Raw genomic sequence first — 62,661 nt, forward strand, 5'->3', positions numbered from 1 at the left:
GAATAGAAGTCCCCAATATCGTCTTCAGAACGATATTGGCGGTCTCTTAACACATATCTTTTTTCAGGATATGTTAGTTCTCTACCGCTGATTGATGATGCTTATTCTTCAGCCAACTTTTGCATGTAAAATCTACAACGTCTTGCCAGCATTCTGCTGTTTTCTTTTCTAATCCTTTGTAGGGCAAGCTCGCAAGTTTCTGGACCTACTTGGGACATGATTATTACTCAACATTTCAATGCGCAATATAACATGATTTGACAACACATCATGCATGCCAATTTCAGCTTTTTTATGATACCCATGCTTGATTTGGTAACACATCATGCATGCCAATTTCAGTTTTTTTATGACACTCATGCTTGATTTGACAACACATCATGCATGCCAATTTCAGCTTTTTTATAACACATAAAAGACCGATTTGACAATACAATGCTGCATTTTTTTACCGTTTATTTGAATTTAATTCATATTACGCAACATTTCAATGCGCAATATAACATGATTTGACAACACATCATGCATGCCAATTCAAATTTTTTTATGATACCTTATGCTTGATTTGGTAACACGTATGCCAATTTAAACTTTTTTTATGACATACGATGCTTGATTTAACAACACATCATGCATGCCAATTTCAGCTTTTTTATGACACTCATGCTTGATTTGACAACACATCATGCATGCCAATTTCAGCTTTTTTATAACACATAAAAGACCGATTTGACAATACAATCTTTTGCATTTTTTTACCGTTTATTAGAATTTAATTCATATTACGCAACATTTCAATGCGCAATATAACATGATTTGACAACACATCATGCATGCCAATTTCAGCTTTTTTATGACACCCATGCTTGATTTGACTACACATCATGCATGCCAATTTCAGCTTTTTTATGACACATAAAGGACCGATTTGACAATACAATGCTGTATTTTTTGCGAAAATAGTGACTATTGCGCAACATTTCAATGCTCAATAGGGGTCAATATGAATCTATTTAAGAAGAATATTGGACGAGGTAAAAACTCATCCATCCATTTTATAAGTTTAAGGCTCTTAAGTCATTCAAAAAAACCTCTCTTAAGTCATTCAAAAAAAATAATCAAATTTCCTACAAAAAATGGCTCAAGATATTCCACCAGTTAAGGTTTCAATACATTGGGATGGTATTATCCTTGATGACAATAGTACAGTTATTTACAGTAAAAGACCAAACGTTCATGTTAAATGTCCACTTGAAATGTCTTATGAATCACTAGTCACTTACATATATGAAAAAATGAAGGTTAGTCCAGATGATCTTTGGAACTTGGAAATCCTCTTTTCGGGCATTGCTGGTGTATATGGCGGCTCTACAACATGCTAATCCTGGCACTATTGTATAGTGGCGGCTTTTAGAGGGCAGAATTTTTTACTTCGTCTTTTGGGCATTCAAACCAAGTATTGATAGTTTTGCTCACTGCCGGAATGTGATATCGATAGATGGGACGCATGTATATGGCCGATATGACATTAAGCTCTTAATTGTAATAGGTATGGATGCCAATGGGTCAATATTCCCTCTTGCTTTCGCAATTGCCGCCAACGAGAGCAACGAGACATAGGGGATGTTTTGACTCGTACGAAAAACTCATGTTATTAAGGGTCGTCAGGGCATATATGTCTTATCGGATCGTCATAAAGGCATATTGCACAATATGCGTACTCTAGAAGGGTGGCAGCCTCCACATGCTTACTATCTATATTGTTTAAGGCACTTATAGGCTAATTTGCAAACAAAGTTTGGAAATGACATGGTAAACAAATTGATGCGGGGGGCTGTGGTGCAGCATCAACAAAGAAAATGGGCTGCAAAAATGGGGCTGCTAAGGGAAGCAAGTGAAGAGGCATATCTTTGGTTGATGAAATTAGAAGTTGAAAAATGGACGCTTTATGTTGATGGAGGAAGGAGATGGGGCATGCCCATAACGAATAGCTCGGAGTCTTTCAATGGACTCCTCAAATCTGCTCGAGGACTACCTGTCACCGCAATGGTAAGACTAACTTTCAATCAGGTCGTGGAGCGATTTACGGATAGGAAAAGGCAGGCCAGAGCCATATTAGCCGAGGACGGAACATGTATATGGATGCCAAAGCCCTACAAAAAGATGAAGCACCATAGGAGAAAGGCAGAGGGTCACTAAATGATCGAGTATGACGTCGTTGAACGAGTGTATGAAGTTAGAACGGGTTATTACGACGGTAAAGGAGGAAACAAACATATCGTTACTGAGCGTACAAAATCATGCACTTGTGGTAAGTGACAAACATATCACATGCCATGTTCTTATGTAGTTAAGTGCTTTGAGAGAATGGCCAGAAATGTAACTAATTATGTGGCGGAGGAATATAAGGTCGAAAAATACCTTAGAGCATATTCCAGCTACTTCCATCCCCTTGGTAATCAAGCTTATTGGCCAGCCGCGCCGTTTTCTATAGTTGTGAACAAAAATCATATCCGTAAGTTGGGAAAAAAACAAGCTAACCCGTTATCACAATCAAATGGATGTTAGCGAAAAGACTTACTCTAGCAAGTGCTAGACATGTAAGCGATTTGGGCATGATAAGCGTTCATGTGGGCAACATTCCCGTGGTGGCAAATGCATCTGGGAGTAGAAGAGTATCTAAAACTTGATTATTATTTTTTTAAGTCTATTGTAATTTAATGATGTATTTCGTTGCTAATGGAATGAAATATTTTTCAATTATTATGAACCTCTAGTATTGGATGAATTATTTTTTAATAGTATATTTATTTTTGCACATTCAAAAGGTGTGGATTACACAATACAATAACAAAATAAAAAAGACATAAAAGAAAAAAACAACCTAATATAAACCTAAATATAACAAATTTTCAAACTTACTGAGCACTTTACAACCCCTAAAACGACGATCCAAATGTATATGTATACTTGATGTAATGAGCCGATATTATTGTACACTAAAAAAATATTAAGTTCTATATAAAATATTTATATTCCGGTGTTTTAAAACGTAGCTAATCTTAGGTCAAAGTATGAAAAAAAGCTTAATTTTGAGTTTAATTTTCAAAGAATAAAAGTTGGGGTTGGGGGGAAACAAGTTTCACGCACAGAATCTGTGCGTGAAAGGACCAAAGTGTACATTATTCTGTGCATGAAGCCTACTTTGATTTTTATTTTTTTTAATGAGTTAGTTTGGTTCCAAACAAATTTTTTTGGGTTAGAAAAGTTCCGGTCTCAACCATTCATGGGATCTATCTTGAAGAATGGGTCAGTTTGAAAATGGGTAACAAACACTTTCATATGACTGCTGGAAAACAGATCTTTTGGTCTAGCGTCAAGTCAACGGGGCTATCTTAATTTGACATTTTCACCCTTAATCCTTCTGTCTGAAATTCAAAATAATATAAAGAAGTAATTAGAGAAATAATAATTGAAGAAAAAACAAGAAAGATGACGTTTAAACAGGAACATGGACTAAGTTTTTTACTAATAAATGACGAAAATATTTTTTCTACTAACAATATACCGTGTTTACATTAATCACTGTGACGTGCTGTGGTGAAATTTTTACATAAGAGTATAAACAAATTTTCATTGTTATATTGTTTAAATTTTAAATACTCAAAATTGACCAGATTTACCTTGCTTAATTCCAATTAGTAGTTATTTGTGGGTCAAAATATTTGGTCAAGCAATTCATATCTTCAATACGAGACGAGAACAGGAGAATAACGGGATTCTTGGGGCATCATAATTGCACCAAGTGGAGAACAATAAATGCTTATCCAGCAGCGTCTTAGACGGATCCAAGTAGGTTTCTCTTACCCAAAAACAAAAAATATCAGATGCACCATTTTTTTCTCTAAGACAACGCGCTAGAAATTGAATAATATGTATGTACATAATTGATGTACAAGTTAATATCATTAAAAATTTGTACAAGAAAGCTACTGATGGACAATACTTCCACAATTCATTGGCCAACCATCTACATCCTACTTCATATTTCGTGCGAATTGGGCACAGATATGAAGTGGACGCTAGGAAATACCATACATTTTAGAAAACGTTAATTTGGATTCAACCATTTTCGGAGATGAGCAATATTTGGTTCATGACCAAACACTAATTGTGACGGAGAGTATTTATTATAATAAGTCGGTAACTCGAGACGAATAAGAGATCTTGCGTAAGATAGCATGACCCCAGACGGTAGTGGGCAACCGTGTTTTCATAAGTAGTGGTCTTGCTATCAATTGTAGTCGTTTAATAAATGACTCAGCAAAGGCCATTTTGGGTATGAACATGAGCTACAAGATGTTCAACTTTTATACCAACTAACAAACAATAATCATCAAAAGATTGAGACGTAAATTCTCCGGCATTATCAAGGCGTATAGCCTTAATGGGATAATCCAAAAACTGTGTCCTTAAGCGTATTATTTGTGCCAATAATTTCGCAAATGCCAGGTTACGAGATGATAGGAGGCACACATGAGACTATCTTGAAGATGCGTCTATTAGGACCATAAAATATCTGAATGACCCACAAGGTGGATGAATAGGTCCACATATATCCCCATGTATACGCTCTACAAAGGCAAGGGATTCAATGTCAACTTTCATTGGTGATGGCTTAGCTATGAATTTACCCTGATAACAAGCAACACATGAAAACTCACCACTTTCAAGAATCTTCAAGTTCTTAAGTGGATGCCTATTTGAATTTTCAATAATTCGTCTCGTCATTATTGATCCAGGGTGACCTATTATTACTACCAAAACACAAAAGTACTTGAATCATTAAAACACGGTTTACGATCGAGTGTGCTTCAATTGTACTAATTTGCATAATACGGACCAGAAGACAAAGTTGGTAATTTCTCAAAACATATTTAAGTCGGAGACATTCTTTGTAATGGCAAGATATTCATCATTTATTTCGATTAATGTCCCAACGTGATACCTATTACGGCGGATATCTTTGAAACTTAACAAGTTTCTTGGGGATTTAGAATAGAATAATGCATCTTCTATAACAAGTTTCGTCCCCTTAAGCAAAAATATAGTAGCTCTTCCGGAGCCTTCAATCAATTTTGAATTGCCAGAAATTGTATTAACATTTTCCCTTTTCTTATGCAAGTGAGAAAATTATTTCTCATCTTTGAATATGACATGCGTTGTTCCACTATCAATCACACAAATATCTTCATAATTGGTCATTGATCCAAATAAAATTTAAGGAATTTCCATATATTTTTCAAAATGAAAGAATAGACAAAGTGAACATGAAAGTAGATATTATTATTAAACAAAGCATTACACAAACTTTAATTACATAACTATGGAAACATAACAATTATAGCTAATAGTAACAACACGGATGAAAATATCTAAACTATTACAAATCCATCACCGATCAGATGATCTATTTTTCCTTCAGGGAGTTCAAAGAAATCTGCCACATCTAGATGCATGGGCTCAACACTATCTTCAGAAATAAAATTTATTTTGGCATTCTTTTCTGCCTTTTTGAGGAAGGCTTGATAAAGCTCAACTAGATGCTTTGGCGTACGACAGGTACGTGACTAGTGCCTTCTTTTTACACTGCTGGTAGTGAAGGGTATTATTTGATGCAAGACGAGAATCATGATTAAAATTTCTTCCTCGACCACGACTGGGACCACGACCTCTTCCACGCCTAGAATGGCGAAAATTTGCCTCATTCACTTCAGGGAATGGGGCAGTACCAGTAGGTTGGCTTTCATGATTTTCATTAATAATTCATTATGTTGTTCAGCCACTAGAAGATGTGAGATTAGATCAAAATATTTCTTGAACTTCATCTCTCGGTATTGCTGCTGCAGGAGCATACTCAAGGCAGGAATAGTGGAGAATGTTTTCTCCAGCATATCATGATCAGTGATATTTTCACCCCATAATTTCAACTGAAAAATAATTTTAAACATGGCAGAAGTATATGTCTTTGTCACGCCCCGAACCATGGCCTGGGCGTAACACGGCACTCGGGCCTTGCTTGCATGTGTGAGCGAACCTCATGGCTTGCTTGTCAACATGGGCATCAAACAATATATCTATATGATGCAATTTAAATAAATCATGAAAATATAATTTGCGGAATAAAGTCTTGAAATTATCTCATAGCATGAAAATTCATGAAAACGTAATAGTCTGCAAACATGAAAGCATAACTGACTCTGTGAACTAATATCTGTCTATGAAACCTCTAAAACATGTCTGAATACTAACTACCAGGACATGGCCCTGGACTACCATAAACTGCATACTAATATAGACTCCATGTTGAACCCCGAGAGGAGTGGGGCTCACCAATAAGCTGATAACTGAAGTGATCCTACTGCGCAGGTGTATGCTCCTGAAAATCGGTATCTGCACCGTGAAGTGCAGGCCCCGGGCAAAAGGGACGTTAGTACATGGTGAATAGTACTAGTATGTAAAACCTGCTGAAATGAAGAACATGGCACAACATAGGTATAGAACATGAACTGAAACTGAATGTAACTTGAACATGAGCATGAAACGTAACATGAGCATGAAACGTGAGTAAAGCCTGAAAACAGTAATTCAATGAAAATACATGTATATAAAACTTCTTGTAACGTGGGGAATGCTATAGTGTAACCGACAACATGATCTGGTACTTGCGCCTACCAGGAGAACACTCACACCTTCCCGGGGATATGAGATTTAAGTAATAATAGCATGTAAGGATCCAAACTGCATAATGAAGGTGTTGCCTACTTTCGACAACCCTTATCCTACGGTGGCAACGTAGTTTCGGGATATCTCGAGCCTTCTCGGTTAACTAAGCAATCCCAATACATGAACATGATATAGTTGGCTAAGAAGCCCATGATTTTCGTGAAATAACTTGTAATCATGATTTCATGAAATAACTTGTAACATGGTTTCATAAGATAACTTGTCGTAGTCTTGCAAACATGTTCTTGATTCATGAGTAATAACAATAGTTCATAATTATATAAGTAATTGTCTTGAAAACATGCATATGACTTGCTACATAAAATCATAAATTTTCATATGAACATAATGAGAATGCATGAGGAAGAATTCATGATTCATGGATTAAGCTAGGGTTCTAATAACCATAATGGAAGATTAGGAATACAATGACGAATATAGATACAAAATTCATGTGCATCAATACATAACTATGGGCTACCAATATGTTGGGTTTAATGCCACTAGGGTTTGTACTTCATGAATATCATGAAACGGAGCATGGGGAAGAACGTAGAGATTCCCACATGTGGATGGAAATTCTACATACCTTAATCGCTCAAAACTTGAATTAAAGACTTGAGCTTTGAAGAGGATTTCTAAAAATCTTGAATTCTTGAACCTTGAGATGAGTTTACTCGAGTTAGAAAAGATTAGGGACTTGAATTCAACCTAAAATCATGATAAAACTTACCTTGTAGGGTTCTTGAGGCTTGGGACTTGTTCTTCTTGACTTTAGGGTAATCTTTCGTGAATGGGGTCTTTGGGGAAATAAACCCCAAACCTTAAATATAACTTAAAACGCGTAAACCCGACCTTTTGACCGAACCGGCACTGTTTCGCGATGGTTCCGCGATGCGGGTGCATCGCGCAACATTCTGAAGCTAAAAACTCAGAGTTGCGCGATCTCTCTCCGCGAAGCGGGGCCATGCGCGCGCTTCTCTCGCGCCCGAGAAGCGACGGGTGTCGATTTTGCACAGTGTTCGGTAAAATGGGCATAACTTCTTGTACGTAACTTCGTTTGGGCTGGGCGACCTACCGTTGGAAATCTATTTCAAAGATCTACAACTTTCATTGAGGAAGGTTCCTCAAATTCCCAACGGATTTGCACGAAATTTGACTGGAAGTCAGACATCGAAAACTTAGCCGATTCTATAGGATTTCAAGTGCTTTACTATTAGCCATATTGAGATGATCATATCTCCTTGATCCGATCTACGATTGGCTTGGTCCTTATATCGTTAGAAAGGTATTTCTACATACTATAACTTTCATTAAGGGTACTTTCCCAAATTTCAAGGCTGATCAAGGAGTTATCGGCTTGCCGAAGTAGGCGTATCAACCATTTTTGCAAAAACGTTCAAACCTTCAGTTTTTCCGCTAAAACTCTAATGCTATGAGTCTAAACTTAGTTCCAAGATGCAGGGTGTTACACGTACAAATGGATTTAAAATCTTGTAGCCTCAGATGGATCCAATCAAAACGTGTTTTTGGAAGCACAACCATCGTCAGGTAGTCATATCTATCTTTTAAATTATTTCATAACATAAGAGGATCTTTAACAGTGAGATATTCCATTTTTAAGCTCTCATCAAGGTGATTGCGAAGGAATATCATTGCCTTGGCACGGTCTTCATTCGATGAACTTCGGCATCAAGTACCCAAGACAGGTAGCTTTTGCCAAATATATCTAAGGCAACAAATTCATGTTTAGAAAGGTTTGTCATTAATTAAGAAAAAGAAAGTTAATACCTTCGAGGCTTTCAAAGTATTTGCTCGAGATGGCAGAGTCTCGTCTTTGATAACGTGCTATAAAATAAAAACTATAAAGTAAATACACAAGAGAGAAGTATATAGAGAGGAATAGATTGTATATATAACTTCTACAAATGAACTCCTATTTATAGGAGGAAATAAGTGAACAATTTGGTGGCCCTAAGTGAACAACTTGGTGGCCACACATACTTGGTGCCCAAGAATTTTGGTGGGCATCCAACTTACAACAATAGTAATATTTTTCTTTATTAATCCGTCAAACCAACAAACGTTGACTATAAGATCGTCTGTATTTTCCACAAGTACGCTGCAAAATATAAGCAAAGCAATGGGACAAGCCAAGGGCGGATCCACCCTAAAGGGTGGGGGTGGCATGACACCCCCTAGATTAATAATTTTTTTACACCCCCTAGATTAATAATTTTTTTACACCCCCTAGATTAATAATTTTTTTATATACTTATGTTGTAATTTACTTAAATTAGATTAAACATTTGATCCTGCCACCCGATCTTAAATTAGACAAAAGTGTCACGGCTGGTAGACACAAGTTTGAATCTATCTTGAACATTTTTTTACTCCCGTTTTTCTTTGTGCTTTTTTACTTCCTTTGTTCCAGTAATTCCCTTTTCGGCTCTTCCAATTTTCTATTTATCTTTTTATTATTTATATTGTCTTTCCTCTTTTCTATTATTTTATCTATGATGTCTAGCGAGAACACACAAATAGAAACTTCAAAATCCCTTAAATTAAGCATTTCTCTTAATCTCAAATCTGTGAGTATTTAAATCGAAAAACTTGAATCTCAATGGGAATTTTGGATTGAGATCAAAATTCAATTTTTTTTTTATAATTTCTTTTATTTATTACTCCCTACGTCCATGTTTACTTGTCTATATTTGACATGAGACACTCTTAATAAGCAACAAAAAAAATGAGAAATGAATTAGAGTACTTAATAATAAAGGTAAAATTGGTATAAAATGGTAAATTATGTATTGATTTTTCAAACTATATAACTTACAAGTAAAAGTGGATATATATTTTTAGTATAATGGACAAATAAAAATGGACGGACATAGTGTGTTATAAAAATTTATGCTATTCTATAATTATTAAATTTAATTTAAATTACTTTACTAGTTAAACTGTAATAGAAATTTCATAACCACTGCTTAGAAAAACATGAAATTTATAATTTATTTTTGAAAACTTGTAGTTTATCTAATTCTACATTTACTTATGGGATGTATTTACCTATTGAAGAGTTTTTCTATTATTTTTCTTATTTTGATTGGTGTAATTCCCTTATTAAAGATGTTATTTTACTTGTGCAAATTCCTTTTTTAATATATATAAAAGATGCAAGTCCGTTGGTGAAAATGTTGATTTTACTTTTGTTGTTAATGGGTGTGACTCCTTGTTTAAGATGCTAATTATGTTCGTTTCTTGATTTTGAGATGTAATTTCATATTTGCAAATAAAAAAAAAAGACTATTAAGTTGACCCGAATAAACTAAAAAGAGATGGACCCGACTCAAATACACATTCCTAACAAGATGTACATTAAAAAAAATTGTGACACCCACTACCTTCAAATCCTAGATCTGCCGCTGGGGACAACACCAGTCAGGTCAATTCAGTAAGAATGAAAACACTCCTTGGAACCTTAAAATACTCTGATTATGAAGGACTAGAAGCCACAAGCCAAGACTCGGTCAGACATCAAATAGCTGCATCATTTTTTTTCCCATTCTTTCTCATCCAAATTTGACACTGAGTCACAAAGTACTATTTCTAAATTAAGTTTACATTATCTTTAAAATATTCAGAGGCAGGTGGTATACACTTAAAAAGAACATTAATGTGTCCACAGTTATGTAACATTTTTATCAACAAATATCATAAAGAAACATTTGTGGCCACCCATGTATTAAAGTAATTTATGCATGTTATTATATTGTCAAACAACAGTTTAGCTTACAGATCTAGACCTTGAACCAACTAGTTAAGTGCATAAAAAGTATGCATATTTGTCAGGCCCAAAAGTGTACACTTCAACCCAACTTAAGTATTTAACTCAACTAAAGAAAGAACTGCAACTGAACTCCCTTCAAACCAACAGGACTAAATGCCGGCTAGAAAAGTTCATAAAGACAAAACTGGTATAAAATGCTTTGCTATCTAAGAATTCTTATACCTGACTTTCTAGTGGAGAGTCTGGATACAGGGTGGCCATTGGATACATCACTAACTGGAATGATCGGCTAGCGTTTCCTGGAGGTCTGGAACTTCACTGCAAGAGAGTCAGAAACATACAGCAAGAGAGAGAGAGAGAGAGAGAGGGATGCCGCATTTTATCATCCAACAAATATATAGTTTCTTTAGCGGTCTAACCTACATTTCATATATGAGACTATGGACCCATGGGATCATATTGATCTCTCTAGAGAAGAGGACCATCGCCAATGTTACCAGTCAAGAACCAAAGGAGCTATTTCCTAAGTGGATAAACAGTGCCAAACGTTTAATCTATGTTCCTTCGCTGCAAAAGGATTTGCTGATTATACGCATAAATCAAAAAGAAATAGAAAGTCACGTTCAGATGCGTGAATTACCCTTGAAGCAAACTATCACAAAAAATTATCTGAAGCAAGTAAATTACAGGATTTTTTAAGTAACAATACCTTTGAGTGAATGTAGACATTCTTCCACAGGGACTCTAGACAACAGTAGCAAATTATGCAATCTTATCTTATATACCAAACCAAATGTTTGTAACAGAACTGGTCAGAGTATAATTTGATCTTAAATCTTCTAAGGGCGTTGCATTTGTACAAAAGAATCTACTTCCTGTTAAGAGTGTAATTTAAAATATTAAGATATTCACGTGTCCACAATCTTTGAGAAAAACTCTACACAAAGTAATATGAGCCATGTGGAGACCAAGGAACTGAACTCGTCACCTCTTCAATTTTAATAGATGATCTAGAGACATACAAGTTACGATCTAAACTAAGCTCCCTTTTCTGCTCCTACTGACTCAGTGGAAGCAAGTTCAACTTCATTACACACAATGGAATGACTTCAGAACCTGTGCATTTGAAAATAGCTAGTTAAAGCCATCTAGTAGGTTAATCAGGATCTGTGTCAACAATCTTTACTCCTTTTCTCTCTCTTCTCAACAACCTCACCCTACTAACATGAATACCTGCACCAGAAATTTTTCTCCTTTTCCTCCCTAATTGCATTGTACTGGTGCATCCAAAGGGAGACTTCGTGTCAGTGACTCCAATTTTTTCGTATCTTTTACTTTTGAGCCTCTGGCATAAGAGCTCTGATGCTTGTTGGATTCGACAAAGGCTTCCAAAGTGGTAAAGGGGGTCAACATAAGAAGCAGTTGAAGATACAATGCCTTTGATATTAATTGGCTTCAGAAACTCAACAAATTTTTGTAACTCCGGAAAGCATGAGTGATCAGAATATGGAACTGTATATATGTACTGATCACATCTCCCTGCAGTTAACGGATCTCCATTTGGTGTGGTAATATTTGTGTGCCACCTGTTATGAAGGAGCAAAGGAGGAGATTCCAAGGAAAGTTTTCCCTTTCCTCTGAAAGCTTTTGGCGCCCAAGGGAGACCAGATGGCATGATCCCTATGGTCGGACGCATTGTATTCAGTCCCTCCAGAGTCTCAATGTTAAAACTATAACGAGGAACAGCACGAATCCTTGTCACTGAAGTTTTTGTCGTAAAGATGTCATGGAACCCAAGAAGATGCATAATTTGTAAGCGTTCTGGCCACACCCAAATCTGCAGGACAGTTGAAGAGCAGTTGAAGCACAAATACTTGCCAATAGGTTGGCAGTGTCCAAGAGTACATAATGAAAGGAATAGTATTTTTAGTTTTAAACACAAGTATACTAATAATATCCAGAGGGAAACAATCTGAAGATTTACTAACTAGGCTGTAACTTGAAATTGCGAACTTTGGAGCAAGAAACTAATACTTAACAACAGAGAGAGAGAGAGAGAGAGAGAGAGAGAGAGAGAGAGAGATCCCATCTACTGGTATCCTAAGTATTTCTACCTCCAAACAATAGAATATAGAAACTATTTGCCAGGATAATTGCATTGCTACTGATCATCGAGATAAAGTGTAAGTTCTGGTAAACTTTGAATCGGAATGGCGTCAATAGAAATTCAGCATTTTGCAACGAAACCAATGTAAAAAACTGGAGTCAATTTTTGGATGAAAGGAAACCTCTTTATAAAGAGAAAAATGAATTAATTAAATTTAACTTCTTGGATACCTCATAATATTGACTCACCAAAGAAAATGTAGCGCTGATTATTTCGTAAAGGTGGGAAAGTACCTTTGTTTTCAGGACACGTGATATGTACAGCAGAAGATTTTCTTTCCCCAGTGTATCAACAGCAATGATAATATCATGATTAGGATGAGAGGATATGATGCTTAAAACCTGGAATCATTCATCAGAAATTAAACCAATTTGTCAATGTTCTATACCGTAACTTCATCAATCGTGTAACATAAGGCAAATTAAATCAGAATTATTAAACAGCTTCTACAAGTTGGAATTTCACAGCTTAAGATTGAAAAGGGTATTATAACGTGGCATAAGAGCAGGATCCTTTATGATTTTACAAAATACCAGCAATAACAGCATATGTTGCACACTAAATTAAGTAAACTTTTGGATAAATCCATAGAGAAAAGCTACGCATCTAAGCAACTGACTTTTAAGAAATTATACCGCTTAGACTTATCTTTTGATTCAAGAGGTTCATGCTTAAGGAAAGTTCAATAGAGCTTCAGAGATGCAAAGAAATGTACTAGTAAAGAAAGGTTTATTCATCGAACTAAACACTCAACTAGTCACAGTACACCAACTACATGTCTTACACACAAATTGCTCCCCAAAGTAGAAAGAAATACAAAAAAGAGCATGCACCTGTTTTGCAGCAACTTCACGTGAAGGAAAACAGTATGTAGGGTTACAGAAAGTATTATCCAAGTAAAGCATGTCAAGCTTTACATCCTCCATAGCTTTAAGCAGCATGGTCTTTCCAGTTTGTGCTCTCTCACTTGTGCTCTCCCAACGAAAATCCCCAGTATACAGTGTGCAGCCAAATTCACCACGAAACAGATACATTACTGCTCCTGTATTAGTGCTTATACTTTAGCAGAAGAACTCGGACAACCGCCAGCAATTTAAGCATGATAATTAGTTGTTACAAGTTTAAGCACAATTACATGTGAAGATGTGTGTGAAGGGAATGAGATTCAAATCAAGTATAAAGGCCAAGTTTCTGAAGCATTCTATAGCTAAACAACAACAACATACCCAGTGTAAACCCAATATCCCACAAGTGGGGTTTGGGGAGGGTAGGATGTCCGCAGACATTTCTATAGCTAAACACTACAACGAAAAACGGTTTCTAAGTTCTACAGAGAGATCCATGTCACCTGTTCTCTCTTTACAACAGCATATAACCCCCCCCCCCCCCCCACCCCACCCCCTACCCACATACACTCCACTACCACCACCAAAACCCCTCTTTTGCCCCCATAACAATAAGGAGAAAAATAAACAACACTATATTATATAAAATCTTCCTGCTGAACCAAAAGGTGAACGCCGCTCAGTATATACTTAATAAATAAATATTTACTCTTCGTCGAAAAAAGAACCACTACCACATTACTATACCCATAGTATAAGACTTCGTGTCAGTTCAACATTTATTTGACACAAAAACATATGAAAATGGGTCAATTTATATACTTTAGTCGTCTATATAACAGAACTAAGGACTACGATTATCAGGCCAGCAAAAAAGAATCGCCTTTTAGAACGAACTTTGTCAGCGAGTATCTATTCAAGTGTAAGTTGCAACTACCTATTGATCTTGTTCCAGCAGGTAACTGTAGAGATTGAATTACATGAAAGCTTGGATCACAACACCAACATACCCAGTGTAATCCCATAAGTGGGGCCTGAGAAGGGTAAGATGTACGTAGACTTTACCCCTACCTTTGTGGGGTAGAGAGGTTGTTCCCGATACACTCTCGGCTCCAAAGAAATATACCCGAGGCAACATTGTAAGAAAAAATAAGACAGCAAAATAGCAAGATACAAAAACAAGTGCAGCAACAAATAGTAATGCACATTGAATAATAAGAAACTACGCGATAACTAAATAATATTTCCAAAGTGTCTCACTTTCCTTTTCAGTCTGTCCCCAAAAAAAGCGTCTCTTTCTACATTTAATAAGTTTTCTAATTCCAATATTCGACATGGAAAAATCAAGCACAATGTGCAACAACACTCAGCTATCTGCCACACGAGCAATTAATCAAACATGTGGTGAGCAAAAAAAGGTAGTGAAATACCAGGGCAATGATGAGCATCAATGGCCATGAAATAGAGAGTTGTAGAAGAACCAGATGAAGAAGAAAGTAGAGAAACAGAGTGCCAGTGACCAATTTCAACAATACGAATTAGAGAAAGGTTAAATCCAGGGAATTTGATGGGAAAAAGCTTAGCAGTGATGCGTGAGCAGTAAAGGGGTCCACGTGTCCATTTAGGAGTGAGTCCACGTACATGGTCTGCGTGAAGGTGAGTTAGAAAGTAAACTTGGCTTCCACCAATCCAACGATCAACTGATACCATTCCACTCTCCATACCTATCTTTAATGACTATCAACTATGGTGCGTTTGGCATAATTGCAAGTTATGGGCAGGCAATTTGTTGAATCGGTGCGTTTATTTTTGAACATGCTGATGGCAGATTGGACATTGTTTGTTTTAGCGGGGGATTGTGATTTTGAAACTTTAGTGGTAACTCATTGCTTTTTTTGCAGGGAAAATTATAATCTCAAAATAGAGAGAAGGATTATTTTCTGAGAAAACATATTTTTTGTTTGGAGAATAGCCCCACCATTTTTTGTAAGTTTGATTAAAATAATAAACTATAAGTTTCAAAATATTAAATTCAATCCTAAATAGTTAAGAAACGTCATTAACCACTCAAAATCTTTAAAATTTTTGTCTTGGTATAGAAAGTTTGAAGACAAAAAAGATTTTCTCACGATGCCTATATTTTTCATATAATCCATAGCTTAAAATGCATAGCGAAATAATTGTCAATAAAAGTTTCATGCGGTCCACAAAATCATAAATACTTAAAATTTAAATAAAATTATTCTAAACTTAATCTTCGGGTGACATCATGGTCAATAAAAGAATCTTCGGTTTTTGTGGACATCCCATCGTTGTGCGACACATATCCTGCGCGTTTTTACAAAGAATTATATAAGCCTTATTGCTCATGTGACGTTATAAATTCATCTCCTTTACCATTTGCCATATCTCATTCGGGGAATGGAGGCATTATTTAATTGCATGAGCCAAATTGTCCATCCCACCTCTCAACATGTTTTTCCAACCAAGAAATGTTTTCCATTAAATATGGTCGGTTAAGTTTCTTGAAAATAAAGATGTAGGTTCACCATTAGTAATTTTGAGCCAACGTTATCCGTCCATGTTCCTCGGTTTTCCAACAAAAAGTGGTTCACCGAAATCGTCTCATCTACCTCATCAATAGTCAACGAACTAGTACTTGATCTTTTCAAATTTTTAAAGCTATTTTTAAATAACATTACGTGTTTGGATAAAATGAAGAGGTTCGATCCTTTTAGATATTAGCTTATCATAATTAATAGAAAATATAAGGGATAAAAGTGTAAGGTTGTTTTTCAAACCAAAATGGCTTAGCCTATATATAAAAATAGAATACAAAGAAAATGATATGAACATTTTCATTATGAAAATAAGAACAAAACTAATAAACTAGTAATTTTTATTTACCAAATACCCCGATATAAGTTAAAAATCCCACATATTTGTTATGGGATCCCATGAAAAGCTCATCCCCATTTGAAATGTGTCATAGCATTTGGCAAATTTTTTTAATTACTCTCATTCGGTTGTGAATTTTCTCCTTGTTAATAAATTTATCATAAATAGAAATTTTTAAAGTTCTTCAAAATGTTGTCCATAAATGTAAGTGAAAGTTCCACCAATTCTATATATTATGTTTGCTCTCTCATCAATTAATGTGTCATCCATAGCATTTGACCAAACACATAAAGAGTTATACGAAACATTTGTATCGCTCAGGTGGATGCCTTTGACTTTCTCGACTGTTTTCTCTCCTTAAGATAAATTTTCATAAGACATAATTAAAGAAAACATCATCACACATAGTTATTGATAAGTATTATAAGATAAAGTAAAATGCACGACACATAATGTTTATAAATCAAATAATAGCATCACAAAATTACATTCAAATGATATCAAATGAATAATAGTAACACACACAAAAGTTCATTTGAATTTTTATGACAAGAAAATTAATCTTGGTAAAAATGGAAGAAGACAAGGTGAGTTTAAAAGATCGCTTTGTTATCTCGAATCAATTCTGCATTTGATATTTCTTCTAGGATGATTTGGAAGTTCTTCATGCACTTCATTATCATTCATAAGCTCATGTCAACTTAGCAAGTATATTATTGGATATACAGTAATATTATTAGTATATATATACAACATGCAAAGATAATAATCTTTTGGGTGTCAATACCATATGAGGACTATTGAACTAGAAATTATAGGAAATCTCTTTTTAAGCACTCCAAATGCTCGTTCGATAGCATTACGCATTATATAAGCGTGTCGCAAATTAAATAATTAGCATTTCGAGGTGGATTTCTTGAATACTCTTTAATATATCGCTCCTCGATAAGGTGTAATTATATCATAATTTAATATGATGTACAAGGTAGTATTTTTATATATATATGACAAAAGATTCAATTATTTGTTCACCACGTATATCTATGTCTAAACAAATTTATATAACGTTTACCTTGTGGAATTTTTAATGGGTCTTGTCTATTTAGGGCTTCTTTCATAATTCTTGAATCAAATGTATATATTATAACACATATGTGAATTTTAAATCAAATGATTGATGCATAAATAATACACACACACACACATAATCTTTCCTCCCATTATTTTGGGGCTTCACTTTGTATAATTAAATATGTGTTAATTCAATTGGACCAATACTAAAATCTGATATTATAATAATCAATTGACAACCTTTTATATAATTACAATCTTGACATTGCTAAAGTATTGAGAGAGAAATTATAATAAACACGTAATACCTTAAAATATGGGTAGAATCTTTGGTTGCTGGCAATTATAGGAACTTGGGATCCATCAGGATTTGTTTAATAAATATTTTTAGCCCCAATATAGCTCGTAGGAAACATGAAAAATGATTCTCGTTAACTTTTAGAAGGTCGAAAGATGAAAGATAGTTTGCGATTTGTCACATTATGTGCTAATAGGTAAACTTTTTAATTATTTTAAAATAGCTTAGTGTTGGTTAAGACCTCCATTTTTAACATCTCAAGACCGGTAAAAGCTAAAGGGGTCATTCTTAAAATATTACGACAAAGTTCAAGAAAATAATGACTCAATATCATCTTAAGCTCTCTTTCAGTATGGCATGTGTGATTACGTCGATTTCCAAAATCAAATAAATGCTAAGAGAAACATGATAAAGAGCTCACTTGTAAAATTAAATTGTCAACCATCTATAATAAAATTAAGCGAGAATAAAATAGATGCTAAAATAAATATGAATATAAACATGTTTAACGAAAAATGCCTTTATAAATTATTTGAATGTTACTTTAAGACACCCAAATAGTGTCATCAAGGTTTTTGGTATTCTTGTCAGCTTTTTCGTGAAGTTATTTGGTTTTCCAAATTTTTTTTTTTAAAAGAAACTTTTACACATTTAGATGAACAATGAACAAGCAAGCATCAACAAGTAAAATTTCAAATTGGCATTTAACAAAAAATACGAGAAATTTCCATATGTATACATTTTTTGTACGGGTGTATTATTAATTCTAAGTCATGGTTTAACGTTTACATGGAAAGCACAGCAAATAAGCAAAATATTCTATGCAAAAAAATAAAACAAGAAAGCAAGCAAATTAATGATGATTGTGAATAAGAGTGCAATACAAATAATAACTTACAATTTTGAAAAACGGCAGAATGATAAGAAAATTTTAAAAAGATGGTCATGGAGAAAAAGAAGTACTTGTAACTTTGAAACTATGGCAGAAACCTAAACAAAAAGCAAACATATAAAATTAAAAGAAGAAGAAAATAATTTATTTTTATTATATAAAGGTATATTAGATAAAAGAAGACGTAGGGATTGATAAACCAAACCTAGAAGGAGACAGAGTTACGTAGAAGACGTAGGGTATAGGATTTTTGGGTGGAGTTAAATAATATAAGGTAAAGGGTAAAATAGGATTATGAAATATTAAGTAAGGACATAATTGGAAAAAGAAATTAGGTAACAATGGGATAACACCAAATTGGTTGTTACATAAAATGAGACTTTTCATTGTTACACAACGACGGAATTTAACACTACGATACAATACATTTTAAATAACAATCAAAACAAACATTGTTTTTGTGGTAACAATACAATACAATACAATGGGTAACAACGTTCCAAACAGAGTGTTAGTGGTAAGCGCTTTTTTTGCAGGGAAAATTATAATCTCAAAATAGAGAGAAGGAAGTTGAGAAAACACCCAGAATAGCCCCACCATCTTTGTACTGTTGATTCAAAATAATCCTATATCTTTCACTTAGGGGTCCTTTGGTAGATAGTCGAAAAACCGGGATTATAATCCCCGACTAATTTATCTAAAAAAATCTATGATTATTTTATAGGAAAAAGATGGTATAAAATAATTAATGGATAAGATTTTGATATCCCAAAGCACTAATTTTTTTAAATGTTTGGTACAAGGTATAAATTTATGGATAAATTTAAACCTTCTACCAAACATGGTATAAAAATTGAGAAAAATTTATGAACCTTTCCCAACGACCCTTAGAGACTTCCCAATTTAACGAGCGTGTTTGAATTAATTTTGAATTTTATGGTCTAAAATAAATCAAAGAAAAATTTTGTGGCTAAAAATCATTTCATTAAGGGTAAAATGAAATTTTGGGATTAAATTGTTGCTAAATATAAAAAAATATCATTCGTTTTAAGACTGACTAAAAAGAAAAGAGTGTTATATAAATTTCTCTCACTTTTTGTTCAAAAAAATTTTCGTTAAATATGGGTCTTGTGCTTTTGGGTTGAAAATAAAGATGTAGTGCTCCTCGCGAAAGATATAGGATAATTTTTAGAGTTGTATTGGTAAATAAGTGGTTTATTGAAACTAAGTGCTTATTTTATAAAAATGTTATGTTTGGATAAAATGATTTGACTAAAGTTTTAGAAGTAAGGGTAGTATTGAAATTAATAGAAAATATAAGGGATAAATATATAAATGTTTTTTGCAAAATGGCTTTTAAGCCAAAACAAAAAATTGAGCAAATTTTTTTTGCTTATTTTAAGCATTTTTAATTTCTTTTAAGCTAATTTCAATTTTTCAAAATAATATTAAAAATCAACTTGGACCAACTTATAAGCCAATCCAAACGGGCTCTAAAAGTAGCGAACTCTTTTGGGTTTTTTTAATGATAAATTACACCATGGGTCAAGCTTTTAAAGTTATACACATAAATAGCACAACTTTATTACCATAAATTAAGGAATTAATTTTGTCCTTAAATATAATATATTATCGCTTTCTCTCTCATCACTATAATCCAAATTCATTGTATATATCTTGTCAAACACTGCCTCTATATGCTTTAGAATAAAAATTAATGATTTTGGTGAAGTTCTTGATGGGTCAGGCGAGAAAAATTTATGAACAACGAAAAATTTATGAACAACAATAAATTTAAGGAATTAATCCCTTCCCAACCCCACCCTAAACCCTTTTCTCTCACTAAAATTAGTAACACATAAGCCAAAAGTTTTTCTATATTTTTACTATTGACATGGAGAAAATGAGATTTTTGTGAAAAATGGAAGAAGACAAGGTGAGTTTAAAAGATCGCAATTCGCATGTTTGAATCTTAAGTTGTTGCATTTGATTTCTTCTAATTGATTAGTATATCTTGGTTCTTTTTTTTTTCCGTTCTTTTTGAACTCATGTATATGTATATTATTAATATACTAGTAATATTATATATATATATATATATATATATACACACACCAACTATACCAGTAATATGATAATTTCGGTTGAAATTAGTATTTACAAATTTGTATAAGATAGATTTAATTGTTTTTTTATATATATTATATAACACGATATAATTTATTTTTTTAGAGGTATGCTAATGTATTTAATATACGTAATTATATCATAATTTCTCTAACATATTATATATACATGGTATAATTTATTTTTATATATGTATTATCTTTACACAATATACATTGTATAATTTAATTATATTATAATTTTTATTGATGTATATATTATAGATACATTGTATAATACATGATGATTGATGCATAAATAAACACACACACACATATATTTATACCATTATGATACCATTTGTATAATTAAATATTCTTAATTGAATTTGCAGTATACTAAAATTATTTTATAAATACATAATTGATTCCTTATATTAAACCTTTTATATAATTAAATATCACTAATTAACTATGGCGACAGGGGGAGGGGGAAGTCTTATTATTGAGAGAGAAGATGCATAAATAAACACGTAATATTGGGGAAGAGTTTGGGTGGAAATTGGTCGCTTAAGCATAATTATAGGAATATCAGGATTTGTTTGTAATCCATGCGGCTAATTTTTAGGGCAAAAATATATGAAGGAAAAGTGATTCTCGTTAACTTTTAGAAGGATTATATTAAGGAATCAAATTATAGTTGACACAGCTTGTAATTTCAATCATGATGCTAAACTTTTGTAAATATTTTTAAAATACGAAACAGTTATGTTTTTTCCCCCTTTTTTTTTATCTCAAAGGAAGTTGGTAACTAAACTTTCTTTTTGGTTTAACCATCCTATGCACGAACAAACTCAAATTTTTAAGATATTTTCAGATGGAAGCGAAAATTATTTTTTTGCAAACATTATATCTTAAAATTAAATTGTTTAGATGGATATAAAAGTTTTAGGAAACGAGAGTCATACATTAACTATTTATAAATTATTTGAATACTTTAAGACACCCAAATAGAAGTGTCATCAAGGCAAGTGAGTATTCTTGTCAGATAAGTGAAGAGAAAAGTCCCAAAAGGGTTTTTTTTTGGGGCCTTTTACATATTTAGCCGCTCGACTCAAAATAATTATAATTGCTAGCCAATATAAAAATACATTAACTATGTATATGTATACATTTTTTGTATATTATTATTAATATACAATAAATATACATTTTTTATTACCTTGGAACGATATATAATAAAAGTATAAGATGATTTGACTACCGTTTACCACAAAAAAAATGTATTGTTATTTTAATAAGTGTCACCTTAGAATGAAACCAAGACATAAATTGATTAGTTTTGTTTAATTCTACCCTTAGACAAAAGTGAGAAGTTGAACCTTTTTCAACTTGTCAAAAGTGATACCAATACTTTGGAAAAGTCACATAGTAACTTGGTATTGTTGAATTTTCAATTCAAAAATTAAATATACAAATTTCCTTCATTATGCTCTTAAATCAAAGAAGAAAAAGTAATTTATTTTTATTATATAAAGGTAATTAGATAAACTTTACATTGCATTATTGAATTCTTAATGTGCATGTTTTTGATTTAAGGTATTCTACTCAAACACATAAATATGGGACATATTATGTATTATTTTGGTGGGCGGCTATACTGTGTGAAAATCCCCTTCTTTTTCTCACGGGCCAACTTTATTGGATTAGGATTCGTTCCTTCTGGGCCTGGACCGGATGTGATGCAACTTATCATGGCCCAATTAGAATCTTCTTTTTCAGATAATAATCAAGGGATAAAGGGTCAAATATACCCCTCTATTTTAATTTTATCTCTTAGTCTTTTTAAACTTTGTCCTCCATTAGTGAAAGTAGTCAAATATATCTTCCGTATAGTCAAAGTGTATATATGTACTTAAGTGGGTGGAAATTTAATTCTTCCAAAATTAACCATTTAACTAAAAATACCCATGTTCTTCGGGGAACAAATTTGAGGTTGATCCGTATTAACATTATTGTTCTTCGGGAACAAATAAATTAAATTTAACCACAATAAAGCCCAAATATACCCGTCTACTTTCCCATTTCTATTGAATGATTATATACAGGGAAACAATGCTGTAGATGATGATGACTAATTTTTCCCTGGGACATCCACTGTGTTGTAGTAACAAGCATGAGGACCAAGGACATAAGACGGACAGAAGTAATAGCTACAACAATTAAGCATGCTCTAAATAGAGCTAGCATTTGTTCTGAACGAGAAATATAAACAACAATGTTAATCATGAGAAGCAAACAAGCAATGGCTACAGCTATAAAGAAAAATAGCTGTAATTAATAGCAATGACAGAAGTAATAGCTACAGCAATTTCTGTAATCTAATAATTAATCTCACTGACCTAAACGTGTAGAGGGGTATATTTGGGTGGTGTGAATTTATTTGGTGATGAGTTGGGGCGGATCAATCGTTGGGGCATGGGTATTTTTAGTTAAATGGTTAATTTTATGCTCTAAATAGAGCTAATTTGGGATTTAATCATCAGAAGCAAACAAACAATGGCTACAGCTATAAAAGAAAAATAGCTGTAATTAATAGCAATGACAAGTTTAGCTACAGTATTTCTGTAATTTAATAATTAATCTCACTGACTCTAAACGTGTAGAGGGGTAGGGCATTAAGTTAACAAACTAAATTAGAGGGGTTGACAAACTAAATTAGAGGGGTATATTTGACCCTTTTCCCAATAATCAAAGCCTCTAAACACGAACAAATACAATAATTAAATTCTTGATGATTTGCTAAAAACTCTGGTATGTTACATTTAAAATACATGGGTAGTGGGAACAATATAATCTCAATCAAGAGATGTTATAGTAGTGACACGAGTTCCAATTGTAAGTCAGCTTCAGCTACTATTATCAGCTGGAACTTATGAGTTCCCTGTAAATGCGAAGGACAAGAGAGTCTTCTGGTTCAAGCTGTTTGAAAAGTTCATTGGTTATTGCTTAGTTGGTTTAGAAATTCTGTAGATGAAGATCATTACATTCAGACAAATATGTGGTCTACTTTATGGTGATACAGAAATGCTAAATATGTTGTCTTAATCTATCTATCTATTATAATATATATTATTATAAAAGCGTGAATATAAATGTTGGTTGATCATAATATTCTTTGAATATTGAATGACTTTTATACCCTTAATAAGATCTAATCCTATTTTTTTAGTAACTTCATGTTGGATAAAATTGTAATAGTTAAAACTTCATCTAATTCGAATTTATGGACTTCTAATCTTAATCAGGTTTAAACTTTTCAAACAATACCAATTCTATAAGGACAAGAATACTTTCAATCACGTATCACCACTATATGAAACGTAATACGTTAATTTCCTCATTAAATTCTTTAATGATATCTTTTATACCGCATGAAGATAATATTAGCAAAGAGGTAATTTGCATCATTGAAAGCCATCAACAGTCTAAAAAAGTGTAATCCATTCTTGTTGTTGGTTGTACTTTATAAATATAAATATTGATAAGAGCAATTTCTTAAAGGAGGGCACTGGAGATTTTAACTTAGTTTTTTTTATTCTTTCTTCTTTTTCTTAAAAAGATAATGCTATATATTAGCAATATAGCTATTTCAAAACGAGCTACTACTATTGTAGGTGGTGTCGAGAGAGTTTAGGACGAAAAAGGGAGGAAATGATAATTTTTGCACTACAAAATATTATTATTTTGTTCTTATGTGTAAATTTAAGTTAAATAGTCAGGTCTATCATTACAATTTCTAATATTTATATTGTTTTTGTTTTTTGTTTTTTTTTTTTTTTTTTGTGATGCACGTACATAGATATTAGACAATTGGTTATTTTACTTCATACATAATTGACGGTAACAATAATTATTTTTAGAATTTAGAAGCTATAGAAAGTTTATATTTTATGTATGCATTTCGTAGCATTTGAAGCAAGATATATTCGTGCAAAGCACGAACATAGTAAAAGCATGAATATAGATGTTGGTTGACCAAATATCCTTAAAATATTGAATGAATTTTATACCCTCAATAAGTTAGAATTATTATCCTGTTGCTACTAGGAACTTCTTAATATCAGAATTAATGCAAATTCATACTTGCTTTATGTATGGTAATAATAGAAAGCACCATCTATGAAAATTAATATGACAGATCAAAATTGTACGTTATTGAGTAACTGTTGTGCGATTTTTTATGAAAAGAAGGTGAACTTATCAAAGAATAAAAAGCAACAAATCCAATGACTACAAGAGTAAAGTAAAAAAAAAAAATTAAAGTTTAAAATTTTTGTAACTCATAAAATAAATGTATGTAATTATAAATAATATTATTTAATATTTTTTTACTATGATTGAGATTCCTGAGAATAACGTGTATTTGCACGATTACCCTCCAAAGGCAATGGTCTTTAATTTTTGCCCCTCAAATTGGCGGTAAAAATGGCAAAAATTAAAGACCAGTGCCTTCGAAGGGTAATCGTTCAAATGATGAATACAAATGTTGGTTGACCAAAATTTCCTTCAAATATTGAACGACTTTTTTACCCTTATAAGTTAAGTATTTCTTAAACACATAACTTCATGTTGGATAAAATTGTAACATTAAAAACTTTGACAATTAGTAGGATGAGTTTGCATCGGATTCCCATTCTAATCCCAATCATGTTGACTCCAAATCAAAGTCTAATCATTGTAGAAAATTTTAACATGCACTAACCGTAACTAAGAAGTTTTCAAACAAATTTAAAACATTAGACGTCGAACATTAATATTACTTAATCGTAGATCCAAGCACTATAAGAATTCTTTAGCCAAAAATTAAGTCACTTATTTTGGGAGTCCTAATTAAAATGTAATATCAAAAATTGAAGAGACCTATAATATTTACAAATCTTTTATATTCGAGCAGTCAAGCAAAGAGCCCGCTTCTAACCCTATTGATATTGGATACTGCCATTTTTGGCCAAACTTAGTGTTACGGAGAGAAATCTGGATGAAGGCCTCTGAAATTTATCCATTACATTTAATATTTTATTAAGCTAACTAGCTATTTTAGAGTGTTATGTCATATTTTGGGTATAAAATATAAGAATTCAGCTGAGATTCACTTCTTAATTAACTTGGCCAAAGTTGGATGACTTTTATTTAACAAAAATAAAAATAAAAATAAAAAGATTTTTGTATGATAAATTTTAATTAAGTTGGATGAATTTTAGGTAACAAAAATAGAAATGTAACTTTTATGTGATAACTTAATTAAGTAGGATAACTTTTATGTAACAAAAAAAAAAAAATTAAGTTTGATGACATTTGTGTGATAAATTTTAAGTTGGATGACATGTATGTAATAAAAATTTAAAAAGTGATTTTGTGTACACTAAGTTGAATGACTGTCGGTAGGAAAATGAAATAGGAGGACGAAAAAAACAAAAATAGCTATCTAAAATTGATTGATTATCTTTTGCAAGTCAGTAGGTATAAAATTTTATGTTACGTTGAAAGAAAAAAATAATTAAAATTGTTTGTACGTCTAAACAATTCATCATAAAACTATCATGAAGTTAGAAAAATTTACGGCGAGGACTTGATTTTCTGTTGTTGAATATTGTATCTTACTTTTGCGGTCAACTTAAATTTATATATAAAGATTAACTAAATATTCTTATAATTTAATTTTGTTTAGAGAAAATTTTAAACTCTTTTATATTTGTAAATGAAAATAGATAAATATAGGATTAATACATAAGCCCCTTAAAATTGTCAGGATATTCCATTTAGACACTCAAACTAAATCATGTTTCAATTAAATACCTCAACTCCTAAAAAAGTGTTCCAATTAAACACTTTCGATTCCAACAACAACATCTCCAATGTAATCCCGCTAATTGGATCTGGAGAGGGTAGAGTGTATGCAGACCTTACCCCTACCGTGGGAGGTAGAGAGGTTGTTTCTTGGTAGACCCTCGGCTCAAAGAAAAGCAAATCAAAGCAGTGCGGAAAAAGAAATATTAGACGTAAAAGGCCATGAAAAAAAAACTATATAAAGCATGACAAAAAATCTGAGAAAGGAACAATAACGTAACTACCAAATCATAGAAACAACATATAGTAACAGAAATCAAAAAATAAGAAACCGCAAGAGTAATACTTCCAGTTCCAATTCTAAAAAAAAATATAAAAATTGCGTGTTGTTTCATTCGTCTATTAGGTAGTTACGTTAATCTCTAATGTTAAATTATCTTACTCATAACATGTTTTTCCCTGTGGGAAAAAAGAGAAAAATATGTATACCAAAAGAAAATCATTTTTAAAGAAATATTAAGTAGATATAATCTTATACTATAATAACATTTTTGTACTTCATAAAATAAACGTATGTCTTTATAAATAATCGCCTAATAGTTTTTGCGATGATAGAGGTTGACAGGAAATGCACGTTTATAGAGACTAATAAATTCACACACACACATATATATATAGGAATTACGATATACAAGAGATAACTGAAGCTAGAGGCAACTGGCGAGTACGTTTGATCATGGGTGGAACATTAGAGCCGGAAGGGGTTCATTTGAATCCCTTTTATCGTTAACTATATATACATACATAGTAGATGTTGAATCCGTTTATCTTTTGTGTGTATTTACTTCTTTATATTTTAAAATTCTCTTAGTGGAAATTCCAGCTCCACACTAATTTTTATGGTCCCAACTCCACATTTAATCTCTCTACCTACTCAATATAGGTCGTTCAAGTCCAAATCAAGGAGAGACAGGAATTGGAAACATTGTACATATTCCACAATGTGAAGTCCTTTTCTAGTTACACTTCCTTCAGCCAAAGCTGACAAGTGTATGTTCATACTTCATACTCCATACTCCATCATATAAGATTCCAAAATTACAGATGGCGGATAAAGATATTCTCAAAGATTTTGTCTTTCACAACTAAATGTTAAAACTTTGCTTTTGCTATACTGAATAAGAGACGTATCCGTACCAAAAGAAGGATATTATGGGTCAAAATATCTAATTTTAAGTTTAGTTTTGAAGATAAATTCATCATTATTTTTTCAAAAAACATACACATGCTATTTGAGAGATGCACAAAAGGAAATTTAAGTTGCAATACAATCCTTTTATAAATGTGAATATGTAGGAAATATTTGAAAAACTTTCGTAGTAAGAAAAATTATATAACTCGCGATATAACAATTAATCGTAACATATAAAATAGGACAAACAAATAATGATGATCCAACTTATTATTTAGCATTTCGAGTATAGGAGGCGTAAATTGTGGGACGGGAGAGAGAGTAATGATTACAAGTTTGGCCGAATTCAATAGTTTGATTTAAACTTTGTATTTGTTTTAAAAATTCATGAATATATATAGATTATTAATTTAGAATCCAGTAACTTCAGAATTTGAATCTAAAATTCATAAGCTTCAAATTGCGGCTTCATCGCTGCATAAATTCTATGTCGGAACTTGCTTCATTATTGCAACAACTTGAGTATTGCTTTGTTCATTATTCACCCAATATGTTTGAGTTAAGATCAGCAGCTCAAAGATTGAAAGAGCTGTTACCTGTCTTTCAAGGCTTATTTGGTATGCCGAAAGGGATACATAAGGATATTCTATGGAATTAGCTATTCCACCTTTTATATAGAATAGATAATTTCACAATTTTATACATTTCATGGGATTGTTATTCCTTATCCCATCAACTCGCATTTCATCCATGAGATTGCTATCCTATCTGGCGTACTAAACGAGCCCTCAAGGTTTACACGTAGGTCGCAAACAAAAATTTTAATTCGTATCAATATTTCAAAAGTGAATCGACAGGTGGACGACTTAAATTGGACAGCCAAGCTTGGAGAATACATTGCCCCTACGTTGCTGGCATTTTGTGGCTGTGCTGATTTGATTGTCAGGATTGTCCCTGTCAAAGTATAAACCAAAAGAAACTTCATTCATCAATAATAATACTATTAATTTAATTTTTTATATGACTTCTTATTGACTCCCATAGTCAAATGTGTGCATGCAAAAGCTATAGCTATTCTTTAGCATCAAAAGCTAGAGCTTACCATTGGGTATTACTCATAGTACTAGGTATCTCATTTCAAGTGATTTTTGCTTAATCTATTTATAAAAGAGATATAAATCACTTAGATTAAACTTTTTTTAATAATATAATTTTATTGTTATAGAAATATATACTCCTTCTGTCTCAATTTATATGAACGTGTTTGGAGTACAAGAGTCAAAACACTTAATTTTGACTATCAATTATGCATATAAATTCTTCAAATAAAATTTACATATTTAAAAATTACACGAAAACTACTGTTCACAAGTCAACATAACTAATGATTCACAATTTTAAAAAAGAATTTAGTAAATTATACTAAAAAAATTATTATTTTAAACCCTCAAGTAATAACGCCTTCGCATAAAAAAAATGAACAAAGAGAACAACATGTAACTTAACGGCATTAAATAAATTTAAAAGTCATTGGTTACCTCATTCTCAATCTTTGGTAGCTTACCAAAAATCAACCTCAACAAACTCGAAAAACTACCAACCATGTACCACCAAGAACCCCCTAAAACCACACACACCTCCATGGCTCAACCACCACCAAAACTAACTCATTCTTCCTTTCCAATTTCCCCACACTTTTCACTTTCCACAGCCCACCGTCGCGTCGCCATTGCTGTCGACCTCAGCGACGAAAGCGCTTTCGCCGTTAAATGGGCCGTACAAAACTACCTCCGTCCAGGAGACGCCGTTATCCTCCTTCACGTCTGTCCAACTACCGTCCTTTACGGTGCAGACTGGGGCAGCACCTCCACAACTCACAACATCGAACAAGATTACGAGAACTTAACCAACAGTAAAGCTGCTTTACTGGCCTTACCCTTAGTAGAAGCGAACGTGCCTTTCAAAATACATATAGTGAAGGATCGTGATATGAAGGAGAGATTGTGTTTGGAAGTGGAGAGGTTGGGATTAAGTGTTATGATTATGGGGAGTAGAGGACTTGGTGTTAATAGTAGGGGAATTGTTAAAGGGAAACTTGGGAGTGTTAGTGATTATTGTGTGCATCATTGTATATGTCCTGTTGTGGTAGTTAGGTACCCACAAGAAGATGAGAAGGAGGAGGTGGTTGAGGCTGACCTGCCACCAGTACCAGAGGAGGATCAGGAATATCATGATGCTGATGATGATGACCTAATTAGAGGTACATCCTTAAATCCATTTTAGTAGTACTATTAGTATTTCTTTGTGAGTTTATCCATAAAAAATTATCCGCACCCCATATTTATACGCCAAATAAAAGCAATTTACCCTTTGCAATCAAGGCACAGGTGTGTATATCCAAAGCATGTGTCTTGCATTCATTAATTTAGTGTTTTCCGAATAAACTTTTTTTTACCGATTTTAATTTATGTGCATTGTCAGCACATAGAATTTTTATGCAAGTAAATCTTCATAGTAAGCTTGATGTTATAATCTACAAAATAAACTTGCTACAGCCAGTTAAATTGAATTGATGCAATAAAAGTTTCTTATATTGTAAATTTATATAATTTGTATCCTTTAAGGCTGGGTGATCTGGTAAAATTTTATATAAAGAGGCACATATCTCAGTTTTATCTGAAAAAAAGATTTACGCTGTTCCTATATTGAAACTATCTGGTCAACCAAAAGAAAGAAAAGATGGGAAATTGAGATAATTTGCTTAATTTGAAATGCTTAACCAATGGGAAATTGAGGTAATTACCTCAGTCTCAAGAAAAACTTTTCAGAATTGTAATTCACACTTTGTATTTATACAAAAATACACGAGAGATAAAATAGGCAATAAAAGATTACATAGCATATTCCTGATTTGGTTTAACAGTCAAGAGGAGATTGTGGAGATATTAAGGAATAAATCTTGATTGAGGGAATCCCTATGATATGGCAGCATATTGAGTGTGATTTGATATCAAGTGATTGGCTCTTTCCTTGTGTGAGTCATGAACCATAGTTGTACCTTCACTAAGGCGAATCTGATCATTTACTTGGGCTTGTTACACTAAAAAGCTTGACAAAAATAATGTGTTCTAGTTCAGAGGCAGGAATATTTGATTAAACATTTAGAAATCTTTGTATCACTTGGTTTCTGTATTCTCACAATGCACAATCCATCTGAAGAATCACGAACATAGCAAGTCAATTAACATTCTTCTCCTTTTCTTATTGCAGGTGAATGATCTATGCTGTAAAGTAGATAGATAAATCGGTCGAGTGGTCTCAGTTGAAGATGGGATTGAACGAGATTCAAGCTGGGAAAATGGTGGAATTTGTCAGCGGTGGTGCAAAAGGAATAGCCTATCTTGAATTCTGATACGCTGTATTTATATATCAATTGCTTAATTACGAATAAAAGATACCTTTTCCAAAATGAACATCTCCTTGAAGTTTAGTCACTTTTTAACTCCAAAAGATTCTGGATAGCAAATGGGCCAGTTCATCCCCTCAAATTTTTGAGGAAGGTAATTATATTACTTAAGGACAAGGTTTTCCTCTGTTCAAGCATAGTCCAGTGGCTATTCAATAAAATATTCCACTGGCAATTCAATAAACAGATCAGAGTGTTCTCAAATTGGAGGGTTAATAAAATCAACAGATCAGAGTGTCCTCAAATTGGAGGGTTAATAAAATCTTTTTTTTTTTTTTTTTTGTTTCCCACCGGTGTCCGGAACCCACATGGAGCCCGACTATATTCGGATTCGTGCCGCGTAGGGCCCCATTCAGGGGAAGCACTCCCTACCAAAGATTTTTTTTGGTCGGTTAAATCTTTTGTTTCGTATAATTGAGAGAAACTGGGGTGGGGTTGGAGATGACAAAGTATACACTCACAATTTAGAAACGAAAAAGGGTCAAAAATACCCTTGAACTTTTGGAAATTATTTATTCGTACCCTTTGTTATACTTTTCGTTCAATTATACCCTACCGTTGTACTTGGGTACTGATTGGCCCCTCATTTAAACGGAGTGCCACGTGGCAGCCTGAGAATAAAATGACCATTTCCCAGTTTTAATACTCGGTTCTAATTAACCCCAACCCGAATTTTGACCCACCACCCGACCCACACCAAATCATCCTCATCTTCCTCTCTTAAAAATTCTCCACTGTTTCTCATCATCTCATCCCCTCTGTCTTCTCCGGTGACGAGCTCCGACCAAATGACCTTGCTCCCCCTCTTTCTCCTCTCTTTTCTCTTTGCCCTCCTTTTTTTGATTTCTGCATAGTGTACTGCATCACAAATGTCACTACTATAGTAGAACCATACTAATAGTAAATCAAAAATCAAACACCCACAAGGTCCAGATTGTTCAAAATTTTGCTATCATCCCACAAAAACCTCTAGCGAAACCAAATGCAAAATTGTGTAAACCTAAACTTTTAAATCCAATGGCAGTGGGTACCGATTAGGCTTCGTTGTTTGAGAAATTGAAGTTGGAAAATCTGTATGTGCCATCCAGACTTTCAATTCCATCAGAAAGCGGAACTGCTTCTTCTTCGAGTTCCGGTGACACTAACCGGTCTTCCCATGTTCAATATTCCACTTCGGCAGTTTCTGTGAGAGTACCCTTTTCATCTTTCTGTGTTAAATAAATTTTATTTCTTTCTTTTCGTTGTATCATGATATTTGCGTATGGGCAATGTACACGATTAATTGCGTGTTGTACAGCTGATGAGGTGTTGTTTTATAGTTATACATTGCTATAGCATTTTTTGGGACATGTTCTTTGAGGCTCGGAGTGTTTTCCGGCGACCTTGCTCGATTTATTTGATTGTCCTTTGCTCGGCTCGCTTGCTTGTTAATTTGTTTCTTTCATATTTTTCCTGTTATTCCTTGACTGATCTTGGTTGTTGCCTACTGGTTTTTTGAGTCTCTCCGGTGACTAATGAGTTGAAGAAGATGACGAGGGCATGGTGTGGGTCCCACATTTGCCATGTGTACGTGTTTGGTTGGTTGTTTATTAATTCAATAAGTTTTGGGGGCAATTGGGCCGGGTAGTGGGTCAAAATTCGGGTTGGGTTTTAATTAGCCGGGTATTAAAATTGGGAATGGGTCATTTTATTCTCAGGCTGCCACGTGGCACTCCGTTTAAATGAGGGGCAAATCAGTACCAAAGTATAACGGTAGGGTTATAATTGAACGAAAAGTATAACGACGGGTACAAATAAACAATTTCTGAAAGTTCAATGGTATTTTTGACCCTTTTCCGATTTAGAAAATACGATTTAAAAGGAAAAAAATGGATTTTGTACCAACAAAATTGTTACAGCATTTCCTGGTTTAGGGCTGGTTTAAAATCCCCCCCCCCCCCCCCGCCTCATTTTGGCAATTTTCTCATGGTGCTAATCAAGAATTTTCATGTTCGAATAACGATAATAATAACAATATTGAGATTCTTTATACTAAATTTTGTTCAATTGTTCGATGTGATTTTGTATTTTTCTACGGAGAAGACTTATTAGGTTTCGTCAGTAGAACAAGCTGAAATGATTTTAGTCGTCCATCACTAAAGTGTCTTTTTGTTTTTGTCCTAAAAACAAATTAGATGCACTCAGGAAGGAATGAAAGAATAACGGTTATAATGAAAAGAGACATATTATATGAGTCCGGAGCCAAAATGGCATGTTTTTTAAGCTAATAGTCCAAAATAGAATATCTTTTTTTTTTATACCAAAATGGGTATTTCGTTGGTTATCCAATGAAATATCCATGACACTGTTTGCATTTCGCTACATCTGTAGCGAAATGTAACAAATAATTTTTTTTTTGTATTTCGTGATACTACTAACGAAATAGCATTAAATTTTTTTTTTTATTTGGTTCATACAAAAAACGAAATTAAAAAAAAAAAAAAATTTGTCCTATTTCGTTGGTAGTCCAACGAAATAGGACAATTTTTTTTTATTTCATTTTTTGTATGAACCAAAAAAAAAAAAATTTAATGCTATTTCGTGATACTACTAACGAAATAGCATTAATTTTTTTTTATTTGGTTCATACAAAAAATGAAATAAAAAAAAAAAATTGTCCTATTTCGTTGGACTACCAACGAAATAGGATAAAAAAAAAAAAATTATCCACTACCAACGAAATAGGACAATTTTTTTTTTTATTTCGTTTTTTTGTATGAACCAAATAAAAAAAAATTAATGCTATTTCGTTAGTAGTATCACGAAATACAAAAAAAAAAAAAAAATTATTTGATACATTTCGCTACAGTTTTTGTTTTATTTCGTTTATACAAAAACGAAATAGGAAAATATAATTATTATTTTTTTTGTATTTCGTTGGTATATGAACGAAATAGGATAAAACTTTTTTTTTTTTTTTTTTTTGTATTTCGTTTATATAAAAACGAAATAGGAAAATAATTTTTTTTTTTTTTTTGCATTTCGTTTATATTCATCGTATTCAATTATCTAAATCTCAAACTAACTAACTTCATTAATGTCTAAAAAACCTTTTTTCAGCGGATGGTTTTAAAAAAAACATAAGGAGAGGGGAGTTGGACTACGACGCTATGAACTGTGGGGCTTGGACTACGACGCTCTCGGATGGGAGGGGGGAAATCGCTCACCCGATAATGAAGATGGACGAGATAGAGAGGAAGATGAAGATGAAGATGAATACGATAGCATTAGCATCGTTCCTGAGACTGACGAAGATTAGAATATTTACATTAATAAGATATCGTATTTTCGTATTTATTAAAAAACAATTCATATAGAAGTCTAATTAGTCAGAAAAACACCATAATTCATATTGACGGAATATATGTCGCTATAATAAGTCATATATGTCTAAATAGTCATAGATACACAATAAATTTTCAAAAGAAGTTGTTAAAGCTCCTCGTGCATCCTACGTGTGCATCCTTTCCTCCCCGGTGCCACGTTGTGTTTCCGGCGATCCTACGAGATGCGTGGAGGAACCCCCTCGTACATCCCTTCCGCACCCTATAAATATCATACAAAATAAAAGTTACTTTTTAACGCGACACTTAAATTATATATATAAAAATTTAAATTTAAAACGAACCTGTGCCTCTAAGTCCCGAACATCTAGCGTAGGTGCATATGCATCATTAAAACTGAGCCTCCTTCCATCACAGGAAAAATTAGCTAGAGGTCGGGATGAGGTACTAGTACGAGAACTTGGAAAAGGAGGTTGTCCAAAGCACATTTGGCTCCCGAGGTTGTGAAGAATTGCTAAATGGGGTGAAACCTCTTAATTGTGATGATGTTTGTGGAGTGACCATATTAGTCGAGTTATATGGAGCCTCAGACCGAATCATAGATGGGCCAGGTATATCCATGGTCGGATAGTGGGAGCTATGTATATCCATAGATGAGTGACATGGAGCTTCTGGGGCAGTCATAGATGGGTCGAAAAATTCCATCGACGGATAATATGGGCTAGGTAAATTCGTATCTGGGTGATGTGGACTAGATGGGTTATATGGGGTGGGTAAATTCGTAGGTGGATGATACGAAGCAGTCATAGATGTGCCGGAAAAATCAAATAAGTAATCCATACTTGAGTGTGGCTCTAGATCATCAACTTGATCGTCATCAACAAGCTGGTGCGCCACCTGACCTCGACCCCGTGGGTTACGAGCACGACGTACATTTGCACGATCCCGACGACCAGTTGGCAACTTAGGCGGTGCCACATGGCTAACTTTGGTGGTATGTAATCGGGATCAAATGTCAACCTCGTCCCCATTGCAGCAGCATTCAGAGACTCAGTCGACATGTTAATAAACCTGGAAGACTATTTATAGAAAAATACATGGTGCAGAAAGGTCTAAACCCTGTATTTATTAAAAAAACAATTCATATAGAAGTCTAATTTGTCATAAAAACACCATAATTCATATTGACGGAATATATGTCGCTATAATAAGTCATATATAAGTGTAAATAGTCATAGATACACAATAAATTTTTTTGTTCATTTCTGTTGGTTCAATCAGTTTCAGACGAGCATTGAATAGTTGTCAAAATAATATCTTTTACATTTCGTGACTTAATTTGCGAAATTTTTTACTTTTCTCCGTTTATAAATATTGTCCTATCTTTACCTATGGTATATCCTTCGTCTTTCAATTTTCTTTTATCCATCTCATATCTTTCATCTATTGTTTTTCTCTTATCTGTTTCATATCCTTCAACTTTTATTTTTTCTCTCATATATTTCATAAAAGATGACGGAAACTCATGTCAAAGTGTATTTATTTTGGGGTGGTGAAGTTGTGTATGCAGCAGGTTCGGTTAGCTATAGCCGTGGTCCTGAAATAGGGCAAAGGTTTCCAATTTCTCTAAAATATGATCGTCTGCAACGCGTCTTGAGGAGTAAAATGTTTATAAATGATCCTGAACTATCGGTGGTTATAACCGGACGTTGTCCAAGTTCATTTACAGCCGATGGTTCACCAATTTATGGTGAGATGCCAATTACGGACGATGAATCTTTATCGTCATTTCTTCATTGTCACGAGATTTTTAAAAATCACATATGCATAGCGGCGCTTGACATGTATGCTACGGTTCAACGCTGCCCCGGGTCGAAGTACCGACCGACAATGAGTTCGATTTTGGAGGTACTACCTATCTCCCAAGTTTGAATATTGGTTTTTCAAGGGTGTAGTTCAACAACAAACAATTGTAGGATTTGGTAGTCAGTCAAATGATACAACTAATTATGGTACACAGTATGATGGTATGGCTTCAACGCACGATCATAACTTTGATTGGAGTGGACAGAATCATGAGACGGGTGGATCAAGTAATGCAACTACTTGAGTTGCATAATTTGAATTGTAATGTACGACAACCCTTCACATCCTGGTCCAAGTGAATTGGACAGTGATAGGTAAATATAATCATATTTTATTCACTTTATTCATGGATTGTATAATTGTGTTTGACTTGTAAATTCTATGAATTTTTCTTATTTATAGGCATAACGATTTTGAAGATAACCCTACATTGACTCAGCTCACACAAATTGTGAGTAATAATGATTTAGCTAATGATATAATAAATAAGTCGGATAGTGATAGTCCATTAGATCATGAAGGGACGGACGATGATCATTCGTCTGCCGACGGTGACGATTCTGATGAAGATGTTGCGGCCCCCAATAATCTTAGTGTTAATTATCATTCAAATGTGATCCCATATTTGGATAATACAGAAGAAGTAGAACCGGAAGATTTTGCATACATGAGAGATAACGGGTCTGTTCGGGCTGCACTTTGGAATTCCAGTAATCCTAAAGTTATCAAATCAGGTTAGTTTGGTGCGACTATTTTTTTTAATAATATATTATTTTTGAATTTTGTGATTTTAATTGGTGTAATTAGGAGTTGATATTTTTTCTTGTACATGCAAATAGGTATGTTATTTCACAGCAAGAAGCAAATGAAAGGTGCAGTGAGACTCTATAATATAGCCCACAAAAAAGAATTTAAAACAGATCAAGCCAAAGGTACATTTTGGAAGGTTATTTGCAAGCAGCATGAGGAAGGTTGTAGTTGGATGATCCGTTTTTCGTTGATCGGAAGTGGTATGTGGAAAGCAGGAAAAATGATTGAGCCACATAATTGTGACACGGATGATTATACAGAGGATCATTTCAATTTGAATAGCAACATGATTGCTACTTCGTTGATACCATATGTTATGATCAATGCACAAATCAGTATTAAGTTTGTTCAGGAAACTATAAAAGGCATCCATCACTATACTCCTAGTTATAGAAAAGCGCAAAAAGGGCGTAAGAAAGCTTTTGAGATGGTGTATGGTGATTTCGAAGGTTCTTTTAGGGCATTGCCTCGATACATGGCTGCCCTAGAACATTTCAATCCGGGCACTATTGTTGAGTGGACACGAGTCAACTACAATGCAAGGCGAACACATCTTCAAGTATCTTTTACGGGCCTTTAAACCAAGTATCGATGGATTCAAAAAGTTGCGGGCCGGTCATCTCGATAGATGGCACCCGTGTCTATGGTAAGTATGAGATGAAATTGTTGATTCTTTGTTGGCATTGATGCAAACGGAAATATTTTCCCACTTGCATATGTTATAGTTGCACGTGAGAGCTATGAGTCATGGACTTGGTTTCTCGGTTTATTATGGAGACATGTTGTTTATGATAGAAAAGGCATTGGACTAATTTGTTGTCAGCGAGGATCTTGCAATGCGTAATGACACATGAATGGTTACGACCACCACACATCATAGATTTTGTGTTCGACATTTAAAAAGCAACTTTAACAAAAAGTTTTTGACTTGGAAGAAGCTTCTCAAGATCAGAGTTAAGAAACTTTTTGTTAAAGTTGCTTTTTAAATGTCGAACACAAAATCTATGATATGTGGTGGGTGCACGTAACCATTCATGTGTCATTACACATTGCAAGATCCCTTGGTGACGATCGAAAATTAGTCAATGCCTTTTCTATCACAAACAACATGTCTCCATAATAAGCGAGAAACCAAGTCCACGACTCATAGCTCTTCACGCGTCTATAGCATATGCAAGTGGAAAAATATTTCGTTTGCATCAATGCCAACGGCAATCAACAATTTCATCTCATACTTACCATAGACATGGGTGCCATCTATTGAGATGACCGGCCTGCAACTTTTGAATCCATCGATACTTGGTTTAAAGGCCCAGAAAAGATACTTGAAGATGTGTTCGCCTATGTTACATCCCGTATTCTCGTGCGTTGAATTGCATCATAGGTTAGTCTCATAAGCTTAAAGGATAGGGTTATGTCTGAAGTTATAAGTGTTTATGTTATGTTCAACAAGTGATGAGTAAGTGCCGCGAAGGTTGGAGGTTAAACGAATCGGGAAAAAAATAAAATAAGTTTTGCTAAGTTTTGGATGTTGAATAAGTTATACAGACTGTATGGAGTTTTGGACATATCCAAGTATGCAAATAAAGAGATCGACGTATAAAAGTTTTAGGTCTCAAAATAATTTCCGCGGATGAACGATCTTGCTTTACGGATTGCTACGGTGATGCGACTTTGGCCTATATATGGGCAGAAACCCCATTTTTCTGCACTAAAATTCCCCAAATGTTCCAGAAATTTCAGCAACAAAGAGAGTAAAAATACATCACAAAAGTGAGGATTTTGAGCAATTTCAAGTGACGGAGTATTAATCAAGGTCCGGGTAACGTGCAGTTGCGATCGTAGTATTGTTTTGCGGTGGAATTGGCTTGGATTCAAAGTGAAGGAGTGAAGATATAGCATTATCATCAAGGGAAAGGTATGAATCTCTTTCTATTTGTGTTAATGCCGCTTTATTTACGGAGAAGAAATTTGTAAAATCATTACAAAATGGCTATGTGATGGAAATATGGGACGAACACCATATGGGCATTTCTATGGAATACGTTGATATGGGAAATGATGTTTTTGTTGTTGGTATCATTGTTGTTATTGTTGGTTGTTGAATTGAGAATTCGGGCTAGGCATATAAACGGGGAAATCTTTGCCCGATTTTCGACGAGAATATAAAATAGTATAGCTTGAAACTTGGTACAAGTGTGATAAAGAGGCTAACGTTAGTGTGAATCCTCTTAAATGTAGACTCGCGAATTCGGATGAATAAGTGTGGATAAGCGGAGGTTGAACGGGTATGTTAAGGCTCGTCTCTTTTCTTTCAAAGGCATGACTCCCACGTTATAATGTCTTAAACGTTTTATATCTTCTTTGCTTGCAAAAGTTAGAAGCCTATGACTCCAAGGTACAAGTTCTTTTCCTAATAGTTCATAGTTGCCTTTATTAAAATGTCCATGTTTTTCAAAAAACCAAGTTTTAAGAGGTTGAGAGCTTTTATGACTAAAACGATGAACATGATCTTATGATGACAAGGATGATGTCAAATATGAGGAAATGTCGAGGATATGTTTCTACCATGAATATGACAATGTGAATATGTTAAGCTATTTCTTGACTATTTTAGAGATTCCAAGTATATGAAACGATGCCTTACGATCCTATTCCATGTTTTCTCATGATGTTACTCTCCATTGTTAGTCTCGCCTTATATTAATTGTCCCTTGAAGGTGAGGCACGACGCCCATGGCTATTCCATAACATCATCGGAGGTTACCGACCTTACTTCACTCCGATAGATACATGGCTTTCTTTGGGCTCTCCTGCATGCTTATATGATATATGTATATGTATATGGGGAATATGGGGAAAGGGAGACATGTTGCGCTATAGACGCAGTTAGGGCTGTTCACAGTTTTGGTTAAAACCAAAACCAAACCGAAAATTTAACCAAACCGAATAAAAAAACCGACATTTGGTTTGGTTTGGTTTTAAATTTGAAAAACCGATAATATTTGGTTTGGTTATGGTTATAGCAAAAAATAACCGAATAAATAACCGAACCAAACCGATAATTATATACATAAAATTTATAATTATTTATATGTATAATATTAACTTTTCATAAATAATTAAAGATATTTTATACCTTTTAATTATTAATTTAATTTTGGTCTACTTATTTTTAAGGCCCATGTCTTAAAAGAATATGTCCAAGTCCAACAATCCAAGCCCAACTCTAATAAGTCGTAAGCATATGGGTAAAAAGTAAAAACCCTACTATCTCTTTTCATTTTACATTGCCATTAGCATGTCTTTCCCTCAATATGCAGCAAAGTTCGCCCTTGTGGGCCGTGAGGAAAAAGAGCTTCATAAGAAATTTGAAGAATGTAGAGAGAGAATATTTGAATTGTCACGGCTAGTCATAAATTGAAAAACCGAACCAAACCGAACCAAACCGACAATAACCAAACCGGTGGTTATTATTTTACTTGGTTTGGTTATGGTTTTAGATATTTAAAACCGACTAAATTGGTTTGGTTATGGTTTTAACCAATAACCGACCCAAACCGAACCATGAACACCCCCCGCGGTGCCGCCCTGGTCGGTGGCGTAAACTCCATCCGGACGCGGGACATATGTGGGCGAGCGACGTCGTTCGGCGCTATGACATGTTCTATTTTCACATGTATACGGAAAAGAAATGTTTTCAAAGGAAAGAATAAGCATGCATGGCATACGCACACAGGCGGCATTCACGTATACAGTTACTCTTCTTATCATGATATGTTCTATGTTTTTATATGGATATTATTCATATGTATACTCCTTACTACGTTATTTGTTCATGCCTTACATACTCGGTACATTGCTCGTGCGACGTCCCTTCTTATGGACATTTGCGTTTCATGCCGCGCGAGGTACACCCGAATCGGCGAAGATTTTAGTAGAATTTGTTCCAGCAGGATTGGTGAGCTCCATTTTCTCCGGAGTGCAGCCGAGTCAGAGAACTATGTTTTGACAGTTGTTCTATGTTAGAGACTTTGCAGACAGTGTCGTGGGTATAAGATGTCGATTATGTCAACGGCTATGTAAGCCGACGTATTATTATGGGTTGTATTATACGTTTCATATGTTACAAGTTGTATTTGATTTGAACAAGATGAAAAGTATGTTTGGCTTTCTGAAAAATTTCCGTTTATAATTATGTTATGACTAAAGGCTCAGTATGATTATGAATGTCACAGGAGTCAGCGGGTTCGCTCGGCCCTAGGTAAGGGTCGGGTGCCCATCACACCTTATCGGATTAGGGGTGTGACAGCATTGTAGTTGACTCGTGTGTCCACTCAACAATAGTGCCCGGATTGAAATGTTCTAGGGCAGCCATGTATCGAGGCAATGCCCTAAAAGAACCTTCGAAATCACCATACACCATCTCAAAAGCTTTCTTCGCCACTTTTTGCGCTTTTCTATAACTAGGAGTATAGTGATGGATGCCTTTTATAGTTTCTGAACAAACTTAACTTGATTTGTGCATTGATCATAACATATGGTATCAACGAAGTAGCAATCATGTTGCTATTCAAATTGAAATGATCCTCTGTATAATCATCCGTATCACAATTATGTGGCTCAATCATTTTTCCTGCTTTCCACATACCACTTCCGATCAACGAAAAACGGATCATCCAACTACAACCTTCCTCATGCCGCTTGCAAATAACCTTCCAAAATGTACCTTTGGCTTGATCGTTTTATATTCTTTTGTAGGCTATATTATAGAGTCTCACCGCACCTTTCATTTGCTTAACATTTGTGAAATAACATACCTATTTGCATGTACAAGAAAAATATCAATTCCTAATTACACCAATTAAAATCACAAAATTCAAAAATAATATATTATTAAAAAAATTAGTCGCACCAAACTAACCTAATTTGATAACTTTAGGATTACTGGAATTCCAAAGTGCAGCTCGAACAGACCCGTTATCTCTCATGTATGCAAAATCTTCCGGTTCTACTTCTTTTGTATTATCCAAATATGGGATCACATTTGAATAATAATTAACACTAACATTACTGGGGGCCGCAACATCTTCATCAGAATCGTCACCGTTAGCAGACGATTGATCATCGTCCGAATCCTTCATGATCTAATGGACTATCGCTATCCGACTCATTTATTATATCATTAGCTAAATCATTATTGCTCACAATTTGTGTGAGCTGAGTCAACGATGGGGTTATCTTCAAAATTGTTATGCCTATAAATAAGAAAAATTCATAGAATTTACAAGTCAAACACAATTATACAATCCATGAATAAAGTGAATAAAATATGATTATATTTACCTATCCTTTATGTCCAATTCACTTGGACCAGGATGTGAAGAGTGTCGTACATTACAATTCAAATTATGCAACTGCGTAGTTGCATTACTTGATCCACCCGTCTCATGATTCTGTCCACTCCAATCAAAGTTATGATCGTGCGTTGAAGCCATACCATCATGCGTGTGTACCATAATTAGTTGTATCATTTGTTGACTACCAAATCCTACCATTATTTGTCGTTGAACTACACCCCTTGAAAAACCAATATTCAAACTTTGGAAATAGGTAATACCTCCAAAATCGAACTCGTTGTCGGTCGGTACTTCGACACGGGTAGAGCGTTGAGCGCGCATATATGTCAAGCGCCGATATGCTTATGTGATTTTAAAAATCTCAGGACGATGAATAAATAACGATAAAGATTTATCGTCCTTAATTGGCATCTCACCATAAATTGGTAAACCATCTACTGTAAATGATCTTGGACATCGTCGGTTATAACCACCGATAATTCGGGATCATTTACGAACATTTTACTCCTTAAGACGCGTTGCAAACGATCATATTTTAGGAAATTGGAAACCTTTGCCCTATTTCGGGACCATGGTTGTATCTAACCGAACTGCTTCATACACAACTTCACCACCCCAAAATAAATACACTTTAACATTAGTTTCCGTCATCTTTTATGAAATATATGAGAGAAAAATAAAAGTTGAAGGATATGAAACAGATAAGAGAAAAACAATAGATGAAAGATATGAGATGGATAAAAGAAAATTGAAAGACTAAGGATATACCATAAGTAAAGATAGACAATATTTATAAATGAAGAAAAAGTAAAAAATTTCGCAAATTAAGTCACGAAATGTAAAAGATATTATTTTGACTACTATTCATGCTGCCCGAAACTAATTGAACCAACAGAAATGAACAAAAAAATAAAATTAAAACCATAGCTTTCGTTATATACCTGCGAAATGGAACAAAACAATTCGTTGGTATATAAACGAAAAAAAATAATTTTCCTATTTCATTTTTATATAAATGAAATACAAAAAATATATATATATTCATCCTATTTCATTGGTATATGAATGAAATATATATATATATATTTCATTCATATACCAATGAAATAGGATGAATATATATGTATTCCTATATATATATATATATATATATATATATATATATATATATATATATATATATTCCTATTTCATTTTTATATAAACGAAATGAAAATAAAATTATTTTTCTATTTTTTTATATAAACGAAATACAAAAAAAAATTATTTTCATATTTCGTTTTTTAATAAACGGAATACAAAAAAAATAAATTTTATTATTTCGTAGATATACCAATGAAATGCAAAAAATATATATTTTTCAATTTCATTTTTATATGAACGAAATTAAAAAAAAAAATTATCCTATTTCATTTTTTAATACACTAAATGCAAAAAAAAAATTATAATTTTTCATCAATTCACGAAATGCAAAAAAAAAAAAAATAATTACACATTTCGTTGATTGTATCACGAAATGCCAAAAAAAAAAATGATTTACACATTTCGTTGATTGTATCACGAAATGCCAAAAAAAAAAAAAAAAACATATTTCGTTGATTGAACGAAATAAAAAAAAATCATATTTACACATTTCGTTGATTGTATCACGAAATGCCAAAAAAAAAAAAAAATCATTTACACATTTCGTTGATTGTATCAAGAAATGCCAAAAAAAAAAAAAAAAAAAAAAAAAAACATATTTCGTTGATTGAACGAAATAAAAAAAAAATCATATTTACACATTTCGTTGATTGTATCACGAAATGCCAAAAAAAATAACAAAACATATTTCGTTGATTGTATCACGAAATGAAAAAAAAAAAAATTAAACACTATCGTTAATATTCAAGAAAAAAAAAAAAAAAAAATAACAAAACATATTTCGTTCACTATTTCACGAAAAGCTAAAAAAAAAACCAAAAACAGTTTCGTTATTCACAAAATTAAAAAAAAAAAAAAAAATACACCTATTTCGTTGAGCATTTCACGAAATGCAAAAAAAAAAAATGGTTTCATTAATATTCACGAATTAAAAAAAAAAAAAAAGTTTTACACATTTCGTTAAGCATTTCACGAAATGCAAACAAAAAAAAAAAAATTTGGTTGAAATTATTCCGGCCATGAACAGTAAATCTTTTGGGTATTTCGTTGGATAACCAACGAAATACCCATTGTGGTATAAAAAAAAAAAAAAAAAAAAAAGAGCAGCCCATTTTGGGCTCTTTGCTGTAAAAATAACCCATTTTGGCTCCGGACTCCATATTATATAGGAATAACTACATGACATAGCAAACATAGAGTGGGTATTAACATTTAGTAGCTATAGTTTAACTTAATTACTTCTCATAGCAAACATTTATGTATTAATAACATTTAATAACTATATATATACACACACAAAATAAAATATTCATCACACTATTCACTCCCAATTTTTCAAAGAAGAATCTAACTTCTATTGAATTTCCCCATAAGTGCCCCTTCATTGCAATGAATAGCGAGTTGTCTTATCGATAATGACCCAAGATAATTTCCAAGTGCAATCATTCGTCTTCCCTTTGCGATTGTACACTGCCTCCCATCCGTTGATACTTAAGCCTTGGTTCATATTCATCTTCTTCTATTTCTTCTTCATCGAATATTCGTCTCTTTCATCGTCGGATACGAAAAACTAAGATCTATGCGGAGAAGATGAAAAAAACTCGGATCTACATCGGAAAAAAAATGTCCGGATTGTCGCCGTATTCACGGAATTTTTTCCGGTCGGATCTGGAAAAACTCAGATCTACGTCGGAAAAAAAATGTCCAGATTTTCGCTGTATTCGCCGGAATTTTTTCCGGTCAGATCTGGAAAAAGTCCAGACTTTCGCTTTATTTTGTTTGTATATTTACCGTGTATATAATGTTTTTCGCTTGTATTTATTGTATACATACCGGAAAATATGGCGTATTTGTTAATTTTTTGGTGTATCTATGTTGTATACAGTATTTTCCTTTTTGTATTTGTTGTATACATACGGACAATATGGCATATTTGTTAATTTTTTGGTATATGAATGTTTTATCTTGTATTTTTCACTGTATCGATTGTATACATATCGAAAAATATGATATATTTGTGTAATTATTGGTGTATATGTATTCTGTTTTTACTCGTTGTATTCATGAATACAACAAGCCAATTTATGAATACAGATAGTTATTTCATGAATACAGTGAAAAAAAATTGTTGTATTCATGAATATAGCTAAAAAACGAAAAATTGAATACACATGTGGGAGCTAGGTTGATTTGCTACAGAACGTAAATATTGAAATATTGGCTATGCAGTTTGATTATATCCCAAATGTTTGCTATTTACGTAAAATGCCCTATTATATAAGGTACCCTTCTGCAAAGATGGCCTCATTCCAATGCTTTAATAATAAAAATTAAAACGCAACGAGTTTAATGAAAAATAATCAAACTGTATCGAAAAGATTTTAAATCCACATGTCTGACAAATCTTATCTTAGTCCAAGTTTCGACAAATAAAGATTCATTAACGAACGACGTCAGTAGTTGCACTAATAAACTTCCCATATTACACGGTCCGGGTTAGGATTTGCTTCATCATAACCGGTAAAACTTAGCTCCCATTTGGCCATAGATTTTGGGAGCATATTTTGAAGATTTATTTATAATTTTTTATTTGGCAATAAAATTTTGACAGATTTTGAAAACAAATCTTCAAATTTCAATTTCTGGTTCAAGCCTGTTTTTGTGCCAAGATCTATGTTTTGGCCTTTTCAAAACTTTTAAAAACTAACCCAAACTTCTGTATTTTATAAAAAAAAAAAAAAAAAAAAAAAAAAAGCTCCATCTATTTATGACTCAACTAATTCTATCTATCATGTTCCTCCATTAAAGTTATATCTACCATGTTTCCACAATTAAAAGCATCTCTTACATAAAGTGGGCAATTTATTTGTGCCCAAAGAAAGAAACGCTATGGAAAATTGCTTGCCAACTGTAGAAATCCGTTGCAAAGATAAAAATGGATCTTTGTATTGCAATTTGAATTGTAGTAGCTAGTAAGTGTGTTATTAGCAGTTATTAAAATATCATGTCTTTGCATAATTTGAGATTAGCAAGTGTGTATATTTTGTATGATTGGGTATTCTTGATGGTTTTTAAAACTTATAAGTAATGTTTCATGTTTTTCAAAACAAAAAATGAAATATGTTTTGAAAAATTATGGTCAAACACAGTTTCAAAACTTAAAAAATTTCCCCAGATCAATTTTTTCAGATTGCGTTTGAAAATCTATGGCCAAACGCTAGCTTACTCCGCCGCATATTAACACTAGATTGTATCAATTTACTATAGTTGAATGATTGTATCAAATAAAAATATGTATTAATTAATTATGAATACACAACATACGCTTAATGTACGTACATATGTCATACATCTATTGATTTAATGAAGATACCAAAAGTAGATTATATCATTAAAACTACCTCCATTTTATCTCAATAGTACCTTATATTAGTGCATCTTCATGTCTTCCTTTAAAAAGGACTAGTATGTGCACCGAAATCTTTTGACTTCTGTCAAATAACAAATTAGCAAATTTATTTTGAGAACGACATTAAACCAAAAGTAGAGGGGTATTATAACGAGGTTATATATCATCAGCTTCATTTTGTTTAGGTTAAAATTCTTTTTGGTTTAATATCAAGAAGACCAAACATTCTTTAATATAATATCAATAACAAATTAAAGATCACGTCGACATATCACATCAACCGTTAGAGTCAACTTTGAGTTACGCATGATCGCTCAATAACCAACAGAAACACAAGGGCCTACAGAAGAATCATCACGTCCGTCCCTGCATTCCGTTAAGCATATACTCCTAGGATAGACCAAAGATTAAGACAATATTATCCTATCCTTGACAACACAACATAAGACGACCAAAAGCACCGCATTAAAAAAAACCTAATAATCTTCTGCGAAAATAAGAAAATTAAAAAAAATATAGCAAAATGACAGAAGAGCACGCACCATATTTTGTGGAGGCTCCTATGTACGCTCAAAATCTTGTATACTTGCTATGCTTTTTGAAACTTTTTACCTTGTACAAATCTAAGCTAACATCTAAGAATTATAATGATACAGAATGTACATCCCATTAGAATCTATACACAAGTTACATATAAAATCCTGTCAAAGATTTTGAGACCTCCACAGGCTTCTCTAATAAGGCCATTATGAGGCTGTGTTTCCTCCGATTTCAATAAGGGGAAAAATTGGCCATTTCAACATCAAAAAAACACTCTTCTTCTAACCTATAGGAAAAACGACGCAACAGCTTCTGTAGACTTAGCAATCTTAGCTGCTTCAGCTATTTTAAGTGCCATCATCGCTTTGTAAGTTGCTAGATCAGCATTCTCCATCAGCTGTTGCGCCTTCTGCCTCATCCTAACTGCCAAATCCTCCGACTTGTTTGCTGCTGCTTTTGCTTCTTTCACCTTCAGTACCGCATTCTGTTGTTGTAAAGCATCTTTCTCCGCAACAATAGCTGTTTCATAAAATTTCATATTAGTCTTCAATTGAGTAGAAAACATCAAGCTACAAGTGATAAACATATGCTGTATTAGATCAAACTATCCTAGATAAGATTTATCAGAAAATTACAAAACCTAGTAATTTTTTTGTAAGTTTAACCTGCTTACATGCAAATATTGATAAACAACATATAACATTGCTCAGCAGTCGTAGGTCCAGCACAAAAAACCTTTGTTGATACACGCATATACCAAAGACTCATTTTTTCTACAAGGCGCATACTAAAGACTACGAACAAATCTTTGTTGATAGTGAACACAAATCAAGTTCAATTCCCTTATAAAACACACCAAAGGCTACAAATAGCTTGACAAAAGAGCTTTACCAATCAAAAAAAAATGAAGGAAGTGGACAGAGCTTTAAGACAAAGCCCCAGAACTTGAGAGCAAATGAACCAAAGCAACCACACTAGCCTAGTTAAGATGTGAGCATTCATACAGGCAAGGTTTAAATCAGGTCATTGACTATTAAGCAGCATGGCACCATTCTAATGTAGAATCTTTCTCAACCTTATTAGTAAGAGATTCTTTCAACTTCCAATCACAGCTTCTTGCAAGAGTCCAGGAGTAAACATGCAGTACATGTTTCAAATTAGGCCAACTAGACTTCTGATACGAATCAAATGGAATACGCACCTTGGAGGAAAGGCCGCTGTTTGCCTCTTCCAGGTTGGCTTCCTTGCCGTTTGAAAGATCTCTTCTTCCGGAGAATAGATTTTGGGATCACTTGAGTTCTCTTTGGCTGGTAACACTGTCAGGAAAGATCATTGTGACCTTCAGATAGCCATAATATCGATGTAACAAATCATGAACGGACAAGTGTAGGATACCCAGTGGACTAATATGATCGGAATAATGAAGAGGATAATAAGTAAAAAGGAAGTACCAGATTATTTTATTTTTTGTTTAATGAAGAGGAAATGTCAGAGCTAAGTTTAGTTCTTTTCTCTTCTTTTTTTTTTTTTAAATAAAAAATAAAATTTATATTCCCCTGAAAAGTACTGTCGCAATATTGCGGCTGGCAATTTATTGTATAGAATTCAGACTTGATTAGGGTTGTAACAGCAATCAATAAGGCATCGTTCATGTTCTTTTGGTTGCTCGTAAACCAGCCACATCCGGTCAGGCACCAGTTATCGAAAATGTTCCTTTTTTTAATACAGTAATCCCATTCACACACCTACCCACAAGCCCAATAGAAAATGATGCGCAATGATGAAAACAATTTGTCATCTACATCAAACAACCATACTATAGAACAGGAGAAGCTTTTGCGACTTCTCTGCAAATTGCTTTACCTAGGAGAGACGAGGGTGAGTATCAACTTCGTTGAGGAGAATTAAACAGAAAATTATACTTCAAGCAGAAATAAAGTTGCCAGTAGTCAGAAGACAAGTGTACAAACAATTTTACTACTGATTTGGTGTATAAATCTAGAATACAATCGCTTCCAAAGATATTGTCGGTAAGAAAAATGCTTCTATTGAAGCATATCACTTTTACCTGGAAAATTTTTATTAGGGAAGACCGGTTTTGCTTCCTCTTTTTCAACCAGTAACTGTACACAGCCTCTACAATTTCTTTCTTTTCCTTATCCAGGCAACTACTAACAGCAGCTTTCTCATCAGAGTAATCATCTGGATTACAATAGAAGCCTTTCTCAAAAGTATCAATCAGTAACTCAAATCTCTCAGCTGAAAGATGCTCATTTTCATTAAAGTTTCTCAGCCACTCCTCGTCATCATAATCCATGTCATAGTTAGCTGCACTCCTTGCTAATGCCCTTGCTAATTCGTCATCTTTAACAGTGATGTATGAAACTGGTCGGGAAAAATCAGGAGGATTACTCTCTGCATAGCCTGATACTTCACGTACGCCGGGAACAGGAATGATGGTAACCGCAGGTGGCTGTACAAAATTGCGATCAGAACATTCTTTGTAAAGTTCCTTGAAAATCAACCAGTCTTGCCTATCTGGAAACTCTAGCTTCCAACCACTATCCCCAACCCATATTATGTCATGAGTTACACGGTTGGAGCTACATGGCCTCATAACTTTTTCAGTAGTAAGATTAAATCTCCTTACACCACCTATCTTCACTGCTAGAACCCACTGTTTTGCAGCAGAAAGTTCCATAGCAATAACCGCACCTTCTTCTCTATAACACTTGTCTGGTTCAATAACCAATATGTTTGCCGAACAGCTCGTTGAATCTATAACATCCTTTTTCAACCCCACTAAAACAGATTTTAGTTCTTTGATGCTTGGTTTGGAAGCCTTCTGGGCTGAACTCCTAAGCTCATATGGAGATGTCCGAGAGGAAAATCGGAGGCCATCACGCCTGAACCTTAACCTGTCAGAAGCCGAAACACCATTGGCATTCTGTGTACCAAAGGAAGAATGTCTGCCATTTCTTGACCTCAATGAACTTCTCCTCTTCTGGATATTACGACTGTTCCTTAGCTGCAAGTGTCGGGCACCTAATTTAGGAAGACCAACAGTTGGATTCACCACTTCAATCTTCTTGGAATCCAATTCAAACTGATTATTCAAAGGGGTCAAGCAAGATACAATCTCCTTGTCATTAGTCAACTTAACTTCATCAAGGGCAACTTTAGGATACATGACTAATGCATTCGACATGGGAACGAATCTGAGAAGCAAGCTCGAGTGCAGGTATAAAAAGCAACACGGGACAGTAGAAAAGTCCAGAGCAAAAACAGGAACCGAACACCTGACACCAGAGACAACACAAGATCCAGTTTTCATTTTCCTGTGAGTCTGATCCTGAAGTTGCAGAAAAAGGAAAAACAACAAGGTCAGCAAAAACAACCTCCCTAAAACTAAAGCATCAAACAAACAAAAAAGTAAGATGAAAAAAAATAAAAATGGACTGAGTTAACGTCTGTTAAAGTGATAGCAATAAAATATCACCTGGAGGAGGCGGATACCGTGCAATGAATAAACGTCCCTCAATGGATTTGAGCTAATGAATCCAAAGATTTGCTGCAAACTAACCGTAGACCTCCTCAAGTACCTTAAAATACTATTCAAAAGGCAGGAAACCCAATAACTGCTTCCACATGATGTATTTACAACAACAATGTCAGTCAATACTCCACCATCTTCGGATAAATCAGATTTATCCAAATCCTTAGCATAAGCTGATTTAACTTTCTTCTTCCTTACAAAGTGCTTGCCAAACCTCTTATCCTCTGTTAACACATCACCTTCCATGGAAACATGCCTTTTCCTCTTCCTTGTATATACAACTCCCCACCTCCGAAGCATATTGCTACTCGGACTAATAGTCTCCGCCACAGGCGCCTCCGGCTCCTGTTCATCTACCGCCTTCCTATCTACTACATCAATATCCATTTGGTCAGCTTTTTCTTGCTTCGGAACACTATCCTTCTTAATCCACCCGTTTTTCTTGCACTTAGTAGTGGCATCAGCACCACCACCACCACCACCACCATGATCACCTACACTCTCAAGAAGCCCAATCCACTCGTCCCCGTGTTTCGCCCGCTTAACACACTCACTTGGAGGTGAGGACAACCGCCGTCCTGACCTCAAAACCCGTGCCCCAAAAACTCGAGTAGTCCTTCTCATCCCACCAACCGAAGGCATCAGTGCACGTACCTCGAAAGGCAGTACCCCTGCCCTCGAACCAATTTTTCCACCTATTTCACTGTTGTTACAACCCCAACAACTTTGGGATTGAAACCTTGTTATTTTTGCTTGTTTCACTGATGATACAACCAAAACTTAAGTAATCAAGAATCTTAACCACAAATCCTCACACATGCAAATGGAAAGTTTTAATCTTTTCTTTTATCTCATTTTCCTCCTTAGTAGAAACCCAATTTGAAGTTCAACTCAACCAATATTTTTTTATTTTTATTTTTAACTTCAATTCTTGTGTTTTCCCCCAAATAACACTTTCTTAACCAGTGAAACCACAAACACGTACAAAATTGAAAACCCACTTCAGTCCTAATTAGATTTCAACACCTTCACTTACAACAGCCCCATAAAGTGGTTAAAACTGCAAAAACTGCACTGATTTACAACCAAAAAACATAAAAATCATTAAAGAAATGTTTTAAAAAAAAAAACACATCTAAAAAAAACAAAAGGGTATCCTTTAAACCCTTTTCCTTAACAAAAAAATTTGATCTTTGAGATTTAAAAAAAAAAAAAACAAGATTCAAGATACCTGTAACGGTGAGTAAACCGATCGTTAAAGTGAAAGTTCAAGAAGTAGAGAGAGAAAGTATAGAGTAGAGAGTAGAGAGAGAAAAGGCGGCGGGGGTGTGGTGGGTTATTGGCTATGGTGGTGAGTAAAAAAGGGGCAGTTTAAAGGTCGGCGTTAGTATACAGAGAAGTAGAAGAGAGTGGAGTTCACGATTTAAAGATTAGGGTTCTTCACTCTCTTTTTCTCTTTGTTTTTATAATTTTGTCACTTTTCCATTTGAGACCCATGATGTTTTCGAAATGTTGTTTATGCCCCTGTTTTTGTGTTTCAAATATTGTTATGTGACCTCGAATGCTTTTGTAAGGGATATTAGCATTTTTAGTCCCTCAAATATCAATATACTAGATGATGAAAGCCCGAGCCAACACAAAAAATAGTACCATATTTTTTTTAGTCTGTCTAAAAAAAAATGATATACTTTTATATTTAGAAATCATTTAACTCGAAACTTCCCTTTTTACCTTTAATAAAATGATTTAAATCCACATAAATATCTATGACTTATTTTAGACCACAAGTTTCAAAGTTCTTTCCTTTCTTTTTTAAAATTTGTGCCTAATTAAACTATGTCACGTAAATTAGGACAGAAAGAGTATCTTTTAGTAATATAATTATGAAATTTTTATTATAGAAAATATTATAATTTAATTAATTGAAAATATCAATAAATTATTTTACTTAGTCCGCTTCTCCCATGTATGACTTTCCTGATTTGGTTCTCCAATTGAAAGATTTGAAATACACCTTCTCCTACTGAGTTTCATGTCATCATCTCTTTCTACTGAACAATTCTGAAAAACACATTCATGTGTTAGGATCTGTTGTAATCTTAAATATTTAAGTATAGACCAACTTCATTATTTTAAGAAAATATGTGTAAACGTTTCTTGACTGTTTATATTTCGTCTTCTTGATATTATTCCTCATTATTAGTGTGAGACGTATGTGTCTAAAATTAATGCATTTTTATTCTTACCCAAAGGTATAAGTTTTAAATTTTTTGGTTTTATAACTTCTTTAGCAGTTTTTGTGTTCAATTTAAATCGTTATTTCTTTTTTCCTGAATTTATTTTCTTTAAATTTTCTCTAAGCGTATCTTTACCATTTTCTGAACTTATTATAATTATTTAAATGTCTTTTTTTTTTTGCAATTGTCTCCTACTTCTTCACGTGGACCTCACTTTTTTTTTTTTTGCAATTGTCTGCTACTTCTTCATTTGAACCCACCTTATTTATTTTTTTCTTCCAATTGTTTCTTAATTCTTCACGTGGACCCACCTTAATTTTTTTTGATTAATATTTCTACTATATTAGAAGAGTGGGTTCCACCTTCATTTTTTTTTTATAATTATCTCCTACTTCTTCACGTGGACCCCACCTTACTTTTTTTATTTTTTCGATTGTCTCCTAATCCTTCGCGTGAACCCACCTTAATTTTTTTTAATTATTTTAATTAATAATATACTCCATAACTTTTCTATCCTTTAGAAGAGCCGGTTTAAGGCACCTTCGTCGTCCGTCTGTGGACCCCCCATAAAAATAAAATAAAAACTTTTTTAGGGCCCCATATTAATCAACCCCTAAAAAAAAAAAAAATTTTGGGCCCCATATTAATCAAGCCCTTAAAAAAAAATTGTGGGCCCCATATTAAACAACATCGAGTATTAAAAAAAAGTGAAACTCACCACATCCAAAATCAGAGGAAAAAAAAAGTGGACCCCATATTAACAAAATCAAGCAATATTGAAAAAAAAGTGAATCCCATATTTAAAAAACAAACACTGTTAAAAAAAATGTGGGCCCCATATTAAACACGATGCGTATTCGTAGCAAACACTAATATAATAAAGATTTAGATACGAAGTACAAACTACAATGTTATATTAATCGTATTTTGAACATAGTCTATATATATATATATATATGCATAAAAATAGTCTGTTAATAATAATGTCCAAAAGGGTGTCCAAAAGGGTGGGCCCCATACTAAATAACACCAAGCAATATAAACAATAAAAATAAAAAAAAAGGAAGAAACTATATAAAGCATGGGTTTAGACTCATGTAGCCATCGTCCGTTGTCCCTTAAAAAAAAAAAGGGTGGGGGGAGGGGGGGGCATACTAAATAACACCGAGCAATATAAAAAAAAAAAAAATTGGAACTCACCATCTCCAAACTCATGGAAAAAAAAATAAAGTGGACCCCATATTAACGAAATCAAGCAATATTAAAAAAAAAATTGAACCCATATTAAAAAAAAAAATATAATATTAAAAAAAAGAAGTGCGGACTTTTTTATTCGTAGCAAACACTAATATAATAAAGTTTTAGATACGAGCACAAACTACAATGTTATATTAATCGTGTTTTGAACGTAATATATGTATATATATTATATGCATAAAAAAAATAAACTGTTAATAATGTAAAAAAAAAAAAGGTGCACCCCAAAAGGGTGGACCCCATACTAAACAACATCAAGCATATATATATATAAAAAAGTGGAACCCACCATCTCCAAACTCACGATAAAAAAAGTGGGCCTATATTAACAAAATCAACAATATAAAAAAAAGTGAACCCCTATATTAAAAAAAAATAATGTCAAAAAAAAGTAAACTTTTGTATTCGTAGTAAACACTAATATAATAAAGTTTTAGATACGGATATATAATACAAACTACAATGTTATATTAATCGTATTTTGAATATAGTGTGTGTGTGTATATATATATATAAAAATAGTGCAAATTAATAATGTCAAAAAAAAAAAAATGCACCCCATATTAAAAAATCAAACAATATTCGTATAATTTAAAGTATCTCATTGAGTCGATAATGATGGATTCGTTGCCACGTGCGTATCAATTCATTAGTGGGAGCAAATGAAATTGCTTTTCTTAAAAGTTAGGTAGTCAAACCATACAATTTTATTTCTTTTTTTATATTAGCCCGAGATCCAATCTAGCTATTAATTTCGTTGTATTTGCTATTCCATGTCATTTATTTATTTATTATGTTTACTAAAATAAATATACTTAAAATATTTATATTTTAAAATAAGATAGAATTTAATTACTTTTTTATTTTTATTCTTACTCCAATAAATGTGAAAGAGATTAATGTCGTAGAAAAATATATATCAAATGGAAATCAAATAATGAATAAGGTAAATTAGTCAAATCATAATTCTAATCGACGTTTTCTTAAAAAACCATGCAAAAGACAACATGACAGGTAAAATGAGCTAAAACCGAGAATATTTACCAAAAATTAAAAAATAGTATTTCTTCGTTTAAATAGAAAAAAAAATCAATTTCTACTTTGTTTTGTTTTAAACATGTAAAATTAATTTAATAATTTAAATTAGAATTATCCAAATCAAAATTTAATAAAAAATAATAAGTATTTTACACTTTTAAATTAATCGAATTAAAATTAAAAGTATCGATGCTTAATTATTGCTATTGTTTTATCTCAAAGAGAGGAAAATAGTTTCTTTTTAAACAAGTCTTCTCTTTTTAAAAAATATTAATAAATTTGCCGATTTTGTATTCGTAGCAACCATTAATATAATAAAATTTTAGATACGGAGATAAAGCTACAATGTTATATTAATTGTGCTTTGAACATAATATATATATATATATCATATATATATATATAGATATATATATATATATATATATATATATATATATAAAGTGTTGGGCCGTGCGCGGCACGTATAGAAACTAGTCATATTAGAAGAGCGGGTGGTTGACGACCAAACCCACTCTTCTAATATAGTAGAAATTCTAATTTTCGTCTTTATGATTTCTGGTGAAGCACATTTAATCTTCAATTCATTGTTATGTTCACTTTTGATCCCTCAAACGTGTGAATCTTCACAAATTTAACAAAATCTATTAATTTTAAAATATTTAGTTATTGATGTATTATATTAAATTTGTATTGTTACTCCATATTTGAGAGTGATATAGTTCACAAAATATTATAAACATCGCATATTTCCTATGTAAGAGACCAAAACACACATATTTATTAATTAAAGGTTAAATGTGCTTAGTCAAATATTATAACAATTAACAAGAATTCATCAAAAGTAAGGGACTAAAAGTATAATTATCCCTCCCTTTTTTAGTAAATTGCAAATATGGGACAGGGGAGATAATTATTTTAGCTGGAACCCTCACGAAGATACAGAGACTGACACACCATATATAGTACAGTATCATAGTGCTTTTCTTTTTCTTTTCAACTTTCCCTCTTTTTTTCCCTCTTCTTTTTTCATCACACCGTTTTTGGCGGGTTCCAGCTATTAGGTGTTTATAGAAAATCGAAAATTGGAACCAAATCAAAAATTAAATCCAACCAGAAAAAAAAAAGTTGATTTTTTTGTTTTGAATTTTAATTTTAAAATCGATAGAATTTGATTTGATTTTAAGAAAAAAAAATAACTGAACCAAATCAACCTCCTTCTATTTCATATTATGTGAACTTTTTTTCTTGTTAGTCTATGCCGAAAGAATGATCCATTTCATATTTGGAAATAATTTATTTTTATACAATAATTTATAATCTTGCAAAGTATATGTATCTCATTTTATATCATAAGTTCAAAATTTTCTTTTTTCTTAAATTTTGAGCTCAGTCAAATAAATTCAAATATTAATCGAAACGGATGAGATATGTCATGATTTGTGGCCAAATCCCAGTAATCCTCTAGAATTTGGTGTGGCTTCTTGAACAATTCACTCTCTTTTTCTCTCTGTTGTACAATTTAGTCCTTTCTCAGTTAACGTCCGTGATGTTATTAAAATGTTATTTATGCCCCTATTTTGTTGTTTGATATATTGTTATGTGACCTTGGATATCTTTGTAAATTGCGAATATAGAGTAATAGACCATGGGAGATATTTTATTTATTTGTCTGGAACTGGAACCCACACGAAGATACACAGACTGACACACCATATATAGTGGAGAATCAAAGTCCTTTACTTTTTCAATTTTCCCTCTTTTTTCTCCCTCTTCTTTTTTCATCACACCATTTTTGGCGGGTTCCAGATTGAAGCCCACACCTAAATTCGGGAAATTTAACCTAGTTATCATCGGATGTAAAGGGGTAGTTTTCAGTTTTCACAAATACCACTTTTAGAGATCTTAATTGGAACATAATGACATCGTTTGATTGGTGAAATAGGGATAATAATTTCGCGATAAAATGAGGAATTATTTTATTTCGCGTTTAATTATAGTTATTAATTAGTTGGTTATAGGTATTAATTAATTAGTCCCTAAACTATTTTACCCCACCATTTGTATTAGAATGGTTGGATTACTATCTCATATAGAAGTTGGATAAAATGAATATACGAGGTATTCTTGTTTACCTCATCCCGCATACCAACCAATCCCTTAGGTTTATAAAATAATTAAGAAATAATCACAACTATGACAAGACGTAGGATTCTTTTTTTTTTTTTTTTTTTTTTTTTTGTTGAATACACCGGTAAATCCCTAAACTTGTAAATAAATTTTATTTAAATACTCGAATTCTGATCTGCTCTAATTGAGAACACGAACATGTGATAAAGTGTTCATAGTAGATGCTTTCACCTAAAAATTTTGAAGAAAAAAATTGCACGTGTTCTCAACCATCCGTTACATAGTCACACAAAATATGTCACCTTTTTTATTTATACACATCAAAAACCAACTAAAATATGATGAGCTTCACAGCTTATAGAGACTAATGCTCACAATTAAAGAATATTACATATTTTAAGTGGTTAACTCATCTACATGATTAATGTTTGAAATCACGCACAATAACTTCTCCAAAATATTAGTGAAGTTGCCTAATAAAAACACTTTATCATATATTCATATGCAGTGGCGGACCCAGAAAATTGAACAAGTGGGTTCAACCAGCGACAAAATTTTAGCAATAATTGATACTAACAGCGACCTTAGACACTATAAATGAGCACCATTAAGACAGTAAATGTGCTTATAATTTTCATGCTAATCATCATATTTGGTTTTACAGTGTGGTCTAACACCAATGTAGTTTTTAGTTTATGCCTATATTACTAACGGATCAACAAAGCGACAAAGATATTACACCACTTTTCAAAAAAGACAAATGCATGTTACAAGTTATAAACTTCTTAAATCATATTATTATTTTAAATAGTTTCACAGTGCATATATTCTCAAATACATAAATATTCAATAAAAATTCATTAAGTTTCAGTCATTATGCATCTTCATATTTTATAGGGAAAAGGGTCAAAAATACCCCTCTACTTTGGAAAAAGGGCTAAAAATATCCTCCGAACTTATTTTGGGTCAAAAATACCCCTCTCATCCTTAAAGTTTTCAAATATACCCTCGTCTTGAATGAAATTATCTTCCAAAATGGGGAAATCATTATTTAAACACGCCATCATTTAAACCCCATCCAACTAAATAATAACCCATAGATCCCTTATTCTGATTCCCTCAAACTTCAAACCTACGTATTGGGGGAATAGGGGGATCTTATGAGTTATTATTTAGTTGGATGGGGTTTAAATGATGGAACGTGTTTAAATAATGATTTCGGGTTATTTTGTCAGCCAAATTAACATGTCAAAATAATATTTTTCCGAACGAAGTGGGTTCAACTGAACCCTCTTGCAACCAGGTGGGTCCGCCCCTGTTCATATCTTTCAATTAAAATAAATCATAATTTAAATGCCCGCTATCTTCGGCCTTTTCTTTTTCATCTTCGATGCTTGTTAATTCTACTTTTTCTTCTTCTTTGCACACAAAAAAATAAAAAATAGAGTTGTAATGTACAACTTAAAAACACATAAAAGTAAACAACTTTGCATAAAATTTACACGTGTTACTTCCAAGGTAATGTGAGAACAAAGTAGAGCCACCAAGACTCAGCAAGTCACATGACACGAATCCCATTGTTAAAAGGGTATTAAATGAATCGTGATTCATCCCGTTAAAACAAAAATAGTGGAAATGATCTCTGCTAGAATTTGGTTACAAATTGTGGCTATCCGTCAATAATTTGTGACAAGACAAACTTTGTCCATCAGTTTGAAATCTACCAAAATTTGTTATCATATCTTTAAGAATCGTGTGGCCATGGAACCTGGCGATTCATTAGGTTTTGTGACGAGATAAGTTTTTAACCATCAATTTGAAATTTCAACAAATTCGTAAGGATTTTGCAATCTAATATTAGCCACCATCTAGTTTTCCAGAACTTTTTTTCAAAATGGGGTGAAAATTAAGTGTGACACTGAAATATTATATTTGAGCAAATCACCCATTTTGAACAAAAACCTTAAAAAGTGACTGCCTAATCATTTTTATGATGGCAAGTATATAGAGGCCCTTCAATTTATTATTTTGTTTTGAATTTCTTTAAGGAAAATATGTTCACCAAATAGGTTAGGTCATATATGGGTGCAGGGCCTGAGCTAGCTTGAAGTAAGAGGTTTAATTGCAATACTAATAGGGCAAAACTTGTATTATATATAAACTATTGATTCCCTTGACATCAGGGGAATTTTAGTAAATGGCAAGGAGTTCAAAATTTATTTTAAATCATGGGTTCAAATCTAGGTATGACATTTTTTTCATGACCCTTCACTATAGAAGTGTAGTTAATTTTCCTCTACGGTTGTATAAGTGTAGGCAATTTTCCTCTACACAATGATCCATCTATACATTCTACTATTAGTATAATTCTTTATCTAGTTGTCAGACATTGAAAATATTCTAGAAAGTAGTTTTTAAGGTAAAACATATTCCACGTGATATGATTAACCAAAAACATTTTATATCACACCAGACTTACATGTCCAAAACCTGTGTGTTTGTCATTATTCAAGTGATGGAACATGTGAGTTCAGGCCAGCAGGTAGTTGTCACACAACATGTTTCTGAGCTTCTCAACTAAATGTCAACATATTAATAAAGTCAAGGTCTCTATTCGTGGACTTGTTGCTTTTTTTTTCTTCCTCAACTGCTCCAGTTAAAATTAGTATTTACCTGCTCATTACACTAGTGGGTGTGTGTGTCTGCGAGAGAGAATGTATGATGGTTTAATTAATTATCTTCTTTTTTTTCCTTTATTAGCAAAAATATGGCTGTTATTCATAGCGTATGTTGAATTTCAATATTTATGTTATATATAGCACTGAATTGCCTTATTACTACTTGCAATGGTTAAAGATTCAGACATGTTTCGTTTGAAATACACTAGTGAAATTATCCGCGCGAAGATGATGAAGCTCATTAATGGAGTCTTAGACAGTGTAAAAGAGAAGAATTGGAAGAATTATATTGAGAGAATGAAGAACAAAGTTGAGAGAGAAGAAAGCATTTTAATCTTCATAGAGAGAGAATATATGTACGATCTAAAAACAAATTGGAAACTAAGCCCATTATTTATATTGTTATTTATATTTAAAAGCTTTTGTGACTATATTACAATCGAAACACAACTAACTGGCAGCTACTTTGTGTTCATTTTAATTACAATCAGGATGAAATACAACTTAATAGATAATCATGTTGTGGTTTAACTTGGTGCCGGCTCACATTGTTCCGACTCGTTTGTATCTTGCCGCTTGAATTTTCTCCTAAAAAAATGACCGATATCGAAAATGTTTGGTCTTTCGAAAGAATTGGATGAAATACACTCTTCGTTGGTTCCACAATTTTCACTCCCGATTCTTTAATAGATAATCATGTTGTGGTTTGCACGGCTAATTACCTTTCGTGAGCGGATCGGATTGTATTAAAAAATCGGTATTCATTTGTTCCGATAAATGTCGTGTTTGTATCTTGCTTTCGATTAAGTTGTATTCAAATCAAATGTTTCTCCTTTATTCAACAAAATTGACTTTATTATATTTTAAAACCGATTGTATACAAAAAATATTTTACTAGCTCTGAAATTTTGCACTAAAAAATTAATGGATGTACAAGCAATCGTATTCGTTTGCGAAATTCTTTGTCATTTGTATAGCCATGTTGGTTCCACGATTCGGCCAAATTCGCCGGTTGTTTCCATCGGATATGACATTCTTTAAAAAGTCCACGGGTAACTTGCAACAAAGTTGGCATAATCCTACTGATACAAAAATCAGCACGGATCGAAAAATCAGCCATCCGTATAAACGAATTCGGCTTTAAATACAACTTAGATACGTGGATTCGTGAGTCTTAGACTTTTAGAGAGAGAAATAGAGGGAGATGAGAGAAGGAAGAGAGAGAGAGAGAGAGAGAGAGAGAGAGAGAGAGAGAGAGTGAGAGAGAGAGAGAGAGAGGCGGTCATTTGATTGGGCTTTAGTTTCTACACATGCGCAGGCGACGTTAGAGAGAGAGAGAGAGAGAGAGAGAGATCACGATAGAGAGAGAGAGAGATTGGTTGCTTTAGAGAGAGGAGAGAGAACAAGCCTAATAAGTCATTAACATTCCGCTTTTAGTTATGTACTTGACTACTCTAAATATAATTACCGACCTCTCTTGCCCCGAACCGATGTAGATTTCACTTCTTTAAAAAATTAGGTAACCAAGCATGCATATGTTGACTCAGAACCTGTACCACAAATGCAATATCAGGCCTAGTCATAGTCAAGTATAAAAGTCTTCCAACCAATCTCTGATAGCTACTTTTGTCTTCAAGCTCTTCATCTTTGACTTTATCTTGGCCACCACTCCCTTATCATAGTCAAGTATAGAAGTCTTCCGTATTGTTCTTTACTTTTCATCAAACTAAATATTGTTTTATAAACTCGTATAGAGGTAAGCTTTTGATTGAACTCTAGAGGTGTAGACATTGGCTTGCTTCCTGCTAACCCCATTTCAGAAATCAGCTCCAGTGCATACTTCCTTTGGCACATAAGAATTCCTTTGTCTGATCTTGAGAACTCAATTCCCAAGAAATATTTCATTTCTCCCAAGTCCTTCATTTTAAATTTGTTTTGTAACTCATGCCTT

At 33.3% G+C, this 62,661-nt stretch overlaps 4 protein-coding genes across 6 annotated transcripts; 2 read left to right on the plus strand and 2 right to left on the minus strand.

Moving 5' to 3' along the window:
• Positions 1-11,469: 11,469 nt before the first annotated feature.
• LOC132037428 (uncharacterized) lies at positions 11,470-15,417 on the minus strand. 3 transcript variants are annotated; one of them, XM_059427946.1, is made up of 4 exons: positions 15,022-15,417; positions 13,580-13,788; positions 12,980-13,087; positions 11,470-12,416 (listed from the first exon to the last, which is right to left on the minus strand). In XM_059427946.1, exons 1-4 carry the CDS (start codon positions 15,311-15,313, stop codon positions 11,736-11,738), a joined length of 1,290 nt encoding a protein of 429 aa, XP_059283929.1. In that variant the 5' UTR covers positions 15,314-15,417; the 3' UTR covers positions 11,470-11,735. The 3 variants fall into 3 exon arrangements, with proteins under 3 accessions (XP_059283929.1, XP_059283931.1, XP_059283930.1); XM_059427948.1 differs by lacking the exon at positions 15,022-15,417 and adding an exon at positions 14,529-14,799; XM_059427947.1 differs by lacking the exon at positions 12,980-13,087.
• Positions 15,418-29,419: 14,002 nt separating this feature from the next.
• Positions 29,420-31,625, plus strand: LOC132037315 (universal stress protein PHOS32-like). Its single transcript, XM_059427810.1, has 2 exons — positions 29,420-30,157; positions 31,168-31,625. The coding sequence occupies exons 1-2, from the start codon at positions 29,500-29,502 to the stop codon at positions 31,173-31,175; spliced, it is 666 nt and encodes a 221-aa protein (XP_059283793.1). The 5' UTR covers positions 29,420-29,499; the 3' UTR covers positions 31,176-31,625.
• Positions 31,626-36,816: 5,191 nt separating this feature from the next.
• LOC132038384 (uncharacterized) lies at positions 36,817-37,942 on the plus strand. The gene is made up of 3 exons (XM_059429061.1): positions 36,817-36,866; positions 36,955-37,286; positions 37,392-37,942. The coding sequence occupies exons 1-3, from the start codon at positions 36,817-36,819 to the stop codon at positions 37,940-37,942; spliced, it is 933 nt and encodes a 310-aa protein (XP_059285044.1).
• Positions 37,943-47,839: 9,897 nt separating this feature from the next.
• On the minus strand, positions 47,840-52,779 carry LOC132037687 (uncharacterized). Its single transcript, XM_059428237.1, has 5 exons — positions 52,602-52,779; positions 51,314-52,430; positions 49,883-51,166; positions 49,016-49,130; positions 47,840-48,333 (listed from the first exon to the last, which is right to left on the minus strand). Exons 2-5 carry the CDS (start codon positions 52,010-52,012, stop codon positions 48,101-48,103), a joined length of 2,331 nt encoding a protein of 776 aa, XP_059284220.1. The 5' UTR covers positions 52,013-52,430; positions 52,602-52,779; the 3' UTR covers positions 47,840-48,100.
• Positions 52,780-62,661: the final 9,882 nt, after the last annotated feature.

Source organism: Lycium ferocissimum, chromosome 11 (genome assembly GCF_029784015.1).
Source record: "Lycium ferocissimum isolate CSIRO_LF1 chromosome 11, AGI_CSIRO_Lferr_CH_V1, whole genome shotgun sequence".
In the NCBI taxonomy this organism is placed as follows: Eukaryota; Viridiplantae; Streptophyta; class Magnoliopsida; order Solanales; family Solanaceae; genus Lycium; species Lycium ferocissimum.

Coding starts and splice junctions, on each gene's coding strand:
- LOC132037428 (XM_059427946.1), bottom strand. CDS start 15,313: ATGGAGAGTGGAATGGTATCAGTTGATCGTTGGATTGGTGGAAGCCAA. Junction 13,789..15,021: donor TGATGCTCATCATTGCCCTG/GTATTTCACTAC, acceptor GCACTAATACAG/GAGCAGTAATGTATCTGTTT. Junction 12,417..12,979: donor CACGTGTCCTGAAAACAAAG/GTACTTTCCCAC, acceptor ACTGTCCTGCAG/ATTTGGGTGTGGCCAGAACG.
- LOC132037315 (XM_059427810.1), top strand. CDS start 29,500: ATGTACCACCAAGAACCCCCTAAAACCACACACACCTCCATGGCTCAA.
- LOC132038384 (XM_059429061.1), top strand. CDS start 36,817: ATGTACGACAACCCTTCACATCCTGGTCCAAGTGAATTGGACAGTGAT. Junction 36,867..36,954: donor AGTGAATTGGACAGTGATAG/GTAAATATAATC, acceptor TCTTATTTATAG/GCATAACGATTTTGAAGATA. Junction 37,287..37,391: donor TCCTAAAGTTATCAAATCAG/GTTAGTTTGGTG, acceptor ACATGCAAATAG/GTATGTTATTTCACAGCAAG.
- LOC132037687 (XM_059428237.1), bottom strand. CDS start 52,012: ATGCCTTCGGTTGGTGGGATGAGAAGGACTACTCGAGTTTTTGGGGCA. Junction 51,167..51,313: donor ACGGTATCCGCCTCCTCCAG/GTGATATTTTAT, acceptor CTGCAACTTCAG/GATCAGACTCACAGGAAAAT. Junction 48,334..49,015: donor ACAGCGGCCTTTCCTCCAAG/GTGCGTATTCCA, acceptor TTTATGAAACAG/CTATTGTTGCGGAGAAAGAT.